Below are 72,089 nucleotides of genomic sequence, written 5' to 3'. Positions count from 1 at the left end.
AGACCTAAACCATATTCAGCTTCTCTGAATATTTGCTCTGCCCCATTATTGCCTGATTTCTCTTTTTATCTTGATTTTTCCTCCTTGGCATAGAGAAGTAAAAAATCCTTTGGGGTCCAACTGATCTACACCAATCTAGGACATCTTGTTTTCTAGATGGAGAAGCAATCCACTTGCCTCAGTTCAGTTCAGTTCAGTTGCTGAGTCATGTCTGACTCTTTGTGACCCCATGGACCGCAGTATGCCAGGCCTTCCGGTCCATCACCAACTCCTGGAGTTTACTCAAACTCATGTCCATTGAGTCGGTAATGCCATCCAAACATCTCATCTTGTGTCATCCCCTTCTCCTTCTGCAGATCAAAAACCAGGATACACCTATGATGTTGCTTTCTTTAGGTACCTAGGAAGCACGTCTTATCATTTTTCTTCATCTCAAATACTTGCAACATTGTTAGTGGAATTTCCTGCCCTTCTTTAAGCAAACATATAGAATCTCCAATCTGAACTTTTAAAAAGTCTCTTAGGCAACGATTTTCCCTCTGAAAAATTTATCATTTTATATTCACTGTGCCTTGACCAAATAGGAAAAGGAGTACAAGGCTGTATATTGTCACCCTGCTTATTTAACTTCTATGCAGAGTACATCATGAGAAACGCTGGACTGGAAGAAACACAAGCTGGAATCAAGATTGCCGGGAGAAATATCAATAACCTCAGATATGCAGATGACACCACCCTTATGGCAGAAAGTGAAGAGGAACTCAAAAGCCTCTTGATGAAAGTGAAAGGGGAGAGTGAAAAAGTTGGCTTCAAGCTCAACATTCAGAAAACTAAGATCATGGAATCCGGTCCCATCACGTCATGGGAAATAGATGGGGAAACAGTGGAAACAGTGTCAGACTTTATTTTTCTGGGCTCCCAAATCACTGCAAATGGTGATTGCAGCCATGAAATTAAAAGACGCTTACTCCTTGGAAGGAAAGTTATGACCAACCTAGATAGCATATTCAAAAGCAGAGACATAACTTTGCCAACAAAGGTCCATCTAGTCAAGGGTATGGTTTTTCCGGTAGTCATGTATGGATGTGAGAGTTGGACTGTGAAGAAAGCTGAGCACCGAAGAATTGATGCTTTTGAACTGTGGTGTTGGAGAAGACTCTTCAGAGTCCCTTGGACTGCAAGGAGATCCAACCAGTCCATTCTAAAGGAGATCAATCCTGGGTGTTCTTTGGAAGGAATGATGCTGAAGCTGAAACTCCAGTACTTTGGCCACCTCATGCAAAGAGTTGACTCATTGGAAAAGACTCTGATGCTGGGAGGGATAGGGGGCAGGAGGAAAAGGGGACGACAGAGGATGAGATGGCTGGATGGCATCACCGACTTGATGGACGTGAGTTTGAGTGAACTCTGGGAGATGGTGGTGGACAGGGAGGCCTGGCGTGCTGCGATTCATGGGGTCGCAAAGAGTCAGACATGACTGAGCGACTGAACTGCACTGCACTGAACTGACTAAAAATAATCATATATTTAGACCATCTGTTCTATATCTTCTTTGACCTGTTTATTCCTGATAATACATGCATATAATATGAATTCAAATTGGTCTAACTTAAATAGAAGGTGATCTCAATTCAGTTGTCGCTGATGACTTACAGATAAATGGAGCTGCTTTTCAATCTATCATTTATTCAATTGTCCAGTGACATCAAAATACTTAACTTAGCTTTTCACATGTATTTTCATTAAAATAAAGTTAAAAAGCCTTTCAGTTATGAATGCACCACCTGGGTTTATATTCAATTTTCATTGTTAATGTCTCTATTAATTTATTATCAGTATAACAGAAGTATTATAATTTTAAGATAAATTTAAGTTAAATTTCCTCCCTAAAGTTCAGAATCTTAAAATAAATAAAATAGAACTACTTGATGAATATTAAGTTGAAGCAAAATAATCTGATGCCAATAAAATGAAAGAAATTATTGACCCATGTCAAATTTTTTTCCCTAGGATTTAAAAAACAAATCATGATATTTTATTTCAAATTAGTAGTCTTCTATCATTTTTCTTAGGAGGTGACATCCTTCCTAGCTTTATTGAATTTCTTCCCCAATCTGCACTGCATAATGAGCCATTTCAATAATGACATGCATACACCAAAATAATGTGTTTCCTTTGCCTTCTGATATTTTTCTTTGACAATCACCAACTTTGGTTTGCCCTCCTTGTCTGTTTTTTCATTCCTGCTCCAAGAATGCTGAGCATTCCTAGAAAAAGTCACAAAACTAAGCAGATACTACTAATCGTCCTCCTAATGAACTGTCTCTACTTCTTACAACAGAACCCTGATTTTCTTCAGGGCAGCAATGTGTCTAGCTAACACAATTTCCCAGCCTACTTTCTACAGTTCTGGTAAATTAGATGTGTGCTGAGAATTACTGAAAAAGTTTTACCTTTCTGATCCAGGTGCCACCCATTTCTTATTCCTTAATTCTTCCCTCATTTTCTTCCTGGCCCCAGTGGATATGAGAAGCTGGAGGTAGAATGCCATCTTGAGCCCAGGTAGGCTGACCAACAGTCCTGGTTTACCAGCGAGTAAGGAGGTTTCTCAGCTGTGTAACTTTTAGTTTTAAAACCAAGACAAATTGGTCATCTTACCATGAGATGACAATGAAGTAAAAGATACTTAGGATAGAAGAGAGAAAGATAAAAGGGTTGAGGATTGCTGAGCTACTTACTACAAGCCATGCCATCAGGCTTTTTATTACACAAGAGAAATAAGCCCTTATGTATCAAACCATTGAATGTGGGTTCTGTTACATGTGCTCAAACACATCTCGAACTGCACTCACTACCTTGATACAATCTGGTTGGTTTGAATTGGATCACAGTCCATTTGAATGGTGTCACCTCCGGTTGTGCAGTGAACAGCCTACGCAACTGTATATGGTGACCCCGACCCAAACTACACTTCGCTAAAGCTGTGACCCTCCTAATGTTCCAACCACAATTCAACCTTACAGGCAATGCTGATACACTTCTTAAAATATCTCCAAACCATAGTCCCAGGATAAAATTGGTCACTTCTCTTTCCACCTCCTCTGGGCTCTTAATTCACCTGATTTGACTGAAAAATATTCAGTTTTACTATTAAATTTTAAAATTTTTTTAATTAAAATTTTTATTAAAATTTTGAATAATTAATGAGCTTGTTCATCCAAAACTTAGATATATCTTTCATCTGCTTAAATTTCTTAATAATGCGTTCTTTGCAAAGATGCCTGTGGCGGATTCATTTCAATATTTGGTAAAACCAATACAATATTGTAAAGTTAAAAAAAAAAAAAAAGAAACAGAAATGAAACAAAAGCTTTCATTACTTAAGGCCAAGTCTAAACCAAAATGTTTTACTCTTTTTAAATTTTGTAGTAGTCAATGTCTAGGCATTCAGAAATTAAATCAACATTATCAAGAGAATGTGCTTCTGATTCAGATCACCCCCTGACACACCAGCCCAATTATATGTAAAACTATGCTGGTAAATTGAGAGCACAGCTTCTGATTCTCATTTATTATAAAGTACTTGTCTGGAACCAGATGTTTTTTGTTTGAAAGTATTATATGACTGTCTGGCAGGCTAGAATCAGAGATGTTCTTATTGAGCAAAGGCCTCTAATGTGATAAGAAATATGCAGTGGAGAGAAAAGACACCTGGAAATAAATACAAATTCTCATTCAGTCCACATAATTTTAAAAGTCCACTTAACTTCTATCTCACTTCTTTAATTATTTCTCAAAAGGATAGTGTGTAGAAAACTGGGATGGTATGAATAATGTTTCGGTTCTTCAGAACTATTTCAATTGCCCAAGAGACAAGATGAAGAGACAGAAAAGTAATGTAATAATGGCAGAACAATAGGATATTCCATATGTTCATTGGTTAGTGTTTTGACTGTGTATTACTATATAACAAATGACTCTGGGACTTCCCAGTGGCTCAGCAGTAAAGAATCTGCCTGCAATGCAGGAGATGTGGATTCCACCCCTGGGTTGGGAAGATCCCCTGGAGGAGGAAGTGGCAACTCACTCCAATATTCTTGCCTGGAGAAGCCCAAGGTCAGAGGAGCCTAGCAAGCTACAGTCCATGGGGTTTGCAAAGACTTGGGTGCAACTTAGTCACTAATCAACAACAAATGACTCCACAATTCAGGGGCTTAAAACAGCAATCATTTTGACATTTCTTATGGTTCTGTGGTTTGACTGGGTTCAACTAGACAATGTTTCCATGGGGCTCACTTGGGGTTCTTTGTGAGGTTGCAGTTAATGGTGGCTGGGGCTGGAGCCATCAGGAGGACCAACTAGATGCTAGCCTGTCTGGGTCTCTTTGTCTTTCCATTTGACCTCAAGGTCTCTCCACATGGCCTTCTTGTATGGTTTCTCCACATGGTTCCTTCAGTAGGGTAGCCAGACTTCTTCAACAGTGATTCCTAAAGGTGAGTGTTCCAAAGTGTGACATAGAAGCTGCCAATTCTTTTCAGATCAAGGTCTGGAATGAATATAACATCACTCCTGCCACATTTTATTGGTTAATGCAAGTCACAGGTCAAACCAGATACAATGTGAGACACCTGTTTAAGGGTATAAATGTCATCAGGTATGGTTCCTTGGGGGCATCTCTGTCATACCTAGTTTGCACTGGTAGCATTCATACTTGGAAAAAGACATAAAAACATTGCTTTTTTTTTCAGTAGAGTGGGGATCTATACATGTGGCTTTCAGAAAATAATGTGATGGTAATTTCAGTATATTTCTAGTATAGCAATATCTCTGGTAGGGTATTTGCTATCTTTCATGGTTAAAAGACTTGGTATATGGTACACCTCAACCAATTCAATTCCAGACTTAGGATGTTAGTTACATTTTTCTGTCAGAAGAATTTTTAAAAACAGAGGGGGATTACTCAAAATTAAATGAAAATATAAGGAATAATATAAAGGAATGATCACATTTTAGGCTAACTGACAAGTGCTAATAAGAATTATGTTGTTCTTGTTCAGTTGCTAAGTCATGCCTGACTCTTTGTGACCCTATGAACTCCAGGCTTCCCTGTCCTTAACTGTCTCCCTGAGTTTGCCCAAGTTCATGTCCATTGAGTTGGTGATGCTATCCAACCATCTCATCTGCTGCTGCCCTCTTCTCCTTTCGCCTTCAATCTTTCCCAGCATCAGGGTCTTTTCCAATGAAAAGATCAACTATTTACATCAAGTGGCCAAAGTATAATAGCTTCAGCTTCAGCATCAGTCCTTCCAATGAATATTCAGGACTGATTTCCTTTAGGCTTGATCTCCTTGCCATCCAAAGGACACTCAATAGTCTTCTCCAGCATCACAGTTTGAAAGCATCAATCCTTTGGTGCTCAGCCTTCTTTATGGTCCAACTCTCACATCCATACATGACTACTGGAAAACCATAGCTTTGACTCTATGGACCTTTGTCGGCAAAGTGATGTCTCTGTCTGTCTAGGTTTGTCATAACTTTTCTTCCAAGGGGCAAGCGTCTTCTAATTTTATGGCTACAGTCACCATCCATAATTATTTTGGAGCCCAAGAATAGAAAAATCTGTCCCTGCTTTCACTTTTCCCCCATCTATTTGCCATAAAATGATGGGACTGGAGGCCATGATCTTAGTTTTTTAAATGCTGAGTTTTAAGTCAGCTTTTTCACTCTCCTCATTTACCCTCATCAAGAGGCTCTTTAATTCCTCTTCATATTCTTCCATTAGAGTGGTATCATCTGCATGTCTGAGGGTGTGATGTTTCTCCCGGCAATCTTTTTTATTATTATTATTTTTTTTTCTCCCTGCGATCTTGATTCCAGCTTGTAACTTACCCAGCCTGGCATTTCGCACTAGGTACTATGCATATAGGGGCTTCCCCAGTGGCTCAGTGGTAAAGAATCCACCTGCAATGCAGGAGCCACAGGAAACGTGGGTTTGATCCCTGGGTTGGGAAGATCCCCTGGAGGAGGAAGTGGCAACCCATTCCAGTATTCTTGCCTGGTAAATCCCATGGACAAAGGAGTCTGACAGGCTATGGTCCATAGGGTCACAAAAAGTTGAATATGACTGAAGCAACTTAACATGCATGCACTCACTCTGGATGTAAGTTAAATAAACAGAGTGACAATATACAGCCTTGTCATATTCCTTTCCCAATTTTGAACCAGTCAGTTGTTGTTCCATGTAAGGTTCTAATTGTTGCTTCTTGATCCACATACAGGTTTCTCGAGGGGCAGGTAAAATGTTCTGGTATTCCCATCTCTTTAAGAATTTTTCAGTTTGTTGTGATCCACACAGTCAAAGGCTTTAGCATAGTCAATGAAGCAGAAGTAGATGCTTTCCTGGAATTTCCTTGCTTTCTCTATGAACCAACAAGTGTAGGCAATTTGATCTCTGGTTCCTCTGCCTTTTCTAAACCCAGTTTGTACATCTGGAAGTTCTTGATTCAAGTACTACTGAAGCCTAGCTTGAAGGATTTTAAGCATAACCTTACTAGCATGGGAAGTGAGCACACCCATCCGGTAGTTTGAACATTCTTCAGCACTTTTGCCTACAAAAAGGAAAAATAAGAAATATAGACACCCAGGTAAAACTGACCAGTAAGAAAATTATCAATACTTTATGGAGATTATTTGATATCTAGCCCACCAGAGAGAAAAACAAAACAAAACGAGCTTCTGAGACCTCCTGCCATAGGCCTCTTGTGCTGCTTCCATCTTCATCATCAATATAAATGAGTTCCCTGGCAACGTGCATGGGATGGGAAGTGTGGCATTCCTAGGAGCCTCCGTGACCTTAGAAAAAATGCCTTCCAAGATGAGGTACTCCCACAGACACTTCGTTCAGTTTCTTTTTATGCTTTCAAGTATATAATATTTATCTTTCAAATTAATACAACCTACCTCCCAGAGGTTGCAAACACCAAGGCATGTTGGCCTAGTGAGTGACAAGACCTGGAAAAAGGAAAAACAAGGTATGCTTCTAGACGACCAGAAAGACTAAGGACAATAAATAAAATAATCTCTCTCATTTACCTAGGAACCTAAGTCGATAACTATGTGCAGCAAATAAAGAAATTAATTGCACTTAGTATTTCACTGTAATTTGGTCAAAGAATGCATAGTGGACATAATAAAGTTACAGAAGTCAAATTTTTAAAATGACATTTAGCACTAGCTTCAGATTACTGTTATTATATCTAATTATTGGTATTTGGGGGGCTTCCCTCGTGGCTCAGTGGTACAAATCCACCTGCAAAGCAGGAGACACAGGTTCAATCCCTGTGTCGGGAAGATCCCCTGAGAAGGACCTTCTCAGAAGAAATGAGAAGGAAGACAAAGAAAGGGTAGCCCACTTCAGTATTCTTGCCTGGGAAATCCCATGGACAAGGAAGCCTGGCGGGCTACAGTCCCTGGGGTTGCAGAGAGTTGGATACAACTTAGTGACTAAACAACTGAACAATTGCTATTTTTACATATAAGGATGTAACATAGGAGTGAAGAAAGTAATATTGCTATATCAGTTTCCACTGTCTTCAGATATTCAAAATGATGTTCAGAGAATACTTCATGAATGATCTTTGTCAGAAAGAAATATTTGATAAAAAGGTGATGGTGACTCTGTGTTTGGGTGTGGGCTTCTGGAAGAAAAAGTAGGAAAATGCAATTATGAGAATCCATTGGAGGGACATATTTTAGAGGATCTTAATTTGCTTCTTTAAATTCCTTGTATTGGAGATGTGCACAAGATGATGAATTTTGGATTCATTCTAGCGTGTGGACTGCAGGTGTAATTTTGGAGCCTATTGAGAGTTTTTGTTCTAAAAGCCTGTAGGATAAGGTGGAGCACTGTAACCACGGCTAGTGAGTCTGGATTTCCTTTGGCTGGGAATTCTGCAAAATACATCTTATTTTGGAGTTTGTTTAATTCTTTGAAGGAAAGGCCTCTACCTTACACATTTTATAAGCACAAAACAATTCTTAGGCTTGTCTTCAAGAACAGGAACAAATACAGCTGGCAACAGTAATTTGAACATGTAAGACTGAAATAAGCATTCTTTTAAGAAGGGTATTTAAGAGGGCAGCCACAGCCGGATATTCCTATCATTATGCTTACTCTGTCAATCAAAGACTTTCTATAATCTAGCACCACATCAAGTCCAATTAACATAACTAACATAACTTGTGCATGTTTGTGTAAACCAAGCACTGTTATTAATAGCAGTATTAAAATAACCTGGCATGGGTTTGGTAGACCTTCATATTTATTTCCAGCTTCTGCCATGGTCATGTTTAATAGTGTGTGAGATACATTAGCAATGAACAGAGTTCTTTAAATGTGTGGGGAAACCTGAAAGACGGCCAGCAATAACTTTTTCTGGAATCTTTCCAGATGCAAAGTAACTCACCCCTTCCTTTCAGGGATAGTGAGCAGGATACTAGCTGAGAAAACAAAACTCAGCTTGATAGGAGAGACTGCATGTGTGCTCAGTTGCTTTAATTGTGTCCAACTCTTTGTGACCCCATGGACTGTAGCCCGCCAGGCTCCTCTGGCCATGGGATTTCCCAGGTAAGAATACTGTAGTGGATAGCCATCCCCTTCTCTGTCAGTGGATCTTCCTGACACAGGGATTGAACCTGGGTCTCCTGCATTACAGACAAGATTCTTTGCCATCTGAGCCACTAGGAGAGTGGTCTAACTCCTGGTCTTGGGAGTAATCAGTGAAGCTTTCAAGCCTGCTGATCCTACCGGGTACTTGGTGTGCTAGTCAGGTGTCTCCTAGCCTGCTGCTGCCACCTTAGACGTTCATGAACCCACCAGGCTGCCACTTCTGAGAATCAGTGGTAAATGTAGAAAAGTAAAGGTAAGGTATATCTGAAACATGTGAAACAGAGACTGAGTCACCCTGTAATAGAACATATATCAAGACTGAATGCTCCTGTACAATGAAAGAGTTCTTTAAATTTGTGATAGAATCTGAAAGACTGCCCGTGATGTTCTTAATTACTTTGTCCAAACTACTATGTATAAAATAGATAAACAACAAGAATATATTGCACAGCACAGGAAACTATAGCCATTTTTATGTAATAACTTTAAATGAAATATAATCTATAAAAATGTTGAATGTTGTACACCTAAACTAAAATTACATTATTATAGCTAGTATATAGCTATTGTTATGTAATAACTTTAAATGAGTTGAATGTTGTACACCTAAACTAAAATTACATTATTATATTTAATATAACATTGCATAGCAACTCTATTTCAGTTTAATAAAATGAATTACTCTGTAAAACAACCTGAGTGACCTACACTAATTAGAGGCCTGAAATGAGTCCTCTAAATTTTCACAGCATTTCATTTAAAATCACTGAAATTTTAAAATCAAAGTATTTGTCTTCCACAGCTTTTTAAAGAATTGTAATTACAAAGGTTTCAAATAGGAAGTTACTGAAATTTTTGTCCACCAATCAAAGAAAAAATTAAATGTATTACATGACTGTACAAATGTTGCAAAAGACCTAGTTTTCACATTTATAATTGGGCTTTGGAATATCTCAACTTGTGGGGAGAATCTTTTGATTCAGTTAAAAAGCTGCTGTTTTTAAGTGGATAAAATTATATTTTGTATCCAAATGGGTTAAAAACCAGAAGACCTATAATTTTGAGATATCTAAATTTAATTGAAACCATCAACATAAAGAAAATTTATATAAGGAGCTTTGTTTTGAAAAAATATTTGTTGAGAGATGCTACTGTAAGTTTTAAAAAAGACATACCTGTAAAAAGATTTGAGCTGAAAAATTTGTACATTTCAATATAAAGAATATAAATAATAATATATTTTTCAAAAACAGAGTTTGCTTTGAACTTACTAGGTACTTCAGTACTTACAGATAAAATTTTCAACTAAAAACATTATGGTGTAGAGATTATCATTCTGAGTGAAGTCAGAGAAGCAGAATCATTGTATGACATCCCTTATGTGCAGAATCTAAAAAGACATGATACAAATGAACTTACAAAACAGAAACAGATCCACAGACTTAGAGAACGGGCTTATGGTTAGGGGTGCGGAAGGATGGGGGAAGGGTTAGTTAGGGAGTTTGGGATGGACAGGTACATATTGCTATATTTAAAATGGATAACCAACAAGGACCTACTGTATAGCACTGGTAACTCTGCTCAATGTTATGTGGCAGCCTGGAAGGGAGGGGGTTTGGAGGAGAATGGACACATGTATACGTATGGCTGACTCCCTTTGCTATCCACCTGACACTATCACAACATTGTCAATCAGCTATACTCCAATACAAGAGAAAAAGTTAAAAAAATATGTTCTACAGAGAAGCATTCATTGAAGATGGCAATGATATATTGTTTATGTAACCATGAAGAAGATTTCAGGCAATTTTATGAATACATTTAGAAAAAGGAAAATTGTATTTAAGAAAATGTATTTTTTAGAAAAATACCAGTATTTGGTGGTGGAGAAAGTATGCTAAGAAATTGATTAAAGTATGTGAAAATGTACTGAAAGTAAGTACAAATGGTAAAAATAGCATTCAGGTAATTGATAAAGAGACATTTTGTAAAATCTGGAGGGTAAATACATATTTATGTTTTAATATATATTTTATTGTTACTTTTTGAAAAATAATGTTTAAATAGAACTATTTAGTAACTCTACCAAATATAATTGAGCCAAAGTTTTGGTCAATAGATAAGTATACCTAAGAACTATATAATTTTGTTTTTATTAGTTCCTTTTGTTCTCAAAAAATGTCCCAGTTGGGTTGATTAATAGGCCTACTAAGCCATACATGAAAAGTCAAAGTGTTAGTTGCTCAGTTGTATTTGACTCTTGGTGGCCCCATGGACGGTAGCCTGCCAGGCTCCTCTGTCCATGGAATTCTGCAGGAATTCTGCAAGAATACTGGAGTGGGTTGCCATTCCCTTCTCCAGGGGATCTTCTGGACTCAGGGATCAAACCTGAGTCTCCTGCATTGCAAGTGGAATCTTTACTGTGTGAGCCACCATATGACTTTTTTTCAACAGTGGAGACTTCCAGCTTTGAGTGACCAAGACAGTAATTTGGCCATGAGAAGTTTGAAAGAGCTTAAAAAACAGCATTGCTTCGTATAAAAACTGGTAAAATAAATGGATGTTCTGAAAAGAAAGAATGGCTAGAGTAGTCCCAAGTTACTTTGCCTTGCAACAGCCTCCCAGACTTGAAGAAACTGTGTCTGTCTATTTTTATAAGTTATCATTATGCCAAACACAATGGGGGAAGGAAATGGCAACCCACTCCAGTGTTCTTGCCTGGAGAATCCCAGGGACAGAGGAGCCTGGTGGGCTGTTGTCTATGGGCTCGCACAGAGTCGGACACGACTGAAGCGACCTAGCAGCAGCATAAGCAGCAGCAACCAACACAATACCGTGTGTGTAGAAAATCTCTATGTAAGTTGAGTGTGGAATAAAAGAACAGACATGCTTTACATACAGGGAAACTTGCTACAAACCTATAAGGGTATGGAGGCATACCTTTATTTTTCAGAAGTTTTTCTATTAGCTGCTAAGTCACTTCATTCGTGTCCGACTCTGTGTGACCCCATAGACGGCAGCCCACCAGGCTCCCCCGTCCCTGGGATTCTCCAGGCAAGAACACTGGAGTGGGTTGCCATTTCCTTCTCCAATGCATGAAAGTAAAAAGTGAAAGTGAAGTCGCTCAGTCGAATCCGACTCTTAGCGACCCCATGGACTGCAGCCTACCAGGCTCCTCCATCCATGGGATTTTCCAGGCAAGAGTACTGGAGTGGGGTGCCATTCCCTTCTCCGTTTTCTATTAGGGAAAGCAAAAAGTCATAAAAATGAAATGTGCAATAAATTTTAAAGGAAAAAATTCTAAATGAGTCTGAAGATTATAGCTTAGTTATTGCTGAAGTATTTAAAACAGCATTCCATGATAGTTAGTTATCTGAAAAAAACAGGCTCAGTAAACCAAAAGTTTGTGTAACTTCTCTATTGGACAGAAATTATTTTAATTAATATATTAACAAATAGTTTAATGGAAATGATTTTACGATGTACATATTTCATATTTAAAATTTCCTCAAACATATAATTTTACAACCATGAAACTGGAGTCAACTTTTCCAGTGGCAATAATGTATGACAAGTTAAGTGGTAATTAAAACGGCTTAAGCAAAAGGCATATCAAAGTTGTATCTCTTTAAAAATCAATTTTTTATCACTAATTCTGGTGAATTTATACTCTTTGTTTTGTTCTGGAAAAAACCTCAGAATTTGCAACAAATACATTAAAATTAAAGGTCAACAAACCTCAACTGCCATAGATAGCCTGAGAATAAACAGAATGGAAGAATAAGCATAAGTACAGTCCATTTTTCTAGTTAAGAGTGACAGCTATACTTCGAAATTCCTAAAAACAGATGGGAGACTGACTGGTTCAGCATTTAAGATAGAAGAATATTTAAATTAATGGAGGCTGGGAGGAGAGCTGATGGTTTTAGCATAAATAATAAAAAAGATACTGCATTTCCTAATCTATCAGTTGACAGTACTTTCCCAGAAGAAATTTGGAATCTAATCCAGGTTCACGTGAATGCAAACTGGCTCATCTAGTTCAAAAGTAACTGCTTGTGGTCAGGTCCTCCAGGGCAGTTCATCTTATTCTGCATTCTGACCTCGATCGCGGTCTTTTTCCCCCATAGTGGCCTCTGCGACTAATCAAACTGTCCAGAAGGGAAGCTGCCTGAGATCCAATAGTGATAGCTTTCAACTAGATCTGATGGAGGCCATGTCCTTTTCATGAGGCAAGTGGGAACACAGACCCATATCCCTACTATTTTTAGTTTTCACAACCTCCTTCCCGGTCCTTACTTGTTTCTTTTAGTCCCAGATCGAGAAAGTTAAACCATCACCGGAATTTAATAGATTGAATGGGGACCCGGATGACTGAAGAAAAGGACCGGCCTGGAGTGCCCTTTGGGGACAAAAAGGTTAAGGGAGTGGCATGGGGCAACTCTCCCAGCTCAAGTGCCCCTCCTAGCAGCGGCCCCAAAAGCCAGCGAGTCCCTCAGACAGGAAGACAAAGGAAGGCTCAGGGCCGAGTGGTGACGGGATGGGTGGGGGCTGCGACTCGCGTGAGCTCGGGGACGTGAGAACGCAGCCCCCGCCCCCTTCTCCGCCCCCATCCTCGAGAAAGGCGGAGCCGCCAGGCAGCCCTCAGAGAGGTCTCCCCGCGGTGCAAAGCAGCCGGCCCCAAGCGGCTGCACACACCCAGGCACGGGCGGCGACGGGACCGTACAGTGGGGGAGGGGCGAGGCAGGGGGGCGGAGCCTGCGGCCGAAGAAAGGCCGGGCGGCCGGGAGGGGCGGGGCCTGGGCAGAAGGGGCGGGGCCGCGGGGCGGGGCGGAGCCGGCCGGTCCCGGGCTGCCTGAGACAGTCACTGCCCTGACGGCGGCGGCGGCAGCGGCGGCGGTTGGCCAGTGGGGGTTGGGAGGAGCACGGCGGAGCTGCCGGGGCAGCTGGAACTGGCAGTTGCCGGGGGCCAAGAGGAGGATCTGGAGCCGGGAGCGTTCTCCGGGCCGGGCGGAGGAGGCGGCTGCAGTGAGAGTTCAGGGAGCGCTGGCGGCGGTGGCTTCTCAGCAAAGCAAGTGTCTGAGACTGAGACTCCGCAGCGGCGGCGGCAGCAGCCGGGACCGAGGTAACCGAGGGGCGGCGGCTGCAGCGGCGGTGGAAACGAGGCCCCACCCTCAGGTCGGAATCTCGGGGGCTGTGGCTGGGCTCGGACCTCACTCACCCACCCACCCTTTTCAGCCCCGGGCTCCAGACCCGACTTCTCGCGTCGTTCCGCCGCGGGCCGGGCGGGGGCGGGAGCAGCGCTCGGGGTTGGGGGCGCGGAGCTGGACACCGACCCGAAGCGACCCCACATCTAGGATTGGCGAGGACGTCGGGCACCCCTTCCCCCTTCAGAGGACACACCCCGATCTCGGGGCGGGGCGGGTGTCTAGGCGTTCCCAGCCTTCTGGAAGGAAGACCTCAGTGTAGAGGCTGCACCTCTGTCCGTGGCCTCTCCGAGGTGGCCCTCCTGTGGCTCCTTGGGGCCACTGAACCCGAAGGAGGTTCCTGTCGCTGGGAATCCCGGAGTTCCTTTTGTCTATCAGCTGAAACTAGAGGCCGGAACTGTAGGCAAACACCCACCAGCCTAAGCCATCTATTCCTTATCCCTTTCCTGCCTGGAAGGAATTCTCCCCGGCAGCCTTTTCTCCGGCCACAGTAGTAGATTTCATGCCTCACCCCCTCTCCGAAACCATCGTCTTTGGCGCAGAGGAAAGGATTCGCGTAGTACTTGTGTTTGGATTTTATCATTCATGTAAGCTCACCCCCTTCCCCTTTTTCTTTTTAACCCGTTCCCATCCAGCCGCAACCCTGATAATCACCCGCTAGATTTTGCAACTATCAACAAAGGACTGTGGCCAGTCAAGTCAACAGAGCCCTTTGACTGGCTGGTCTGTGCAAGTTCATAGAGCTTCCCTACCTGGCGCTATTTTGCCAAGCTTGTCGGAAAGATCTTTTTGGCTAGAGTTAAGGATGATACTGCATGTACCTAAAGTCTTTATTTCTCCTTTTAGTGAGGTTTTAAAAATCCAGGGTAACTTGATTCAAATGTAGCTGTTTGGGAAGCCTAACTATAGAGAAAGGAAACTTTTTGAAAGTGCCAAAGATGAAGTGTATGAGTTTTTGAGATTACTGTAACTGGATAATTGTATTTTTTGACAAATAAGCTTTTTATCATGTGATATTTTGCACGAAGGTATTTTTGTTTTTATTTTAGTTGCTAGTGGGAATTATTGATTACCTAGACATCTTAAACGCAGAAACTTGTGAACAGGTTCATTAAGGATCTATCTTGAAAAATGCATTTTATGAATGCTTTGAATTAAGAAGATGTTAACAGTGGGTTGCCATTTTTGCCACATAAGAGACAGTAATCTGAAACAGTTCCCTCTCTGGCAGTTGTCCAGATACCTAAAACCTGTAGGGTCTAGTACTTTGACTATCCTTCAACAAGAAGTATAGCACTAACAATCTACTGTATGAATGTAATCCCTTTGATAGCATTTAACTGTAATGGACACATTTTTCTGCATCTAATTTTCAGATACAGAGTTAACGCTGGAAATCTGGAGAAGCATTTTATACAAATTGAAAGATTGGGCTTTCTCTTCAGTTTTCCAGATGTATTGTCTCATCTGCATACTTGAAATATCCACAATCACATAAACTCCAGATGTAACCATGGAGTTACGCGACCCATCAAGATATAGGAAAAGTGTGGTCAAGGTTCGGAACCAGGCAGTTTTCCACCAGTTCAACAATTAATATAAACATATATTCTCTGCTGATTATCAGGAATAAAGAGCCAAATAAAGTCATGCACATTCTGTTGGCAGATGGACTCTGTGGCTGTTGAATTTTACTGTAACTGGTTACTCTGCCATTCAAACTCAACTTAATATGCAAGTTCCGTCCAAAAGGATGTAAAGACCTGTGTTGATGTACCCAGATGCTAGCAAATGTTGACAATAAGAAACCTATTATGACTAATCCTTGGGAAGAGAAAGTCTGCAAAATGGCTCAAACGAGTTTACTGCAGGGGAAGCAGTTTTACTGTAGGGAGTGGGTTTTCCACAAGCTTCAGCATTGCCTCCAGGAGAAGACGAACTGCTGCAACAGTGCTTGCAACTCAGCAGCCCTTGTAATGAATTCTGGGAATAATGCTAGTGTTGTCTCTGGGAAAGGAGCTGCCTGGGGTGTGTTATTGGTAGGAGGGCCTGGCAGTGGCAAGACAGCCTTATGCACTGAACTCTTGTGGCCAAGTTCACCTACAAGCTTGCAGAGAGGTTTACATCGCCAGGCGTTGGCCTTTCATTTCTGCAAAGCGCAGGACTCGGATACTTTGTGTGTTGGAGGGTTTATTAGAGGTCTGGTTGCTCAGATCTGCCGTAGTGGACTACTCCAAGGATATGAGGACAAACTAAGGGATCCAGCAGTTCAAAGCCTCCTACAGCCCGGGGAATGTGAGAGAAACCCAGCGGAAGCATTTAAAAGGTAACAAATAAGTCATGGTCATGGTGCTCTGTTTCTTTGAAAAAATTAAAGGGGTTTTTTTTTTTTTTTTGGTGTTTTGTATTGTTTCTTAACTTTGCCAGTACTTTGACTCTAATTGTGTATTTGGGGATAATCTGTGGTTGTGAAACACTTGTATACTTTGAGTGTTGAAGGAAACAAAATTTAAGCTTTGGATTGTAGGGATATTAATTAAAAGTATATCTTTTACTTGTTTAATAACAGAGTGTGAAACACTGAAGAAACAGAGAGGTGTGATATTCTTGCAGACTTTTTAACATGTGAGTGCCATCCACTAAAACTCAGGGCAAATCTGTTTTCTTCTGCTGTTAGCTATCAAAATCAGGGTCAGAACTGTTATATCATTCTGAAATTAATGAGCAAATCCATTAGGCAATACCTGTATCACAAATTTGAGATGCCAAGCTTGATGGACAGTGTTCAGTATGGAATAATCAATAATGCAAACCTGAATATTAAACTCTACTTTTTAAGAGTTTTAAGTGTGCATAAACAAATCTTTTCCTCTTACTGCTTTTTCTGGAGGTACTGTCACTCATTGAAGAGCTGAATTTTCATTTCCAATAAGTAATTTCATAAACTGTGGATTTATTGAAATCTTAGAAACTGTTTCAAAAAGCTTAGTCTAAGTTGAACTTAGTCTAACTAAAGTATGTAATTATGTAATTTGATTGAAATTAGTTAAATAAGTTATGTAAATTTTTAATACTTTAAAATATTTAAAATCAAGTCTGATAACTGTATATTTTTGATATATTCTGATCATGAGCAAATCTTTCTCTATAGTAGCAGAGATTTTCTTTAAAAAGATCCTTCTACTCAGATCGTTTTTCTATATTTTTACCCCACTGGGTGAATTTTAGTTACTAATTGAAGGTGAATAAGAAGCAGATAGAGCTGTGTATAAAACCACATCAGTATTGATTTTCTGTTTGACAGAAGGATCTAATCATTTTGTATTCCCAGTCTATACTTGGCGAGGGAAAGTCTAGTATTTCTACTTGTACCATTCTGGTACTCTTACAGTTTTCTACTGGGTCTTTCAAAAACTTGGGTCACTTTCTTTTTCACTTAAGTAATGAATCAGTGGGCTTCCAAGTGGCTCAGTGGTAAAGAATCTGCCTGCCAGTGCAGGAAACACAGGAGACACAGGTTCAATCCCTGGGCCAGGAAAATACCCTGGAAGAGGAAATGGCAACCTACTCCAGTATTATTGCCTGGAGAGTCCCATGGACAGAGGAGCCTGGCAGGCTGCAGTCCATGCAGCTGCAAAGAGTCAGACATGACTGAGACTGAGCTTGCACAATGATGATTGAGTCATTAAATAAACTAGGTAACCCCTTGATATTGGAAAAGCTGTTTTTGAAAATTGGTAGAGCTGCATGTTTCTTTGAGACTGTGAAGCAGTAATATAACCATCATCAAATGCAGACATGAGAACACACTTAAAAGTTAAAAAGATAGTTTACATAGTCTATGACATTAGATGATCTAGACCTCTGCCTTTGGACAAATAGTTAAGATTTTATTGTGGATTTTACTGGTGTTTGGTTGACTTGTTAAATAAATCCTTTGGAGAATTTTAATAGGCATATATTTTATTTAGGCAGGGATAGATATAATTCAGCAAGTAGACAATGGAGCAAAAGGTCATTATTTTCAAAGAGTTAAATAATATTTTGGGGGAGACAGAGATGGATGTAGTTAATCATAACATTATGGGAGATAAAATATAAACAAAGAAAAGTAATTATTTTTTTCATTTTTGACAAAAACAATCTCCCAAGCCAGGTTGTGTATTGTTACTTTCTAACATCTAACACTTGATAATTAATATTGATGATTTCATATATTTATATGTGAAATAATTTAAATAGAAATAGAAATTTGATATAGTTCTTCACAGATCCATAAAACTGGGGAAATTTCAGAGTGATTCAGTAATGGATGCTTTTTATCTACTTTTCTTCAGTTTTACTTCCTAATTTTTTATCCCTATTTTTTTACCCTTAATGATACTGGATACAATATGCAGTGCTGCAAACTAACTTCTTACATGGAGTCACATAGCTAAGAAGTAACTTGTTAATAATCAGTTTTTTGAAATCACATTTTCTTCATGATTAAAAAAGACTGAAAGTAACTTCATGTTTAGTTAAATATTGCTACTTTCTTTTTTTTCTGACATAGTAGAGTATTCTGTTGATTCTGAGATTTAGTTGTCAAGAAATTTCTTCTGACATCCATTCATTCATTCTTACAGCAAATGTTTATTGAGAGCTTTTTGTGTTTTTAAGTATAGTTCAGCTACAGATATTTATTGAGAACTGTCTCTGTGTTAGGTAGAATTCAGCTGTAGATAAATTAATGAATAGAACAGACAAAATACACTGTCTTCGTGGAGTTTTAAGTTGTTAACGCTAACATTTATCTTATTTCTATAAAAAATAATACTTTGGGTAAATACTTGCTATTGTGTAGATGCAGCACACATTTTAACACTGATGGAATTGGATCATCCATTAAAGGGAATGATGAATGAAGACACATTAATTTCTTATTTTTGTTCTTTTCCATTTTTCTTTCTTCACAGGTTAAAGTGCAAAGCTGTTGTTACTACACTTAGAATGTATATATTTCTTCTATTTCTATTGATGGAACTAAGATGACAACCGTTACGTTTTTACTTGTTTAGAGAACCAAACGCTGATTTATTTCATTCTGCCTCCCGTTTCAGGCTTATATGGGAAAACTGCATTTTCTGTTGAACTGACTTTTCTAGAGTTAGCGGTAGAGTTTCCTAGTAGTCCTATAACCGTAAAACAAATTCCAGTTGTTTTTGACCAAAGGATCAAGTTAAGGAATGAGGGAGGGGTTAGTGGTTTTAGATCCTGTGATGGATTCAGAAGCACAAAGAAAGATGGTTATTGTTTCAACCAGAAAACTTCTTTCTGAACCTTACTGTCATGGTCCTTGACACCCCTCCCCCCCACCCCGCTCCCTCCCCGCCCCTCGCCCAAGGCTAGGGTCTTTTTGGAGAGGTAGATGGATGTGGAGTGGAAGTACAAAACTTTGTTCCTAGTGGATATTATTTTCTTTTATTTCTGATTAACAATAGGCAAGGCCAGATGGGAACTTTCTGTGTGATGTCAGTTTTCCAAGTTGGGTAAAAAGATTTTGTTCTTTGTAATGTTGGTAGTAGTAGTAGTGTCCGTCGCTCAGTCGTGTCCAACTCTTTGCGACCCCATGGACTGTAGCCCACCAGGCTCCTCTGTCCATGGGATTCTCCAGGCAAGAATACTGGAGTGGGTTGCCATTCCCTTCTCTGGGGGGTCTTCCCGACCCAGGGGTCAAATCTGGGTCTCAAATCTGGGTCTCCTGCATCACAGGCAGATTCTTTACCATCTGAGCTACAGGTAATGTTGATAGGAATTATTAAACATCTTCAGTGGTAACCTCAAATTAAGTATAAATGGAATAAAGTTGTGATGAAGAATTAAGGATGAACAACTCTAAACTTTGAGAGTTTAGCAGAAAAATTTTATGAAAAGTGGTGAAAGGTAACAATGGCTTGTTAGAAAAAGATTGGGAGCTAGAAGACTGGACTCTGACATTTGTTCCTTATGTTGAATAGGAATCCTTGAATAGTGGAATTTTCTTTCTAATTTTTTTTATCTCCTCCTTAAACATTTTATACTTCTTCCCTTATTGGTCTTCAGATTCTTAACTTCTTTTGTAATTACTTATGCATACATGGTTTGTTATCTCCTCTATTAGGCATATGTTTTTTCATAACATTATTCATGGCTGATTAATATCTTATGTTTATGACAGCACTTTGAACAGCATTTTGCATATCGTAAGTGTTGTATGAGTATTGTTTGAGTGAGTGAATATTGCTACTTACCTATCTAGAATATGTTTGAACCTGATTGAAGGACAGCTGAAGCTCTTGCATAAGAAAGGAAATTGAAATGTTACATCATTTAGGTGAGTGTTAAATGCAGACCAGGCTGGTATCAGATCAGATCAGTCGCTCAGTCATGTCTGACTCTTTGCGACCCCATGAATCACAGCACGCCAGGCCTCCCTGTCCATCACCAACTCCTGGAGTTCACTCAGACTCACGTCCATCGAGTCAGTGATGCCATCCAGCCATCTCATCCTCTGTCGTCCCCTTCTCCTCTTGCCCCCAATCCCTCCCAGCATCAGAGGCTTTTCCAATGAGTCAACTCTTCGCATGAGGTGGCCAAAGTACTGGAGTTTCAGCTTTAGCATCATTTCTTCCAAAGAAATCCCAGGACTGAGCTCCTTCAGAATGGCCTGGTTGGATCTCCTTGCAGTCCAAGGGACTCTCAAGAGTCTTCTCCAACACCACAGTTCAAAACCATCAATTCTTCGGCACTCAGCCTTCTTCACAGTCCAACTCTCACATCCATACATGACCACAGGAAAAACCATAGCCTTGACTAGATGAACCTTTGTTGGCAAAGTAATGTCTCTGCTTTTGAATATGTTGTCTAGGTTGGTCATAACTTTCCTTCCAAGGAGTAAGCGTCTTTTAATTTCATGGCTGCAGTAACCATCTGTAGTGATTTTGGAGCCCAGAAAAATAAAGTCTGACACTGTTTCCACTGTTTCCCCATCTATTTCCCATGAAGTGATGGGACCGGATGCCATGATCTTCGTTTTCTGAATGTTGTGCTTGAAGCCAACTTTTTCACTCTCCCCTTTCACTTTCATCAAGAGGCTTTTGAGTTCCTCTTCACTTTCTGCCATAAGGGTGGTGTCATCTGCATATCTGAGGTTGTTGATATTTCTCCTGGCAATCTTGATTCCAGCTTGTGTTTCTTCCAGTCCACTGTTTCTCATGATGAACTTTGCATGTAAGTTAAATAAACAGGGTGACAATATACAGCCTTGACATACTCCTTTTCCTATTTGGAACCATTCTGTTGTCCCATGTCCAGTTCTAACTGTTGCTTCCTGACCTGCATACAAATTTCTCAAGAGGCAGCTCAGGTGGTCTGGTATTCCATCTCTTGAAGAATTTTCCACAGTTTATTGTGATCCACACAGTCAAAGGCTTTGGCATAGTCAATAAAGCAGAAATAGATGTTTTACTGGAACTCTCTTGCTTTTTCCATGATCAAGCGGATGTTGGCAATTTGATCTCTGGTTCCTCTGCCTTTTCTAAAACCAGCTTGAACATCAGGAAGTTCACGGTTCACATATTGCTGAAGCCTGGCTTGGAGAATTTTGAACATTACTTTACTAGCGTGTGAGATGAGTGCAATCGTGCGGTAGTTTGAGCATTCTTTGGCATTGCCTTTCTTTGGGATCGGAAGGAAAACGGACCTTTTCCAGTCCTGTGGCCACTGCTGAGTTTTCCAATTTTGCTGGCATATTGAGTGCAACACTTTCACAGCATCATCTTTCAGGATTTGGAATAGCTGAACTGGAATTCTGTCACCTCCACTAGCTTTCTTCGCAGTGATGCTGTCTAAGGCCCACTTGACTTCACATTCCAGGATGTCTGGCTCTAGGTCAGTGATCACACCATCGTGGTTATCTGGGTCATGAAGGCTGGTATAGTGCTTATTAATTTATTAACCTGATGTCTGCTCTTGAGCATGTGTGACTATGGCATTGGTCCAGATGGTTTTACATGGCCAGATGTCTATCTTCTGTCTCAACTGACTCCAAGTATTTTTGGCAAACTCAACAAAGGGGCAAAGGACAGAATGGGACTGGAGTGTGTTCTTCCTTCTTACCCTCAGTTGTGGGGTATTTTCAGGGCAAAATAGTTCCTTTCCATTATCTGTTTTTTATATCTAAGATTACTTATACTCTTAACTAACACTGTTAACTATTAAATCTGATCTCTACATATTTACAGAAAGATGTTTAAGCCTAAGAGTTTCTGAATCCACTTTTAATCTATCTTTAGCCTTAGATGATATATGTTAGTAATTTTTTTTCATTATTAGTGCTTTCTTCTATTCAGAATCCTCTGACTGTGTTCTTTGATGGGGCTTTCTCTAGGTTCTCTCTAGCTGTCCAACAAAGCCTCTTTAGGTCATCTCCATTTGTTTATACACTCCTTCAATAATTTACTTACATGGCTACCAATGCTTATATCTAACATGATAGCAATCCAGTCTACATCAACAACCTTTCTGTTCATTCTGATCAACATATCTTTTCACTGGAGTGTCCCTCACCTACCTTCCTCTGTTCAACCCATCATCTCTTTTAGCATTTCTATTCATTGATACTAATTTATTTCTTAAACAAAAAGTCAGTACCTGCTGTGTGCCAGATGTGTGCTAATGTGCAGATAACAGGACTGAAGTGGTGAACCAAACAGGACACTGAGAAGTGGGGAGACATACATTGAACAAATAATCACAAAAATTTAAAAATGCAGCTTTGCTAAGTGCTGAGAAGGAGGGACAAAGGCCAATAAGAAAACATAAAATATAAGGCTTTTTGTTCTCTAAGTTGCTCCATAGTTACGCTTATTTTCTAAACCCTTTCTATTTAAAAGTATGATCATGAGATCAACAATATTGGCATAACCTGGGAGGTTATTATAAAAGCAGAATCTTAAATTACTGAAGTGATCTGCCTTTTAAAAAGATTTCAAAGTGAATTCTGTGCACATTGAAGTTTGAGAAGCACTGTTCAGGGTAGATACTAGAGTTTTCTTTCGACTTTTCTGTTATCTTTTTTTATTCCATGGTATGTCAGCTTTTTCTTGGAATGGTTCTTGAATTCTTTTGCCCTAATCTAGAATTTTTGTTCATCACCTCCTAGGTGCTCTACTTAATCTTAGCATCTCTGTATTGTGATTCCTTTTGGTAATGGCCAATTAACCAAAGTAAAACAGTGCTTTCTTTAGGTCATTCCTCTGAGCCTGTGATAATGTAAACAACAAATTTAAATTTGTCTACTTGACTTTAAAAGTTCTTTACGATTTGGTTCTGTTCCATCTAAAGTATGTATTATGTTTCCAGACTTCACCAGAACACATTAAGCTCATTTATTCTTTCAGGAAATATTTTTAAGCTTATGAGGCAATGTTAAAGTTGATAAGAGATATGAATAAGAATATTCTCATTTCTCTTATTGTTTAATGAGATCTTAATATACTTAGTAAGAATATGGACCTTTTGTTTGTTATATGTTGCAGATTTTTTTAGTTTTAACTTTGTTTTTAGAAATTTTGCTTAAATGAATTCTATACAATGAAATGGTTTGATTTTATAAAGTAAAATAAGTAAACACTCTTCTTGCCTTAAAAAAAATCTTTGAAGTATATTCTGATTGGTTGCCTGTCTTTATTCTCTAGTTATTTTAGTACTTTCTTTGTGTTAGTGTGTTAGTCTCTCAGTTGTGTCTGACTCTTTGCAACCCCATGGACTGTGGCCCACGAGGCTCCTCTGTCAATGGCATTTCCCAGACAAGGATGCTGGAATAGGTTGCCATTTCCTTCTCCAGGGGATCTTCCCCACTCAGGGATCAAACCCTGGTCTCCTGCGTTGCAGGCAGATTCTTTAGCTTCTGAGCCACCAGTAAAGTCCTGTCTTTGACTATACTATATATAATTGTTTTAAATTTCAAACCAACTTCTCTTTCATGTTATCTTAATTTCAGAAATATCCCTATCATTTTCTTTTCTACAACACATGTAATGTAACTGAATGCTGTCCTCAGATGCTTGGTCGTATCCAACTCTTTGCGACCCGATGGACTGTAGCCTACCACGCTCCTCTGTCACTGGATTCTCCAGGCAAGAATACAGGAGTGGGTTGCCATTTCCAGGGATCTTCCTGACCCAAGGGTGGAACCCGCTTCTCTTACGTCTCCTGCACTGGCAGGTGGATTCTTGACCACAGGTGGCACCCAGGAAGCCCAGTGTAGCTAAATAATCTTTGATAATAATGTAAAATTTGAAAATGTTCGTATAATTACTTAATGAAAATAAGAATTAATTAAGAGAATTATATCTTATTTGTGGTTATCTTGAAAAACAATTTGGAATGTTTCAAGAACTTGTAACCTTTTAACAGTTGTGACTCCAGAAGTGAATACATAGATATTGCTGTGGATTGAATTATTTGCTTTTGTTCTTCTCTCTAGGTATCCTTGGTCTTTCCCACATGATATTGCAGTGCTTCTGGGTCCGTCTCTGTCTTTTGATTTTGGGTCAGCCATGTGATATGGGGGATGTTAGTAGATGTGATCCAGAGACTTAGCACGTGATTGGGCTGCTCCTCTTTGAGGCTCAACACCTTAAGAAGGATATGTTCTGGCCAGCTAGTTGGTCCCAAGAGGATGCGAGGGATGTGGTGCAAACCTGACCCAACTCAAAGCTTGACTCTTAAGTCTGGAATACAACAAATACACAGACACAGGACAAAGTATAAATGATTGTTATTTTAAGCTCCTGAGTTTTGAGGTGGTTGTGGTATACCTCTCTTGTGGATAAAAAACTAACAATCCAAAAATTAAGGAAATGATATTTCAAATAGGAAATCATTAATTTTCATGAAAAAATCTGAGAGTCCTCATTGATCCCTCAATTTCACTCCTCCCCTTCCCCGATTCTGTCAGCTACTTTTGTTCTGTTTCCAAGATAAATAACTCAATTTTTCTTCATCGCCATTGCTGCTACTCCCATATCCCTTGCAGTGATGTCCTAACTGGTCTGCTCCTTGCTGCTGTTATCCCTCTTATCTTCACAGATTAGTTAAGGGTATCAGATCTTGTTATTTCTCTGCTTAAAACTTGCAGATAGCTTCTCATTACCTTTATAATAAATTCTAAGCTTAGCCATTGACTTTGACCTGTACTGTTCTCAGCCTTGTTCTTTGTTCGTCATCCGCATTGACCTTATTATTGTTCTATAATAGGTCACGTTCTGGCCAACAGATATCTGTATGGCCACTTGCTCTGATATCACTTAGGTGTACCAGCTTTAATGTTTCCTCCTTGGAGAGTTACTTTTGTCCAATGAGTCGCCCCAGCCAATCATTTTCTTAAATTACATCATCCCACTTTGCTTTCTTTTTGTCTTAATTTTCAGTGTCTATCATGGTTGGGAATTATTTTGTGCATACTTTGACTTTCTAGCTAGCTTCTGGAATGAGCAGAGTACTTGTTTGTCTTGTGCCTTTATATCTCTAGGGCTTAGAATATAGCAAAGACTCATTACTTCCTGAATTAATAATCTTGTCACATTGATAATTTGCTCTGAACATATTCGGCTTTGAAATATTCTGTTTTCCTGTGGAATCATCTGTACATATAGATAAAATAGTTATAGATGAAAAGTATTTAAAACCAGCATTTTGATGACTTTATATTAGTGTCTTTTACAATTCATGTTGAAATTAATTTTTATCAAATGGAAACTTTTTAATAACATCAGATTTATGTTACGTGATGTGAGTCATGTGATGTCACCTCTTGCCTCTCTTCTATAAATCCATAGTTTCATCTTGAAACTCTTATCATTCTTTCAGACATTGTCATTTAAAATTCATATTCACTTAGAAAGGAGAAAAAAACTTTTGCAGTTTAAATCTCAGTTAATATGTTTGTTAAGTTGCTACTTTAGGGAGAGAAGCAACTTGCAAAATGGTGGACTTCACAGGAATTGAAAGGTAAACAATAATGGTACTAAAAGGGAAGAAATTGTTGTAGAAAGTAAATTATAGAGGAAATGATACATTGCTCCTATCCCCAAAGCTTCAGTTATACAGGAAAATTAATAAAATAGAGAGACAAACATGCATGTACCTACTCATTTTGCCACATTTACTCTAAATCTGAGTTTTCTGTTTATTTTAAAAAAAGATAATCCACATTTAAAGCCACCGAAGTATCCCATTCTAATTCTAATTTAGGTGAGCCCCAGGTGTCCCATCTGTGAATTTATTTGTTACGCATATGTAGTTTGACTAGTTTATACACATGGGGAGATGTATATGTGTTTATACATACTTGTTACATGCTTTAGTTCTGTGCATTTTTAATTCCACATCAGCAATTCGCAAACATTTTTATTCTAGGTCCTCTCTATACTCTTAAAAATTATTGAGTACCACAAAGAATTTGTTTATGTGGCTTATGTCTGTGTATCAGTATTTCTTTATTTGAAATTTAAACTAATATTTAATATATATTAACATATTTAATAGTAATCTTATACATTAACATAATATTTTAATGAAAGAATAACTGAATTGCCCATGACAAAAGGAAAAAATCCACATAGCAGCATTGTTTTACATAGTTTTGCAAATCTTTTTAACATTAGGCTTAATAAAAGGCAGCTGGACTATCATGGTTATGTTTCTGCATGCAGCTTCTGGAAAAGTCCATTTATCCTTGAGAAAAAACAAGAGTGAAAAAAGCAAATAACATTTTAGTTTTATAATGACCCTGATTAGGGACTTCTGCTGCTGCTGCTAAGTCGCTTCAGTCATGTCCGACTCTGTGCGACCCCATAGATGGCAGCCCACCAGGCTCCCCTGTCCCTGGGATTCTCCAGGTAAGAATACTGGAGTGGGTTGCCATTTCCTTCTCCAATGTATGAAGGTGAAAAGTGAAAGTGAAGTCTCTCAGTCCTGTCCGACTCTGAGCCACCCCGTGGACTGCAGCCTACCGAGCTCCTCTGTCCATGGGATTTTCCAGGCAAGAGTACTGGAGTGGGATGCCATCGCCTTCTCCGTAGGGACTTCTAGGGATCCCATACTATACTTTGAAAAACATTGTTCTGTATAAATAGTATTGTGTTGCTAGTACTAACCTGCAATATTTTCTTTGTAATATTGTTTTTTGTTTGTTTGTTTAGCCATGTTGTTACATGTGGATCTACATGGTTCACTTTACAATACACGGCCATGCATGCCAAGTCACTTCAGTTTTGTCCGACTCTTTGTGACCCTTTGGACTGTAGCCCAACAGGCTCCTCTGTCCATGAGATTCTCCAGGCAAGAACATTGGAGTGGGTTGCTGTGCCCTCCTCCAGGGAATCTTTCCCACCCAGGAATGGAACCCATGTCTTTCAGGTCTCCTGAGTTAGCAGGCAGGTTCTTTACCACTAACACTACCTGGCAAATCCACTCTCCAGTATATCATTTCATTTTTATACTATAATTCATTTATTGTCATGTTGATACTCATTTAAGATGTAGTCAACTTTTTAACTTTACAAAACAGTTAAGAACATTCTTGGGTACTCTAACGTGCATAGATTAAGAATAAAGAAATGAAGGGTAATTCCAAGTTGAATTAAATACTCAAGTATTAAGTGAAATTTTGGATCTTAAGATGTGTATCTCCATCTTCAATTTGGAGATAGTACCAACTACTCTTTAAAATCACATCAGTTTATACTCTTCTAAGAGTGTATAATTTGAGTTTCCATTACTCTACTAGATCTCCAACACTTGCCATATTTTCAGAGTTATTTATGTGTTGGAAGGTGAATGTGAAACAGTATCTTATTATTTTAAATATCCTTGATCCTGTGCCTTGTCATTCTGCTTGTGTAATTTTTGTTTTGAAATGTACAAATGAATATAATATCAGTCTTTTCATGATTTCCTTTATAGTTTGGCCTTTTGGGGTCTTAAAATTTAAAAACTTGTTTTCTACTTGATTGTTCTAGTAGTATTTGTTGACTGGCTCATCTTTCACTATTGATTTTAATACTACTTCAGTCAGATACAGACACATTCCTGTATTTCTGAGTTCTCTATTCAACTTTGGTTTATTCATTCCTTTGTTGTTTTATCAAATATGTATTAGATAGCAGGAATGTACCAGGTACATTCTTAATACTGGGTTATATTAGTTAAAATGTGGCAAGTATCATTTGTATTTATTGAGCTTTTATTTTGAGGGTTGGCGTGGGTAGTTGGTAGAAAAGTGAAAAGTTAAGAAGACAGTATATAATATATAGCATATCACTAGATGATAGATGGTATGTGGAAAATCAAAACAAAGTAAGGATGATAGGAGTGATATGCTGAGTAGGTTGGGGCCAAAGAGTTGCTATTTATATAGGGAAAGTTAGGGCATTCTGTAGGAAGTATCCAGACTGAGGAAAATTCCAAGTGCAAAGTCCTGTGATGGGAACTGGCTTGGTATTATCCAAGAAAAACAAAGGGAAACCAAGAGACAAGTCGAGGTGTAGTTAGAAGCCACGTAATACATGGACTTGGAGGCCATTATAAGGATAGTCACTTTTACTTTGAGGAGATGAGAAGACATTAAGTCTTTTAAACAGAGTAGTAAAACATCATATGACTTACGGTTTTAAAGGGTCACACTAGCTACCGTGTTAAGGACTGGGGTGGTAAACACGCAGGCAAGGAAACCAGTAAGTGACTGGTGCAGCAGTTAAGGCTGAGAGATAATACTGCGACTTTGGTGAAGTGGTGGAGGTAGTGAGCGGTGTTTAAATAATTTTTATCTAAGAAGCAAGGTCAGTAGTTGGGAGTGAACTTTGAGAAGAGGAAAGTGTAAAATAGTCCTCTAGGCAATGGGGTATGGATGGCTTAGTGCTTCTCCAAGTGTGGTGTAGGCCCCTGCAAGGTCAACTTCTTCAAAAAACAATACTAACACACAACGCAGTATTTGTTTTTTCACTTATTCTCTGAGGTATGGTGAGGGCCACATGAGAGACTAAGTGCATAAATATTCTGACTGAGATTTTTATTAGGATCACATTGAATTTTAGATTAATTTGTGGAAATTGACCTGTTTGCAACATTGAATCCCCTAATCCATGAATATGGTACATCTTAACTTACTTAGATTTTTTTTTTCTTCCAATTTTCCTCAGCAGTGTATTATAGTTTCCAGTATATAGGTCCAGTACCTCTTGGATTGGATTTATTTTCAACTATTTGATTTTTTTTTGGTACTATTGTAAATGATATTATTTGTAAATACTATTTTATGTATTTTTTAAAATGTTAGTGTCTAGGGATTCAAATGATTTTTATATATTGACATTGTCACAAAGCAGTCTTGTGCAGTCCACTCATTAATTGTTATTCTCTAATGACTTTCACTTTAGAAGTATATTTCCAATTGGTACAGAGTTAGAGGTTTAGAAGGTGTGTGTGTTGTGTGTGTGTGTGTGTGTGTGTGTGCACGTGCACGTATTTCCTTCAGCATTTTAAAGATACCTTTCAGTTCAGTTCAGTCAGTTCACTCGCTCAGTCGTGTCTGACTCTTTGCGACCCCATGAATCGAAGCACGCCAGGCCTCCCTGTCCATCACCAACTCCTAGAGTTCACTCAGACTCACGTCCATCGAGTCAGTGATGCCATCCAGCCATCTCACCCTCTGTCATCCCCTTCTCCTCCTGCCCCCAATCCCTCCCAGCATCAGAGGCTTTTCCAATGAGTCAACTCTTCGCATGAGGTGGCCAAAGTACTGGAGTTTCAGCTTTAGCATCATTCCTTCCAAAGAAATCCCAGGGCTGATCTCCTTCAGAATGGACTGGTTAGATCTCCTTGCAGTCCAAGGGACTCTCAAGAGTCTTCTCCAACACCACAGTTCAAAAGCATCAATTCTTCAGCACTCAGCCTTCTTCACAGTCCAACTCTCACATCCATACATGACCACAGGAAAAACCATAGCCTTGACTAGACGAACCTTTGTTGGCAAAGTAATGCCTCTACTTTTGAATATGTTGTCTAGGTTGGTCAAAACTTTCCTTCCAAGGAGTAAGCGTCTTTTAATTTCATGGCTGCAGTCACCATCTGCAGTGATTTTGGAGCCCAGAAAAATAAAGTCTGACACTGATTCCACTGTTTCCCCATCTATTTCCCATGAAGTGATGGGACCGGGTGCCATGATCTTCGTTTTCTGAATGTTGAGCTTGAAGCCAACTTTTTCACTCTCCCCTTTCACTTTCATCAAGAGGCTTTTGAGTTCCTCTTCACTTTCTGCCATAAGGGTGGTGTCATCTGCATATCTGAGGTTATTGATATTTCTCCCAGTAATCTTGATTCCAGCTTGTGTTTCTTCCAGTCCAGCATTTCTCATGATGTACTCTGCATATAAGTTAAATAAGCAGGGTGTCAATATACAGCCTTGACGTACTCCTTTTCCTATTTGGAACCAGTCTGTTGTTCCACGTCCAGTTCTAACTGTTGCTTCCTGACCTGCATACAGGTTTCTCAAGAGGCAGGTCAGGTGGTCTGGTATTCCCATTTCTTTCACAACTTTCCACAGTTTATTGTGATCCACACAGTCAAAGGCTTTGGCATAGTCAATAAAGCAGAAATAGATGTTTTTCTGGAATTCTCTTGCTTTTTCCATGATCCAGCGGATGTTGGCAATTTGATCTCTGGTTCCTCTGCCTTTTCTAAAAGCAGCTTGAACATCAGGAAGTTCACGGTTCACATATTGCTGAAGCCTGGCTTGGAGAATTTTGAGCATTACTTTACTAGCATGTGAGATGAGTGCAATTGTGCGGTAGTTTGATCATTCTTTGGCATTGCCTTTCTTTGGGATCAGAATGAAAACTGACCTTTTCCAGTCCTGTGGCCATATGTCTTATACATCTTCATTTCTGTTGAAAAGTTTCTTGAAGACTTGTTTTTGCTTCTTTGATAATGCCTTCTCTCTTTTTTTTGTTTCCTTTTAAGATTTTCTGTATTTGTGATTTTTTTCTTTGTTTTTTAGTAGTTAGACTTTGTCTTGCGTAAGTGTGGTTTCTTGATAGTTTTTCTGTTTTTGGATTTACTGAGTTTCCTAAATCTGTGGATTGATTTTTTTCATTAGTTTTAGAAAAGTCTCATCTATTTACTTCGAGCTGATTCTTTTTCTTTGCAGACCACAATTGTGTGTAAGTTGTACTAAATGCATTCCTCATGTATTTTCCACACTATTCTGTTCTAGCCTTCTTTTCTCAGGTTTGGGTATTTTCTTTTGGCCTTTATTTTGAATTTGTTAATTTCATCTTCCATTGTTATCAGGATGGTGGTGAATTTACCGAAAGAATTTCTGACATCAAATACATACAATTTTTTAGTTCTAAAGTGGAATTTTAGTTCTTTGTTTTTATAGATTCTGAGTTTTTTTGGTTGAAATTCTTCATCTTTTATCCACTTTTTTCCTAATCTGTTTTCTTTAATATTTTAATTATGGTTAGTTTAGTCTATGCTAGCAATAGTATCTATTTGAATCTGTATTTATTGTTTCTTTTTCCTCTGAATTCCCAATCACATATTTCTGCCCTTTTTCTGTCTGATAATTTTTGATTGTATGTCAGATAGTGTGTCAAATGCTGTAGAGTTCCAGACAGTATCTTTCATCAGAGAAGGCTTGCTTTTTTCTCATTTGGACAGAGAGTGAGGGGCTGCTGTAAATAGAGCTTGAGCTGGGCTGAGGCTCCTTTGAAGTCTTACTGAGACAGCTAGTTTATTTCTGTCATTTTGGTGTGGACCTTCTGAGCTTTTGATTGAGAGCTCCAAAAGGACTGTTGATAATTCACTTCTTCCCCAAGAAGTATCCATTTAGTTTTTTGACTTCCTGCCCTTTATACCTTCAAATTCTAACAAACGTCTTGAAGAAGGTGGGTTTTGTGTTTAAAGCAAATTCCCTCCCTTTGGTAGAATTTTGTCTTCAGCTACAGACTGTGGGAGACTTTTAGACACAATCATCCTAGTTCCCCAACCCAGAATTTAGCAGAGATACCTTGGAGAAAACAGCCTGTTGTTAGGGACACTTCAGATTTGACTCTGCTCTCTAAAAGAGAAATGTCTGATCTCTATAAGAGTTGGGGTGATGTTCTTTCTTTGGCAGAGTCCCTCAGGGTGGCCCAAGTCTGATTCTTCGTCCATACCTAAAATCACTACATGCCCCAAATCAGTAAATGACCCCTTAGAAGAAATCAGCAGGTGGTTTCTTTTTGTTTTGTTCCTTTTGGATGAATTCCTGTCCTCTGGAGTTCTAATTCATTTTGCTCTCTTGCTTCAACAACCTTCTCATGTCTTTAAAAATGTAAATTTTGTAATGGATAACATTATTTTCTAGCTGTTACAGTGGGAATTTTGGGCTGCTGCCACCTACTGCATTTTATCTGGCAGTGAAAGTCCCTATGAGGAAAATTTCTCTGGTTCTCTCCTGTTTTACTTGATATGTGCCTTTGCTTGTTAAGTAACTTCTTTTTAAAATAAATAAAATAATCTTTTATTTATCTGAACATCACAGATTGGTTTTCTTTAAATTCTTTGGCAGTTGTATAAGTTACTTTCATTTGGACATGAACCCATATTCTGATTGTTCCATTTGCTGCTTTCTTTCAAAGTGCTAAGAATTGTGTAATTTTTTCACTCTCCTTTTTGAATCACCATTTCTACCTCTGTTCTCCCTGCTCTAATTGCTGATTGCCCCCACCACTCCCTACCGTCAGTGCAGTCTAGGATGATGGTCAATAATTGAGATATGAAGCTCCTACCCCAAGCCTGTTCAAGTGATTTTGTAGATTTAGTCACTGACCCATGATCTTTTTAGGTTCAATTCCTGTCTCCGTGGAGGCTGATTTTTTGCCCTCCCTGCTGCTTCTTAAAAGCCATAGCCCTAGGCGGTAGTCTGTGCTTTTTGTTTCCTTCTTTCATTATTCATGGGGAGAGCCCCTCTTTCAGCCCCTAGTTTCAGTGAGTCTGGGTCCTATTAGTTAGAGGCAGGAGAACTTGTCACAGTTTTTACTTCCACCATCTAATCTCCGGGCTGCCATTGCAGACTTGTTTGACAGGTTGAAGTTTTAGGCTCATTTAGGCTCACAGCATTTTTGCTTCTTTTCTGTGTCTGATACTTTGAAATGTTTATTTTATTTTTGACTCTGGTATTTTCCTTTTTTCTTTTTGTTTTAATATTTCATAATTCCCTACTGTATTTTAGCTAATGGGGAAACAGTTCATGAAGTCCCTACAATATCCTGGTCAATGTTTAGAGAGAAATTTCACCCTATATTTTGGCTAAAGTCCTGACCTGATTTTAATTATCAATTATACTCGTGAGATTTTTTAATGAATATATAACATGTGATCCCTAACTGGTTTGAGATATCAATTATACCCTATTCCACATTTTCACATGCTTTAATTTATTGGAGGGTAATTTCATTTCTAAAAGAAGATAGGGAACAACCTAAGTGTGCATCGATTTAGATGAATGGATAAAGAAATTGTGATACACACACATACACATAATTCAGCCATAGAACATATTTGTGGCAACATGAATGGATCCTGAGGACATTATGCTGAATGAAATAACTCAGATACAGAAAGACAAATATTGTATGTTTTCACTTATATTCAGAATCTAAAAACCAAACTCATTGAAATACGAGTTGGGGGCATTGGATGAAAGTGGTCAGAAGATACAAACTTCCCCCTGTAAGGTAGACAGGTCCTGGGAGTGTACATGCAGCATGGTGACTGCAGTTAGCAATAATGTATATTTGAAAGACGCTAAGAGGATAGATTTTAAAGTTCTCATCACAAGGGGAAAAAAAATTATAACTGTGAGATAATGGGTGTTAACTGATCTTACTGTGGTAACATTTTGCAGTATGTACATACATGTGTTATAGTCCTTAAACTTATAAAATGTAGTATGTCAAGTATATATCTTAATGAAACTGGAGAAAAAGAAAAGAAAGAATGTGGGTCTGTTTTCTTAAGGCAAGATATATTAAGAATTATTAGTGATTTAGTTTTTCTACTTCACATGCTTTTAAAACATTTATTTTAAAGCATAGCCTTTTGAAAGAATTTAATATTTCATTAATAAAATGACAGGCTGGTATGTCAGCATTGTACTTCCAGATGATTTTGGAAAGGTGCTAGGCATATAGGATTAACCTTCTAGGTAAACTTAAAATGTATAATATTTTGATGACAGATTTCACCAGGTGGTACTAAAACTTTATTTATTTTTATTTTTTTAGATTTGGCTATGTTGGGTCTTCGTTGTTGCATGCGAGCTTTCTCTAGTTGCAGCGAGTGGGGCTACTCTTGGTTGCAGTGTTCCAGCTTCTCTTTGTAGTGGCTTCTGTTGTGGACAAGAGGCTCCCGGGTGTGTGGGCTTCAGTACTTGTGGCTTGAGGGCTCTAGAGCACGGGCTCAGTAGTTGTGGTGCACAGGCCTAGTTGCCTCGTGGCACGTGGGATCTTCCCGGACCAGGGATCGAACTGGTGTCCCCTGCATTGGCAGGCGGATGCTTAACCAGGGGATCACGAGAGAAGCCTAGTAGTACGATCTTAGACTTCAGAATTCAAAATGAGTAATTTAGTAATATTGTGTATAATTTTTTAGGTTGAAAAAACTTTCCTTTCTCAATTGAATTATCTTTGCAACACTGGAAAACTAGCTTCCTATATTTACACTGTTCTGTTTTTAACTTAATGTGTCATTATGGTATTCTGCAAATACCATACTATTTTTGGTTTTTTTTTAACTCGTAAATTTCATTTTTTAGAGCATTTTTAGGTTCACTGCTTTCTTCTTAAGTGGGAAGTGCAGAGAGTTTCTGTTTATCCCCATACCTTCACAGACACAGGTCTCCTCCATTATAAACATCCTGCCTCACAGTGGTCTGTTTGTTATAATTGATGAATCTGCATCGACATATCATTATCATCCAAAGTCCACAGTTGACATTAGGGTTCACTCTTGGTATTGTATATCCAGTTGGTTTTAAGAAATGTATAATGACATGTATATACCATTACTGTATAGTTTTCTATGGTAAAACTACACAATATTTTACTGCTCTAAAAATCCTCTGTGCCCTGCCTACTCATCACTGCCTCCCTGTTCTCTGGCAACCTGTGAGCCTTCAACTTTTTCCAGTTTTGCCATTTCCAGAATGTTTGACAGTCAGAAATCATATTGACTTTTTTCACTCGGTAATAAATTTTAAGATTCAGTTCAGTTCAGTTGCTCAGTAGTGTCCAACTCTTTGTGACCCCATGGACCGCAGCACGCCAGGCCTCACTGTCCATCACCAACTCCTGGAATCACACAGACTCATGTCCATTGAGTCGGTGATGCCATCCAACCATCTCATCCTCTATTGTCCCCTTCTCCTCCCGCCTTCAATCTTTCTCAGCATCAGGGTCTTTTCAAATGAGTCAGCTCTTCACATCGTGTCACCAAAGTTTGGAGTTTCAGCTTCAACATCAGTCCTTCCAATGAACACGCAGGACTGATCTCCTTTAGGATGGACTGGTTGGATCTCCTTGCAGTCCAAGGGATTCTCAAGAGTCTTCTCCAACACCACAGTTCAAAACATCAATTCTTCGGCCCTCAGCTTTCTTTATAGTCCAACTCTCACATCCATACTTGACTACTGGAAAAACCATAGCCTTGACTAGACGGACCTTTGTTGGCAAAGTAATGTCTCTGCATTTTAATATGCTGTCTAGGTTGGTCATAGCTTTCCTTCCAAGGAGTAAGAGTCTTTTAATTTCAAGGTTGCACTCACCATCTGCAGTGATTTTGGAGCCCCCAAAATAAAGTCAGCCGCTGTTTCCACTGTTTCCCCATCTATTTGCCATGAGGTGATGGGACCAGATGCCATGTTCTTACTTTTCTGAATGTTGAGCTTTAAGTCAACTTTTTCATTCTTCTCTTTTACATTCATCAAGAGGCTCTTTACTTCTTCACTTTCTGCCATAAGGGTGGTGTCATCTGCATATCTGAGGTTATTGTTATTTCTCCTGGCAATCTTGATTCCGGCCTAGCATTTCTCATGATGTACTCTGAATATAAGTTAAATAAGCAGGGGGACAATACACGTACATCTTTTCCTATTTGGAACCAGTCTATTGTTCCATGTCCAGTTGTAATTGTTGCTTTCTGACCTGCATACAGGTTTCTCAAGAGGCAGGTCAGGTGGTCTGGTATTCCCATCTCTTTCACAACTTTCCACAGTTTATTGTGATCCACATAGTCAAAGGCTTTGGCATAGTCAAGAAAGCAGAAATAGATGTTTTTCTGGAACTCTCTTGCTTTTTCGATGATCAAGCAGATGTTGGCAATTTGATCTCTGGTTCCTCTGCCTTTTCTAAAACCAACTTGAACATCTGGAAGTTCACGGTTCACATATTGCTGAAGCCTGGCTTGGAGAATTTTGAACATTACTTTACTAGCGTGTGAGATGAGTGCAATTGTGCGGTAGTTTGAGCATTCTTTGGCATTGCCTTTCTTTGGGATTGGAATGAAAACTGACCTTTTCCAGTCCTGTGGCCACTGCTGAGTTTTCCAAATTTGCTGGCATATAGAGTGCAGCACTTTCACAGCATCATCTTTCAGGATTTGGAATAGCTCAACTGGAATTCCATCACCTCCACTAGCTTTGTTCATAGTGATGCTTTCTAAGGCCCAGTTGACTTCACATTCCAGGATGTCTGGCTCTAGGTCAGTGATCACACCATCGTGATTATCTGGGTCATGAAGATCTTTTTTGTACAGTTCTTCTGTATATTCTTGCCACCTGTCCTTAATATCTTCTGCTTCTGATAGGTTCATACCATTTCTGTCCTTTATTGAGCTCATCTTTGCATGAAATGTTCCCAAGGTATCTCTAATTTTCTTGAAGAGATCTCTAGTCTTTCCCATTCTATTGTTTTCCTCTATTTCTTTGCATTGATCACTGAGGAAGGCTTTCTTATGTCTCCTTGCTCTTCTTTGGAACTCTGCATTCAAATAGGTATATCTTTCCTTTTCTCCTTTGCTTTTTACTTCCTTCCTTTTACAGATATTTGGAAGGCCTCCTCAGACAGCCATTTTGATTTTTTACATTTCTGTTTCTTGAGGATGGTCTTGATCCCTGTCTCCTGTACAGTGTCACAAACCTGCATCCACAGTTCATCAGGCACTCTGTCTATCAGATGTAGTCCCGTAAGTCTATTTGTCACTTCTACTGTATAATGATAAGGGATTTGATTTAAGTCATACCTGAATGGTATTGTGGTTTTGTCTACTTTTTTCAATTTAAGTCTGAATTTTGCAATAAGGAGTTTATGATCTGAGCCACAGTTAGCTCTCCATCTTGATTTTGCTGACTGTATAGAGCTTCTCCATCTTTGGCTGCAAAGAATATAATCAATATGATTTCGATGTTGGCCATCTGGTGATGTCATGTATAGAGTCTTCTCTTGTGTTGTTGGAAGAGAGGGTGTTTGCTATGACCAGTGCGTTCTCTTGGCCAAACTCTCTTAGCCTTTTCCCTGCTTCATTCTGTGCTCCAAGGTCAAATTGCCTGTTACTCCAGGTGTTTCTTGACTTCTTACTTTTGCATTCCAGTCCCCTATAATGAAAAGGCCATCTTTTGGGGGTGTTAGTTATAAACCGTTCAACTTCTGCTGCTTCAGTGTTACTGTTCAGGGCATAGACTTGGATTGCCGTCATATTGAATGGTTTGCCTTGGAAATGAACAGAAATCATTCTGTCATTTTTGAGACTACCTCCAAGTACTGCATTTCTGACACTTTTGTTGACTGTGATGGCTACTCCATTTTTTCTAAGGGATGCTTGCCCACAGCAGTAGATAGGATGGTCATCTGAGTTAAATATACCCATTCCAGTCCATTTTAGTTGCTGATACCTAAAATGTTGATGATCACTCTTGCCATCTCCTGTCTGACCACTTCCAATTTGCCTTGATTCATGGGCCTAACATGATGACACCACCCCTATGGCAGAAACTGAAGAGGAACTCAAAAGCCTCTTGATGAAAGTGAAAGAGGAGAGTGAAAAAGTTGGCTTAAAACTCAACATTCAGAAAACTAAGATCATAGCATCTGGTCCCATCACTTCATGGGAAATAGATGGGGAGACAGTGGAAACAGTGTCAGACTTTATTTTTCTGGGCTCCAAAATCACTGCAGATGGTGACTGCAGCCATGAAATTAAAAGACGCTTACTCCTTGGAAGGAAAGTTATGACCAACCTAGACAGCATATTGAAAAGCAGAGATATTATTTTGCCAACAAAGGTCCGTCTAGTCAAGGCTATGGTTTTTTCAGTGATCATGTATGATGTGAGAGTTGGACTGTGAAAAAAGCTGAGCGCTGAAGAATTGATGCTTTTGAACTGTGGTGTTGGAGAAGACTTGCAAGTCCCTTGGACTGCAAGGAGATCCAACCAGTCCATCCTAAAGGAGACCAGTCCTGGGTGTTCATTAGAAGGACTGATGCTGAGGCTGAAACTCCAATACTTTGGCCACCTCATGCGAAGAGTTGATTCATTGGAAAAGACCCTGACGCTGGGAGGGATTGAGGGCAGGAGGAGAAGGGGATGACAGAGATGACTGGATGGCATCACTGACTCGATGCACATGAGTTTGAGTGAACTCTGGGAGTTAATGAGGGACAGGAAGGCCTGGCATGCTGCGATTCATGGGGTCGCAAAGAGTCGGATACAACTGAAGAACTGAACTGAACTGAATGGACCTAACATTCCAGGTTCCTATGCAATATTGTTCTTTACTGCATCTGACCTTGTTTCTATCACCAGTCACATCCACAACTGCTTGGTGTTTTTGCTTTGGCTCTGTCTCTTTATTCTTTCCAGAGTTATTTCTCCACTGATCTCCATTAGCATATTGAGCACGTACCAACCTGGGGAGTTCATCTTTCAGTGTCCTATCTTTTTGCCTCATCATGGCCTGATAGCTCATTTCTTTTTCAGAGCTGATGATATTCCTGATGATATCGTCTGGATGTTTATTAACCGATGTTTCTTAACAGATTATTAACATTCACCAAAGGATACCTTGGTTGCTTCCAAATTTTGGCAATTAGGAATAAAGCTGTAATATACATCTGTGTGCAGGGGTTTACATGGACATAAATTTTCAGTTCATTTGGGTAAATATCAGGAGACACAATTGCTGGTTTGTATGAGAGTATGTTTCATTTTCTATGAAGCTACCACTCTGTCTTCCAGACTTGCTGTACCATTTTGCATTCCCACCAGCAATGAATGAGAGTTCCTGTTGCTCCACATCCTTGCCAGTATTTGGTGTTGTCAGTGTTTGGATTTTGGCCATTCTAAAATATATGTAGCAGTGCTTTTTTGTTTTAATTTGCAATCCCTTAATGGCATATGATGCTGGACTTCTTTTCATATGCTTACTTGCCACCTGTATAGCTTTGGTGAGGTGTCAGTTCAGGTGTTTTGCCTATTTTTAATTCCGGTTGTTTTCCAGTGTCTAGGAGCATCTGCCTAGGTAAGCAGGTGTGTCTTCTATGCCTCTGTGTCACCTTCGATGTGAGGCTAGTTGGTTGCCCTCTGACCTAAGTTCTCATGGGTTCAAGAAAAGTCTTGAACTTGCAGCTTGTCAGGCTTACTTTGTTGTAAGGGTGAAAGAAAGACTTTTATTGTAAGACTGGAAGGTGTAGCTAGTTGTCTACATCTGAGAGAGCAAGCCAGAGAAGGAGAAGAAACCCCATGTTCAACAGTGAAGCCTTAAGAAATTATTGTACATGTGGTATCTATTAGTATATTCCTTATAATGCATGTAGCAGCTTTTAAAAGTTAATTAGCTTCCTGAGAAAGGGGCAGTAGGTAAATTCACTGTATTGAAAACAAAAAAGAGTGAACTTCATTTCAGAATTGCCCTGATAGTCTTTCAGCTGCCTTTGGACCTGGAAATGAGAAGGCCAGCTGCAGAAGCATGGGGCTGCCAGTGCTTACACTCAAGATAGAATTGCAAATGGGAAAGCTGTCAGGACTTTAAATTAAACTCAACAATATTAAGAATGTAATATATATTTTCTAAGTTTTAATAATGTAGCTAAGAAATATAGGACATTTAATCTCATATATATACAAAGTAAAAACCCTGTAGCCTGCTGGTGCTTTTAAAGATGGTTTCTTTGGATGAATGTGATAAACTAGTACCATGACATTATCTCATTTTGAAGATTTTAAGTATATACATATATATTCACAAACAGAGAAAAATCCGTTTTAGACTACCTAAAGTACTCTGGGCTTTGTGCCTACATACTTTGATGGGATTGTCATTTTATGAAATGGTGAAACGGAACCTGGTAGAAAAAGTGGATCTGTGTGTCACTTCTTGGTGTAGGTATCCCCATATGGTGCTTTTGTTGAAATAAATGAAAGGAAACTGAAGATGGGAATTCTGAGTCTAGTAACATTTTTATCTAGTGTTTTGAAGTAGCAGTTTTCCTATTAATTGCCATTCACTCATGAAGCAAACTTTATTGAGTGTTTGTGATGTGCTAATAATGGTTTTGAGTGCTGGGCATCTGGCAGCACAAGAGAGGCGTTGTCCGGGGCAGGTTCTGCATGGAAGTGGAGGAGCATCACTCCAGCCTTACAGTGAAACGAGTACACAAGTAATACAGTAAGTTCCTTTGAGAATACGATCAGCAGTGCGCGCAAAACAGGATCAGGTGTTAGGGCGACGGCAGTACTATTTAAGATATGGTGATCAGGGAAATGGAGAAGGCAATGGCAGCCCTCTCCAGTGTTCTTGCCTGGAGAATCCTAGGAACAGGGGAGCCTGGTGGGCTGCCGTCTACGGGGTCGCATAGAGTTGGACACGACTGAAGCGACTTAGCAGCAGCAGCAGGAGATCAGGGAAAGCATCTTCAGGAATAAACTTTGTGTTGAAACCTGAAGGAAGAGCAGTTCTGCCTGGGGGAGCTTTCTAGGCAGAGGGAGTACCAAGTACATAGACCCTGACTGGAGGAAAGCTTGGTGTTAGAAGTGAAAGGAGAGCAGTGTGGCTGGAACCAAAGGGAGATCTCAGGAATGAGTCCTAGGATTTTAACTAAAGAAACTAGGGGGGAAATGGGATACCGCTAATTGACATGGAGAGATGAGTGGGGCGGAACTTGTTTGAAATTGAGAGAGAATACTTTTTAAAACATTAAATCTGAGATACCTGTAGGACGTCCACAAGGAGATGGCAGCTTTGAGTTTAGGGGTGAGGGCCAGGCTAGGAAAAACTGCTCAACATTTTTAATGCCATAGATTGACTTCTGGTTTTAACATGACTGAGTGAGTCCTTGGAAACAGTCAAATAGCAAGAAAGTAAAACTACCAGAGACCTATAAACCCCAACCTCAAGATAAACGTAGAAGTTAATGTCAAATGGCGATGCAGACAAAACTGACAGAACATTTTTATATGCATACCATGAACATTATCACAAACACAAAGGCTCTCATTTGGAACTGGAGACAGGAGACTTACGCTAGAAGTTTCCCTGCACCCAGTTAAGCAGAAAGGAAGAATAAAGAGGGCAGGGAAGAATGAATCACACACATGAGCTATATGTGAGAATCAGACATTTGAGGATTGTGGGGAGGGGATTGTGGGGAGAAAGGCTGCCTTATGTACATCCCCACAGCTTCTCATCTTAATTGGCTGGAGAGAAGTTAAAGCACAAAGAACTTGTTCATGCCCATAACTCTTGAGTCATAAGGAGATTTAGAAACCTAAACACTGGATACACTAGCCTGCAAAGGAAAGAAGTTCTCTTATTGAAGAGCTGTCACAAGATATATACAAATATATCTCAAAAACAGTAGGGAGAAGGGGTCTGCAAAAGAAAGCTAGTATGGCTGGAGCAACCTTGTAAAATTTTAACTGTGCCACCGTAGGAACTCTGGAGGCAGTGGGTGAAGACATACGTTGCTATGGTTCCCAGGGGAAAGACAGGACAGTAGCTTTTGGAATGCAGTGATAATACAGACCAAGGTGGGATTGAGATATTTTATAAAGAAATATTGACAAGACTTAGTGATAAATTGGATCTTGGTTGCTACTGGAATTGAAAGATTAAGAGAGTTGTAGAAAGGACCATCTGTAAATTTCTGGTGTTCATAATTAGATGGAGTTTGTCCTCTTCACCATTGTATCTTTTAGTACTTCACTGAGCACATGGAATGCTCCCATACATATTTGTTGAAAATGAATGAGTATTATTTTAGTTATGAAAAAGTTGCATTCAACTTCAGTATAAACAGTCTGAGTAGGAGATGTGTTCTGCTGTAGAATTAAACCTAATAATTTATTCTTTACATTGAAATCTGACCATACAGCAAATGGGACCTAGACTGCAGTTTATCTTTGAAAAGTCTTTTAAAATAAAATTTGTGTGTGTGACAAACTAGATCAAGTGCAGTCTATTTGTGAAAGACATGATGATAAAATCCTGTATAAAGAAAGTGATATTTTTTTATATTATGGAAGTGATCCCCAGTTTTTTTTTCCTTTACATTTTAGCTTTGTTATAAACATTTCAAGCTTTTATTATTGATAAAAAATCAGAAAAGGAATATTGAAATCTTGTTTTCTCCAGTTCCTACTGCCTTTCTGAAGTATACTGAATCACTGATTCACCCACACTCTCGTACACTTTATTGTGGAAAATGTTTTTTTTTTTTAAGTATTCTTTTTTTTTATTTTTTATTTTTTTTTAAACTTTACAATATTGTATTAGCTCTGCCAAACATCGAAATGTTGTTTTTGAAAAAGTGAACTATTTAGGACCAGTATTCATATTAAGGTAAGGAATTGAAACTTGTACAGTATTTTTATTCTAAAACTTTATCTTTCTTCAAACAGTATTTATAACCTGTAGTTCTAGTGTTGGGATAATAAATCTTAAAATCATAGCCAATAACACTGCAAGTGCTCATATGGATGTGGTTTACAGGTGCGTCCTGCTCCCTCTTTTGGGAATGAAGCCACCCCAGCAAAGCCTCTATCTACTTGTGGATTCTGTGGACGAAGGGTGTAACATCACTGAAGGTGAACAGACGTCCACCAGCTTATCTGGGACTGTGGCAGAGCTTTTGGCTGGTCACCACGAGTTCTTTCCACCGTGGCTATTGCTTCTCTGTTCTGCCCGAAAACAGAGCAAAGCTGTTACTAAAATGTTTACTGGTAAGTGTAATTCCTGCCATCTGCAAATGTTTTCCATTGCTGAACTTAAGACTTGTATTTCTTTCTCAGAGGAGAGTACTCAGTTGAAAATTTGGTCCTTGCTTCTGCTGTTCTCTCAGCTGTTCTGTTCTGTTAGCGATTTTCAACTTTTTAAAGTGGTATTAAAAACAGGCTATACAATATTTTAAGTTAATTTAATAGTAACTTTTTTTTTTCAAGATTCTTTACCTAATAACTTCCTTAGCAAAGGTGAGGGCTACATATTTTATGCTGATGTTTCCTGATGAGCTTATATTTCTTCTAACTAGACTGAGCATCCTGAGGGTACGGAATATGCCTCCTTAAAAATCAGTGGCAGTTTGTCTAAGATGTTTTTCCTGGTTTTAGAGGAGAGACAGAGTCGACAGCCTTTGAGGATACCTCTTGAAGTAGATCCTTTATTTTTTTAAACCCTTTTCCTATGTGTGAGAAAGCAGTCTATGTAATGTTTAAAAGTATGTGATCAGGTTTTTTTTTTTTTTCTTTTCTTGTTTCCTGACTTTACCTTTTTGTTTTAACTCCCACAGTAAAGTGCTTACTCCTATTAGATTATGTAAAGCGCTTTTTTTTGTGTGCTGTGGGAATGAAAAGGAGCATAAAACAAGGACCACTCACAGGATTTATAGTGTAATTGGGGAGATAATAATTAAGTTATTGGTTAATTAGCTATATCACTTTAAAATAGTTCTGTACATCATACATAAGGGTGAAATCTTACTAATTTGCTAAAATGGCTTCCTTTAACCAGATTTATTCCCTCTCTTTTCAATTGCCTTGCTAATAATACCTTTTGATTTGGTTTCCATTATCCTATTCTGTTTTGTTGTTATTGGAAATTGAGTTGATAAAAGGGAATTAATAGGATGAACTTGGATATCTCTTAGTATGTCAGGTACAGGTAAAGTTGAAGCCTGTTTTGGTTTATTTCATCCCATTTCTTTCCCTTCTTCATTTGAGACAACCAGTGTTATTGGTTTATTTTTCTCCTTTTGTCTCATATTTTTCATTCTGTCTATTTTTATATTTTACATAAATGAAACGCTGCATACACCATCCTAGCTCTTCCCATTCACTGGCTGTGTGACCTTATGCAGCTTCCAATACAGTCTGTGCCTCAGTGCCCTCATCTATGAATTGATGGTTATTACATGTTTCTATTACTTTCCCCATAGAGTATTTTTGTGTGTGAGTCTAAGTGACAGGTCTTATTATGTGACTTAGAACAATGCCTAGTACATAATAAGTGCTTCATAAATGTATCACTACTATTGTTATCATTTCACTAAATAAAAAAAAAAAAAATCAAACACAAAAACAATGTTTTTGAGCCTTGTTTCTATTACTACTTTTAAACCCAGTTCATTGCTTTTAACTGCTGTATATTATTCCTTCCCATGAATAAATCTCTAGTTTTTCCATTATCCTGTTTATGGACATTATTTCAGTTTTTCATTATTACAAGAAATGCTTCATGAATGCGCTTAAACACACCTTCTTGCACACATGTGCTATAGGTTTATATTATAAAAAACATGTGGAATTACTAGAGAATAGAGTGTGTACATTTTGAGCTTTAATTTTGACAAACTGCTATCTAGTGTGCTTGAAATAATTTATGTTCCTGCCGGCAAAACATGAAATTTCCCTTTCTCTATATTTTTGTCAGTTAACATTTGTTATTTTCAAATCTGTTTTTTCTGCTGTAGGGGCTTGTGCTTGATTTTCCCTCTGACTGGAATGATCTCCTGATTCCCAAATCCAACTTTTATTTATCTGCTGCTGCCTCTGCTTTGGTTGTTGCAGCTTTTAGTGATTCTTATGTAGACTTTAATAAAGACTCTGTAAAAAGTTTTGCCCCAAGTGTTGCCTCACTCTAGCTGTTTGTCTTTAGTGATGTTAGAATAATCTGTCAGAATACAGATCTGCTCACATTATTGTCTTGGTTCTCACTGACTTCTGTTAACAAAATCCAAGTCTCATTTCTTCACATAGTACCTGGAATATAGTAGGTTATATATGTGTGTGTGTGTGTGTGTGTGTGTGTGTATTCATATTTGTTTTATTCAGTTGAGTCAGAGTATTTTACTCAGTATTAATTGACCATCACTGATCTTTGCTGCATTTCTAGATTTATTCCTCTTAAGAATGAGTTCATTCACTCAGCAGTTTTTTCTTCTGGAAGATGAATTACACAATTGTCTAAATAAATCCATATCTATAAAACAGGATATCATCTCCCTTCCAAAAATGAAATTATGATTCCTTTCAAAGAACTTAAAGTGAGTTTTGAATAGCTGTTAACTAGTATGTTTTTAGATTGGTTTGAATTTTATTAAGCTGCTTTATTTTTACAATGCTGAAGTTTTGTTAACATGGTTTAACCAAGTTGTATCTTCAGATTGGAGCTGTTTTGATAATCTAAGATTTAATTATTTAAATTTGGTGACATGTAAAAAATGTAATTTAAAGGTGGTGACAAGTGCTATTCTAATTGTATGCAAATATTCAATTCCATAATTAAGACTAGTGTACATTTGGTTATGTGGAGAGAAATATGTAAATTTTTCACATAGAAAAAATCAGCTTATAAAAACAAATCTTATTTATGTCTCCTGCAGCTTTTTTTCCTAATCATTTGAGAGGGATCAAAAGAAATTCCCAAAGTGCTTGGATATAGCTAAAGATGTCTAATGCTCTAATGATAAGCGTTTAGTTGAAGTTGAGAGGAGCACTGAACCACTAAACAAATAAATAGTTCCCTTTGTGGACAATAAAATGAAATCATTTATCTGTCATCAGCGTGTTTTTCCAGAAGAAAAAAAAAAACCTGTTTATTATATTTCTAGGTATTGATTGACTTGTTTATTAGTATTAATTGACTTGCTATTAATGTATTTGATTATTAGTTTGTCACATGTTGAACACATTCTCTTTGAAATATGGAAACTTTGATAATCATTTTCAATTGACACCTACTTTTTTGTCCTTAGGTTTTCGAAAAATAAGTTTAGATGACCTTCGGAAGGCATATATTGTTAAGGATGTTCAGCAGTACATCCTTCATCGTTTAGATCAAGAAGAAGCTTTGCGACAACACCTCACGAAAGAAACTGCAGAGATGTTAAATCAACTGCACATTAAAAGTAGCGGATGCTTTCTTTATCTAGAACGAGTTCTCGATGGAGTTGTAGAAAATTTTATTATGTTGAGAGAGATTCGTGACATCCCAGGAACTCTAAATGGTCTGTATCTCTGGCTGTGTCAAAGACTTTTCGTAAGAAAACAGTTTGCAAAGGTTCAGCCTATCTTGAATGTGATTCTTGCAGCCTGCCGGCCTCTGACCATAACAGAATTATATTATGCAGTATGGACAAAAAATATGTCATTAACCTTGGAAGACTTTCAACGCAAGCTAGATGTCCTCTCCAAACTTCTTGTTGATGGCCTTGGAAATACTAAAATACTGTTTCACTACAGTTTTGCAGAGTGGCTCCTGGACGTGAAACACTGCACTCAGAAGTATTTATGCAATGCAGCAGAAGGACACCGAATGTTGGCTATGAGTTATACCTGTCAAGCCAAGAATTTAACACCATTGGAAGCACAAGAATTTGCGTTGCACTTAATTAATTCGAACTTACAGTTAGAGACAGCTGAGTTAGCTCTGTGGATGATATGGAATGGCACACCTGTCAGAGACTCCCTATCTACTTTAATACCCAAGGAACAAGAAGTGCTGCAGCTGTTGGTGAAAGCTGGCGCTCATGTCAACAGCGAAGATGATCGCACATCATGCATCGTCCGGCAGGCCTTAGAAAGAGAGGATTCCATTCGGACATTATTAGACAATGGAGCTTCAGTAAATCAGTGTGATTCGAATGGGAGAACGTTACTGGCTAATGCGGCTTACAGTGGCAACCTCGATGTGGTGAATTTACTGGTCTCTAGGGGAGCAGATTTAGAAATAGAAGATGCTCATGGACACACACCGCTTACCCTGGCTGCTCGACAAGGACATACCAAGGTGGTTAATTGTCTGATTGGTTGTGGAGCAAATATTAATCACACCGATCAGGATGGCTGGACAGCATTGAGATCCGCAGCTTGGGGTGGTCACACCGAGGTTGTGTCTGCACTGCTTTATGCTGGCGTAAAAGTGGACTGTGCAGATGCCGACAGCCGAACAGCTCTGAGAGCAGCAGCCTGGGGAGGACATGAAGATATTGTGCTGAACTTGCTCCAGCATGGTGCTGAAGTTAACAAAGCTGACAATGAAGGCCGAACTGCTTTGATAGCGGCTGCCTACATGGGACATAGAGAGATTGTGGAACACCTGCTGGATCACGGAGCAGAAGTCAATCATGAGGATGTCGACGGCAGGACTGCACTCTCTGTGGCTGCACTTTGTGTTCCTGCAAGTAAAGGACATGCATCGGTCGTTAGCCTTCTGATTGATCGAGGTGCTGAAGTGGATCACTGCGATAAAGATGGCATGACGCCCCTGCTGGTGGCTGCCTATGAAGGACATGTCGATGTGGTTGACTTGCTTCTAGAGGGGGGAGCTGATGTCGACCACACGGATAACAATGGGCGTACACCCCTCCTAGCTGCCGCTTCTATGGGTCATGCCTCAGTTGTAAACACGCTTTTGTTTTGGGGTGCCGCTGTGGACAGCATTGACAGTGAAGGGAGAACAGTGCTTAGCATAGCTTCAGCCCAAGGAAACGTTGAAGTAGTTCGTACTCTGCTGGACCGGGGCTTAGATGAAAATCACAGAGATGATGCTGGATGGACACCTTTGCACATGGCAGCTTTTGAAGGCCACAGATTAATATGTGAAGCACTTATTGAACAAGGTGCTAGAACAAATGAGATCGACAACGATGGGCGGATACCTTTCATATTAGCTTCACAAGAGGGTCATTATGACTGTGTTCAAATATTACTGGAGAATAAATCCAACATTGATCAGAGAGGTTATGACGGAAGAAATGCTCTGCGGGTCGCTGCGTTAGAAGGACACCGGGACATTGTTGAATTGCTTTTTAGCCATGGAGCTGATGTTAACTACAAAGATGCTGATGGTAGGCCAACACTTTATATTTTGGCCTTAGAAAATCAGCTTACAATGGCTGAATATTTTTTGGAAAATGGTGCAAACGTGGAAGCAAGTGATGCTGAAGGCAGGACAGCACTTCATGTCTCGTGCTGGCAAGGCCACTTGGAGATGGTGCAGGTTCTGATCACCTATCACGCTGATGTCAATGCTGCTGACAATGAAAAGCGCTCTGCACTGCAGTCTGCAGCCTGGCAGGGCCACGTCAAAGTGGTGCAGCTTCTCATTGAGCATGGCGCTGTGGTGGACCACACGTGTAATCAGGGCGCCACTGCGCTCTGCATTGCGGCCCAGGAAGGACACATTGACGTCGTGCAGGTTTTATTAGAGCACGGTGCTGATCCAAACCATGCTGATCAATTTGGACGTACTGCTATGCGAGTTGCAGCCAAAAACGGACACTCTCAAATAATTAAATTATTAGAAAAATATGGTGCATCCAGCTTGAATGGCTGTTCTCCATCTCCTGTTCACACGATGGAGCAAAAGCCTCTACAGTCAGTGTCATCGAAGATGCAGTCCCTAACAATTAAATCAAACAGCTCAGGCAGCACCGGTGGTGGGGAAGCGCAGCCTTCGTTGCGCAGTTTGCCAAACGGGCCAGCTCATGCATTCAGTTCTCCTTCAGAATCGCCTGATTCGACAGTTGATCGGCAAAAGTCATCGTTGTCAAATAATTCCTTGAAAAGCTCAAAAAATTCATCTTTGAGAACTACTTCATCTACAGCAACGGCTCAAACAGTGCCAATCGACAGCTTCCACAGCTTGTCATTTACAGAACAAATTCAGCAGCACTCGTTGCCACGCAGTAGAAGTCGCCAGTCGATTGTCTCCCCGTCTTCCACAACACAGTCCTTGGGCCAGAGCCATCATTCACCGAGTAGTGAGTTTGAGTGGAGTCAAGTCAAGCCCAGCTTAAAGTCAACAAAAACGAATAAAGGGGGAAAATCAGAAAATTCCAACAAATCTGGGTCAGCTGGGAAAAAAGCTAAACAAAATAATTCTTCACAGCCGAAGGTCTTAGAATATGAAATGACTCAGTTTGATAAAAGAGGACCCACAGCCAAATCTGGGACCAGTGCACCATCTAAGCAGATGCCAGCAGATTCGCAGTGTAAAATCATGATTCCTTCAGCTCAGCCAGAAATAGGTCGATCTCAACAGCAGTTCCTTATTCACCAACAAAGTGGGGAACAGAAGAAGAGAAATGGAATAATGACAAATCCAAATTATCATCTGCAGAGCAACCAGGTTTTTCTCGGTAGGGTTTCAGTCCCACGGACAATACAAGACAGAGGGCATCAGGAAGTGTTAGAAGGATACCCTTCCTCGGAGACGGAATTAAGCCTTAAACAAGCTCTGAAGCTTCAGATTGAGGGTTCTGACCCTAGCTTCAACTATAAAAAGGAAACACCATTATAAAAGGTAACATTTCATCAACATAAAGAATAAATATCCAAAGTATGGTTCCCTCCATATATTGTTCCCTTAGAATGCTCTTTTCCGTAATCCACATGGCCTGCTCCTTCACCTCATCACTATCTGTGTCCTCTTCTCAGCAAGACCCTCCCTCCTTACTCTTTGGAATTTGAATTCTACCACCTCCACCACTCCCTTTCCCCCTTTTCTGCTTCACATTAGCCATGGTACTTATTTCTTAACATGGTTTATATACTTTATTATGTTTATTATTTGTCCCCTCTCATCTGAAATGTCAGCCTTGTGAGGGTAGGGATTTTTAATCTCTCTTATTTACCACTTTATTCCATGTACTTGGAATACTGCTTGTACACATAGCAGTTTATCAGTAAAAATGTTTTGTATGAGTGAATGAATGAATATGCTATTTATGGATCTCAAATCAAAGATTCCTTCCTATACAATCATACTCCCCCTTAAAAGTTCTTTTATGATAACAGAGGTGGGACTGTTCCCCTTTTGGGTTGGAATAAAGTAGTGTATGTAATGCTTAGTAGGTAGGTAGTGAATGTTAATTTCCTTCCTTTTTTTCACCCTGGAAGAAATTAAAAAATTAATCATAAAACGTAATTTTTATTATGACAGATCTCTTAAGAATCTTTCAAGTGAAATTTACACATATCAAAAGTAGATATTTAGGGTATTCAAGACCCAATATTTAAGTGTAAGAATTGTTTTAAACCTCAAAGTTATATTTATTAAATAAAAACTTTTTTCTCCTTTCTACTACTGTGGATGCTATTCTAATTATAGAGGGGAGGTTAATGGGAAAATTGAATTATAATTTTATATTATGGATACTTTTTCAGAAATACATTTCTCATATTTGAGATAAATTCAAGATTTCATTAGGCATTTTTGCTAAATTATACACAAATATGTTTGTACTTGTGTATATACATGTGTATAATTATACACATGTATGTTTGTAGTTTGTACATGTGCTAAATTATACACATGAATGTTTATACATGTGTATAACTATAGACAAGTATTTCCTATACATTCTAATAATAAACATCCTTCAATGTGAATCTATGGAGGACTGGTGAAATATCATTCAAACATAAGTCGTATAAAAGTAGTTAATTCATTCTCCAATGTGATTTATTTTTAAAATATTTAGTTCTGATGGTACAGCCCTCTAACGCTCATGATATCTTTTGTAAATATTAAGTGTGGGTATATATTTTACAATAAAACATATGAATTAAGGTGAACACTTGTGGAATATTTAAGTAATTTATACTTAGTGAATCTCTAATAAGTCTACTTTTGTGCTTTACGTAGTAAATATATATATATATATATTCTTATGTGAAAGTGAAAGTCACTCAATTGTGTCCGACTCTTTGCAACCCCATGGACTATACAGTCCATGGAATTCTCCAGGCCAGAATACTGGAGTGGGTAGCCTTTCCCTTCTCCAGGGGAACTTCACAACCTAGGGATTGAACCCTTTCTTATGTAGATTTTAAAACTATATGTAGTTATATTTAATAAGTATAACATAGAAATTAATTTTTTTTTAACTTTTGTATTAGTTTCCTATTCTGTGAAACAGAAGACATTGTGATTGGAGTGATTCTTCAGCTACTGGATGAAAATATAAAATGCCTGTTGATTTGCTGAAAAAAAAAAAGAAGAATGTGATACCTGCAGTACAGTTACCTTAAATACTGTCATGTGCCTCAGTAGTAAGGCTGCCTTCTCAATGTAACCCTCTGTGCTTAAAAAATTTCATTTTGTGTGCTTTGTATTCACTACCCAAGAGTAAGCACTTTTTTTTTTTTTAATGCAGATATATACTGCAGTTCCCTGATAAAAGATGAAAAATATTTTGAGTATTTTAAGTTAATATTTGATAAGTGTGCATGTGCCATGGTCAAATATATATGAAAAGGCAGTGTTCCTTGTATTTATTTTTCTCTTTCTGTGGCAAACGAAACTTAAGCATACTGTTTCAGTCACATTCCTTGTTGTAGTGTATGGTTTGTCTCCTGTATCCTTAAAAATGTCACTCAATAAAATAAACCATGCAACTCTTTTATGTTCATTACACCTTCAGCATTGGTTAAAAATGTGTTTCTATTTAATGCTACATCAAGGTGAAAAAATAGTTTCATGACAGATTTTTTTAAAAGTCTAGTATTTTAGGGAGCTGCTCTAAGTAGTTTAAATTTGGATTTCTCAGTGGAATCCTCCTAATCTTCAGCTAAAGGTGTGAAAAAAAAGAAAAAGAAAACCCACACACAGACTATAGGCAGAACAAAGTTCTGTTTCATTGACTGGGATGCAGTTTCACCTTCCTCTCACTTGTCATTCCACATCCAAGAAGACAGACGATCATTCCTGAGGCATGAAAATTCTCAGGGACAGAGCCAGGCCTCAGTGGCACGTGTGTAGAGGGAGATGCAGCTGTCTATCTGAGGGTAGATTTTTGATCCCTGAACAATTCACTGACTACCCTTCTTTCTTCTTCCATCCAGTTATGTAAAACATCTGCCACCTTGAACTGTGATGCCGGCTTCTCTCTCAGTCGTTTCTGTTTTGTAAATCACTGCATGTCCAAAATAGCCCCTACTCAGAATCAGTTGGATCAATTTTAATGATTAGTTGGATGAGTATTCTTGATGAATATGTGTTGTCCTTCAGAGATGACACTACTAACCTATCGGCCATAGCACAGGTGTATTTTTTAATTGCTATTTGCTAAATAGTAGTAATGGATTTGCACTTTTCTGTCCACATACTCTTTCCTGTTTTACTCTTTGGACAATCACTTCTAGAATGATAGATGCCAGGGTTAGGGGTGAAGTCTGTAACCAAGGAAACTAAAGTCAACTGTTCAGATGAGCATGTGACCCACCGCCTTGACCTCCTGGATGGACACTTTAACCAGTTGAGCTAGCTTGGTGGGTTGTATGCATGTCTGGAGAGGGTCAAATTTATTGTTTAGAAACCAAGGTTGCAGGTTTGATCTTTGCAAAAGCCCTGGGATCCTACAAAACCCAGAAATTCTATTCTTTCCATGTGCTGTTGATGAAGAGGAATAGGAAAGAGAATTTGGAGATTCAGCACAAAACCATTGCAACTACTGGACAAAAATCTTTAGAAAATGTCTTAGTATCTGAGGTCAGTAATGTCGTCTTCATATATGAAGGACACATACATGACGCATTGTTCACAGAAACAGGAAGAAATATGTAGTTGGTCATGATAAATGTTTCACTTGATCTTCCTGTAAGGCTTTTGTTTTTGCTTCTGTTTTTTAAAGTCAGCGAAACTTGGGTGTTTGTATCATCGGTAAGTCATAATCAGAATAGGAGATAAATTCAGTCAATATTAAGGTGACATGGCAATATTTATAACTCAAATGTGAATGTTTCAAGTGTTGAATTTTTGTCCCTATGGGACATTTATTAAATACACTTAATAGGACTCTTGCAAAGTAGCCTTAAAAGTGTTAATGATTCTGTTAATAACTATGAACACATCCTATTATTAGAACCAACTCTACTCATATCTCAAATACAGTACATTTACATAATTTAGAAGAGGAAGCTCTAATTTCTTATTAGGTGTATTTTTCTTTAGAAAGAGAGTCTTGAAAGCTGCCAGTTTTTCTATTAAACCTTGAATTATTGGAATTGTATTTATTTAATTTTATTGTTTTTACAAAAATGCACCTTGTGGCCAACGGGCAAAGATATGACTCGTGACACAAGGGATTTCTGTTTTCTGAAGAGCTCAGTGTTTTCATATCCATACTATATTCACTTGAAACAGTTGGTAGGAAGAGAACCTGTTGGAGAAATACACTTTTCAAAAGTAAATATTCCTCTGGATGTTTTTATATGAACTAAGTTTTGGAATAGAACAGCAATGGCTTTCAGTTAGGATAAGGCTACTATGGGGGTGGAGGAAGCCCTGCTTTGCTGATTGGTTTCTGTGGGGATTGATTTAATACCATGACCGAAAATAACTTCTGCTCCATTGAGACTAAAAATAGTCCCATAAATAGAAAACTCCTAAGTAACTATTTTTTAAATAAAAAACATTAAATTTTGTAAATCACCTGCTGCCACAATACAGCTGTGATGCCATATGCTTTTAAACAGTTTTATACCCTTCCATTTGTGTTCCTTTCCTAAAAGTCATGAGTTGATAGCAGAGGAAGTGATTAAAAAAAAATACAGTAATGAAAAATAAAGTCTCCATGTGTGTAGGAAAGGTTTTGGAAGGAAAATGGACCAGAACCCAGTGTTCTGCAGAATACAGCCAGTTATGTTGCGTCCCTCCCCCTCACCCCCCATGCCTACCAGAATCCTCACCAAAAGTAGTTCACTGCTCGAAAAACAGGAGTAAGTACTTTTTCCAATATTGTTTGCCTATGCAAATACTTGTTTTACTTTAAATGTCCTCCATTTACACTTTGCAGCAAATGTAGTTGCAGACAAATGCTTTTTCTTTTTGAATTTTTCCCTTGGTTTGGGGGTATGTAAATAGCCAAAAAATGTACATTGAATTTCACATTGTAAAAGTTTTATTTTATTCCTTGTATTATATTAAGCGAAAATCCCTATGTAAATGAAAGTGCATAATAAATATATTTGCTTTACAGAGAATACCTTGTTTTAATTTTATCCTTGAATCCACAGAAGGTGCATGGCATGCTTACAGTAGAAACAACTGTCTGTTAATTTCTTTTAAGTACTGAGGAGATGAATTTGGAAACATTTTACAAAGAAAAAAATGAGATAGAAAAACGTTCAAGGGAAGGTAGAAATTAAAAAGATCTAGCCTTAGTATCTTCCTAAAGCTTTTATAAGGACTTAATATTCTCTATCCTTCCCTAGTAACACCATATCTTTCACTATGTTAGGTTTCCCACCTCTGAAATTGCAGTAATCCAGTAAATTGTATCCAGGTATGCTTGCTGATCCTCAGAACACTGTGGGCATCTTAAATTTGATATATTGGGGGTTTTGTTGCACAACTTGTCATTCATTTTCAAAATAAGTTTCTATCATTTACTCAGTAAACTTAGGTCACTTCATGACTTTCTGCTTCCTCTAGCAAAACACAGTGTGTGTGTGTGTGTATACTCCAAATAGTTTGTAAAGTCAGCAAGGCATGTTCTGATAGGTAATACTACAGTAATTACAGGGTTCTATTGTAATTATCTTACATTCTTTATAAAGTTGTTAGAATAGTAAAAGTCTTACTCCAAAAATTTTTCATAATTTTTAACAGAGGTGGTACTGTACATAGAATAATTTTAAACTGTCTGACTAAATAAACGTACATGGAGTTTTCTAGCTGGTGGTCCAAGGAAATACCCTGGGAACTTGGCAGTGACTAATGTTTTCGCTCCTTTGCCTAACAGTTGGAGGGAATCCAGCTAATAGTAGTGAGATACACACCAAAGGCATAGATTCCCGAATTTCTGGGAAAATTTTATTCATCATGCAAATAGTACCACTAACTCATCTTTTTTTTTTTTTAATTTTATTTTATTTTTAAACTTTACAAAATTGTATTAGTTTTGCTTTAAGATAGGATCTCTGCATTGTTGTATGGCAGAAACGATCATGACATTGTAAAGCAGTTATCTGCCAATTAAAAAAACAATGAGCACAACACGCGTGCACACACACACATGCAAAAAGATAGGGTCTCTGCCTGTCCTGCTAATACAGTAAAGCATCCTAAAACATGTCCCAAAAGAACTGATGCCACATTTTTAATGAGTGTCTGTTACTCCTATTTTGTTTGTAAACTTAGGTTGAACTATAACGTATACAGGAAAATGCACAGGTTCTAAGTAACTGTCCTATACATTTTTATAAAAACTGAACATACCTGTTGAACCATCACCCTGATCAAGAAGTTGACCACTTCCTGGACATAACCTCCAACAAAGAAAACCACTATTCTTCACCATATATTGGTGTTGATTGCTTGTTTAAATTTCATAGAAATAGAATCAAACCAAGTCTTTTTTTGTGCTATTTTCTTCCCCTTAATGTTATATTTCTAAAACTTAAACACACTGTATATATAATAGTGGTTTGCCCCTTTTCAATGCTGTATATTACTGTCTTGTCAAACTTATATAGCATGCATTGTGCGAATTTACTATCAAAAATCCATTTTATTACTAATAAGCATTAGGATCGTTTTTGCTTTGGGCTCTTAGAAATTCTGCAGGCAGTAATATTTTTGTGGATATTTTTGATGTCCATCTATAAGCATTGTTTTCATGATGAGTGAAATTACTGGGTCTTATGTGTATGATTAGCTTTAATAGATAATGTCACCCAATTTTCCTAAGTGGTTGTATCCATTTTTATGCACTCCAACCATATACAATAGTCTCTTATTGCTCTTCATCTTTGTCAACCTTTTTATTTAGTTGTTTTCTTTTTTGCTCATTGTGTTTGGTTATATACTAGTATTGCATTTGAGGTTTGAATTTGCATTCCTCAGGTGATTAAAGAAAGTATTTCATTTATTTGTATATGTTGTCTTGTGAAGTTGTCATTCAGTCACTCCGTTGTGCCGGACTCTGCGACTCCATGGACTGCAGCATGCCAGACCTCCCTGTCCCTCACTATCTCCCGGAGTTTGCTCAAACTCATCCTTGAGTCAATAATGCTATCCAGCCATCTCACCCTCTGTTGCCACCTTCTCCTCCTGCCCTCAATCTTTCCCAGCATTAGGATCTTTTCCAGTGAGTCAACTCTTCACATCAGGTGGCCAAAATATTGGAGCTTCAGCTTCAGCATCAGTCCTTCCAACGAATATTCAGGACTGATGTCCTTTAGGATTGACTGGTTTGATCTTGCTGTCCACGGGACTCTCAAAAGTCTTTTCCAGCACCACAGTTTGAAAGCATCAGTTCTTCAGTGCTCAGCCTTCTTTATGGTCCAACTGTCGCATCCATACATGACTACTGGAAAAACCGTAGCTTCGACTAGACGGACCTTTGATGGCAAACTGATGTCTCTGCTTTTTAATACACTGTCTAGGTTTGTCATAGCTTTTCTTCCAAGGAGCAGGTGTCTTTTAATTTCACAGCTGCAGTCATCATCTGCAGTGATTTTGGAGCCCAAGAATAGAATGTCTTTGTTTCCATTTTACCCCCCATCTATTTACCATGAATTGATGAGACTGGGTGCCACAATCTTTGTTTTTTGAATGTTGACTTGTAAGCCAGATTTTTCACTCTCCTCTTTCACCTTCATCCAGAGGCTCTTTAGTTCCTCTTTTCGTTCTGCCTAAGGGTGGTGTCATCTGCATATCTGAGGTTATTGGTATTTCTTCTGGCAATTTTGTTTTCCAGCTTGTGCTTCATCCAGCCCGGCATTTCTCATGATGTACTGTGCTTATAAGTTAAATAAGCAGGGTGACAATTACAATCTGTTGTTCAATGCACCATTCTAAATGTTGCTTCTGGACCTGCATACAGGTTTCTCATGAAGAACTTTGCTGTTTTTCCTCCTTGGTTTTCTTGGTTCCTAGAAATTTTTTGTATTTTGGATGTAAATTCTTTTTATAATATACACAATGCAAATATCTTATCTGATTCTGTGCTTTGCCCTTTCACTCAAAATGGCACAATTTAATACAGGTTCTTATTTAATATTTTTTAAGAAGTTATGCTTTTTGTGTCCTGTTGTGTAAGTATTTGCCTGGTTCAAAGTCATGATGATAGTCTCCTATGTTTTCTTCTAATCGGTTTTTGTTATATCTTGATGAAATAGCAAATTAATGCAGCATCATCTATTTCTCTCCCTGTATTTTAATATCTCTTCATCATAAATCAGATATTCTTACATGGCTGGATCTTTCTGTTCATCCTCGAGCCAGTATCAGACACACTTACTTACTATGACTTTATAAGTTTTAATATACAGCAGTGTGAATCTTCACATTCATTTCTTCAAGACTGCCTTGACTCTTCTTAGTGTTTTGCATTTCCATAGAACTTTTAAAATTGGCTTCTCAATTGTCATTTTAAAAAGAAACTTGCTGAGATTTTGACTGAGATTGCGTTGAATCTGAGAAATATCAATAATCTCAGATATGCAGGTGACACCACCCTTATGGCAGAAAGTGAAGAGGAACTAAAAAGCCTCTTGATGAAAGTGAAAGAGGAGAGTGAAAAAGTTGGCTTAAAGCTCAACATTCAGAAGACGAAGATCATGGCATCTGGTCCCATCACTTCGTAGGAAATAGATGAGGAAACAGTGGAAACAGTGTCTGACTTTATTTTTTTGGGGTCCAAAATCACTGCAGATGGTGATTGCAGCTATGAAATTAAAAGACGTTTACTCCTTGGAAGGAAAGTTATGACCAACCTAGATAGCATATTGAAAAGCAGAGACATTACTTTGCCAACAAAGGTCCGTCTAGTCAAGGCTGTGGTTTTTCCAGTGGTCATGTACAGATGTGAGAGTTGGACTGTGAAGAAAGCTGAGCACTGAAGAATTGATGGTTTTGAACTGTGGTGTTGGAGAAGACTCTTGGACTGCAAGGAGATCCAACCAGTCCATTCTAAAGGAAATCAGTCCTGGGTGTTCTTTGGAAGGAATGATGCTAAAGCTGAAACTCCAGTACTTTGGCCACCTCATGCGAAGAGTTGACTCATTGGAAAAGCCTCTGATGCTGGGAGGGATTGGGGGCAGGAGGAGAAGGGGACAAAAGAGGGTGAGATGGCTGGATGGCATCACCGACTCGATGGACGTGAGTTTGAGTGAACTCCGGGAGATGGTGATGGACAGGGAGGCCTGGCGTGCTGCGATTTATGGGGTTGCAGAGTCGGACACGACTGAACGACTGAACTGAACTGCAGATCAATTTGGAGTTGGATGAATTGATTTGTTTATACAGTCTTCCAATCAATGAACCTGTATATCTTTCACTTGTTTTGATCTTTATTTGCAGTAATATCTCTCAGTTTTCTTGTAGACGTATGTGCATCTATTATTCTTAGGTAATTTGTTGCTTCTTGATCCTGCCGCGAATGGTATTTTTATTTTATTTTCTATTTGTTGTTATATATAGAAATAGTTGTATTCATAAGTCTTGCTGAATTTTTTTTTATGTGGGGTGTAACTTACATACAATAAAATTGATCCTTTAAGGATAGTTTGATGAGTTTTGACATACATATACAATATCAATACCACCATAATTGAGATATAGAATATGTTCATCATCTCAAAATTTTCCTTTTTACATGTCCTTTGGAAACCAATTTTCTCCTTTCACCCACCAGCCTCTGACAACCACTGGTCTGATTTCTTAAGTTTTGCCTTTTTAGAAATATAAATAAAATCACATAGGTGCAATTATGCCTGGCTTATTTCACTTAGCATAATGGTTTGCAATTCATCCATATTGTAGTATGTAGCCTGGCTCTTAATGTTGAGTAGCATGGCTTTTAATGCTGAACATTATTTATTCCACTGTAAGGCTATACCACAATTTTTTTTTTATTCATTCAATAGTTGACAGACTTTTGAGTTTCCAGCTGTTAGCTATTATGAATAATGCTCTTATGAGTATCTGCATTTAGATATTTGTGTCAACATATGATTTAATTGGTCTTGGGTAAATATCTAAGAGTGGTATTGCTGAATTGCAAGGTAAGTATACCTTTGCATTTATAATAAACTAATAGAATCTTTACAAGTTGGTTATGCCATTTTACATTCTCATCAGCAATGGATGAGATTTCTAGTTTCTGCACATTTTCACCCTCACTTGGAATTGTCAATTTTTTTGACTAAAATTTTTATTGAGATGATTGTAGAGTCATATGCAATTGTAAAAAAATAATAGATAGCCTATGTACCCATTCTCTAATTTCCTCCCACTGTAGAATCTTAAGAAACTGTAGACTAATATCACAAGCAAGATATTGTCATTGATAATGATATCCACTAACCATTCTAATTTCTCCCATTTTACTTGTACTCACTTGATTTACCCAGGTTTTCATATTCCCATGTGTTTGCCCATAAGCCCAGGCATATGGACATTTAGTTCTATTCAATTTTATCAGTCATACATAATAGGTTCCCTGGTGGCTCAGATGGTAAAGAGTCTGCCTGCAATGGAGGAGACCCAGGTTAGTTCCCTGTGTCTGGAAGATCCTCTGGATAAGGGAATGGCTACTCACTCCAGTATTCTCTCCCGGAGAACCCCGGGGACAGAGGAGCCTGGCGTGTTACAGTCCATGGAGTTTCAAAGAGTCGGATATGACTAAGCAACTAATTTTCATAGGTTCTTGTATCCTGTATAACAGTCAAAATACAAAACAGTTCCATGCCTCCCTTGTGTGACCTGCTTTCTTCTAAGCCCCTCCATTCTTAATTCCTGGCATCCACTAATCTAAGCTCTATTTTCATAATTTTATTATTTTAAAATTGTTATATAAATAGAATCAGAGTATATAATGTTAGGGATTGGCTTTTTTTCACTCAGCAGAATTCCCTTGAGTTTTACCTAAGTTGTGCATGTCAGTAGATTTTCTTTTTACTACTGAATAATATTTCATGGTATCTATATCTCACAATTTGGCATGTGGGCTGTTTCTTCTAGTTTTGAGTTGTAATAAATCTGCTATTAATATTTGCGTATAGATTCTTTGTAAAGATAGAGTATCATTTCTCTGGAATAAATGCCCAGACTTCCATTGTTGGGTCACATGGTAATTGCATGTTTGCTATTATAAGAAACAGCCAAACTTCCAGAGTAACTAGTGGTAATGGTTTAGTCACTAAGTCATGTTTGATTCTTGTGACCTCGTGAACTATAGCGCATCAGGCTCCTCTGTCCATGGGATTTTCCAGACAAGAATACTGGAGTGGGTAGCAATTTCCTTCTCCAGGGGATCTTCCTGACCCAAGGCTCAAACCCTGGTCTCCTGCATTGCAGGCAGATTCTTTACCAATGGAGGTACCAGGGAAGCCCCCAAAGTAACTATATCATTTTACATTTTCGTCAGCAATATGAGTGCTTCAGTTCCTCACATCCTTGCCAGCCTTTGATGCTGTCACTGTTTTTCTCTTTCAACCATTCTGATAAGTACATAGGAGTAACCCATGTTCTAATTTGAATTTCCCTAATAACATCTCTTCATGTGTCTATTTGCCATCTGTATATTCTGTTCAGTGAAATGTTTGTGTTGATTGCCTATTTTACAATTGGATTTGCTTTTAATGTAGCTTTTTGAGCTTTTCATTTGTTCTAGATACTAGTCCTTTGTCAGGTACATGGTTTGCAAATATTTTCTGTCTGTAGCTTGTATGCATTTTATTCATATGCTCTCACAGAGCAAAAGTTGTAAATTTTGATGCATTTCAGTTTATCAGTTTTTTTTAAAAAAAATTATAGATTGTGCTTTTTCCATCAAATCTAAGAACCCTTTTCTTAGTCTGAGACCCTAAAGATTTTTGTCCTTTTTTTCTAAATGTTTTACAATGTTTACATTTCATATTCAGGTTTAGGTTAGGTTCTTTTATTTTTTTTTTTTTTTTTGGTCTATGAAATCCAATTACTTCAGCAGTTTTGTTGAAAAGTTTATTCTTTCTTCACCACTTTTGCACCTTTGTCAAAAATCAGTTCTGCATCTTTATGTGGGTCTATCTGTGGGTTCTCTGTCTTTGATCTGTGTAAATCTTACTCTGCCAATACTGCTCAATCTTGATTATGGTAGATTTACCCTAAACCTTAGTATGAAATAGCATGATTCCTCCCGTATTACCTTTTTAAGCTTTTCTAGGGCCTGTGCCTCTCAACGGAAATTTTAGCTAGACTAGAGCTAAATAAATTTTGGAGTATCATTTTATGGTTGCATGTTATTCCAACTACTGGCTATTATTTATAGCTCTTAATTTTGTTTGTTAATGATTGCTCTAGGGTCTACTGTACACATCCTTACCTTATCACTGTGTTTCTTCAGATAAGATTACACTTATATTTCCACTTTCTCTTTCCCATACTCTTATTGTTATCATATTTTTATATGTAAACACGACGTAAATCTCACAACATATTCCTAAATATTTTCCCCCTAGACATTCAATTATTTTTAAAGGCTTTAAATATAAAGCCTTCATTTTAAAACAAAGCCTTTATATTTACTTCCCCCCTCCCCTTTATTTCATTTCTGGTGGTGGTGTTAGTCACTCAGTCATGTCCAACTCTTTGAGACCCCATGGTCTGTAGTCCACCAGGCTCCTCTGTCGATAGAATTCTCCAGGCAAGAATACTGAAGTGGGTAGCCATTCTTTTCTCCAGGAGATCTTTCCAACTCATGGATCAAATTCAGGTCTCCCACATTTCAGGCAGATTCTTTATCATCTGAGTCACCAGGGAAGCCCTTTTTCATATCTGCTGCTGCTGCTGCTAAGTCGCTTCAGTCATGTCCGACTCTATGCGACCCCAGAGACGGCAGCCCACCAGGCTCCCCTGTCCCTGGGATTCTCCAGGCAAGGACACTGGAGTGGGTTGCCATTTCCTTCTCCAATGTATGAAAGTGAAAAACTTCATTTCTCTGTTTTCACATCCAGTTTCCTATCTATTGCCACCTCTCTTCTGATCAAGAAGTCCTTTAACAATTCTTATAGCCCATATCTTCTGGCAGTGATTTCTTTCACCTTTTGTTTGCTTGAAAAGTTATTATTTCACTTTATTTAATTTTTAAAACATTTTTTCTGAGTATATACATCTATGTTGTTGTTTGTTTATGTTCCTCCATTGTTCTCTGGATTCCAAAGTTTCTAGTGAGATAAACACTGTCATTCTTTGTTTGTATCTAATCCCTCCTCTGACCTCCCTTACTTCTCCCCCACCCACCACAACCTCTGGCTTCTGTCAAGATTTCCTTTTTATGTATTACTTTTAGTGGGCTTTCCAGGTGGCACTAACAGTAAAGAACCTGCTTGCCAATGCAGAAGACATAAGAGACATGGGTTCGATCTCTAGGTTGGGAAGATTGCCTGGGAGAATGTCTCTAGATGTGTTTTCCTTTCCTGTTACTTGGAACTTTCTGAGATTTTTGCATATATGATTTGATTTTCTTCATTACTTTTGGAAAATTCTTGACTATAGCACCTTCAAATTAGTTTGTTCCCCCTTCTCTCTTCTCCTTTTGAGGCTTCAATTTTATATACATATTAGACTGTTTGATATTGTCCCAGAGTTGGATCCTCTATTCTGTGAGTTTATTTTCACTAATTTTTTTTTCTGTATGTTTATAGTTTGGATAATTTCTATTGAACCATCTTCAAGTTCATTAACTTTCTTGTACAGTGTACAGTCCACTGATAATCCTATTGAAAGAATTGTTCATTTCTAATTAGTTTTTATTTCAGGAGGATCTTATAGGTTTTTAAATATTAAATGTGAAATTTCAACTTGTTACTTGGCTTGGATATTTTATATTATATACTCATTTAGTTTCACAACAAAGGTAAGCATTAATATCATCATCATTTTACGAGTGAGACACTCAAGGTTTGTACTGAAGTTTAAGTACTTTGCCTAAGAGCATTTAGTAGATGAGTCAAAAAGCAAGGAGTGAACCTCAGCAGTCTAGCTTTAGTACCTATATGACTAATCACTGTGACTATCTCGCTGTGACTGAAAAGTAGCTCTATCTTTATGTATTATGAAATGTCCAAATGCTAACTCAAAGGACACTCTAGACCTAAGGTTTTTAGCAGCTACCAAAAACACTTGATAAATGCATCATTATAGCAAATGGAATATTTTAGTCAGGTTTTCTCAGTGTATTAGGCTAAAATTCTTAATAAATAATTGTTTAAGAACTTGCATGCTGCAATCTATTTAAAATGTCCTAAAGATTCCATTCAGTTATCCAATTATCTTAACATAATGAGTCTAATTTTAACTTCTATGAAAATACTTTTATTTAAATCTGCTATTTAATAATGTACTATGTTAAAGACAATACCATACTTTGTGGGGGGAAAGTTTAAGGAGTGTTTATGAAGTAAAGTGAAGTCTCTCAGTTGCGTCTGACTCTTTGCAACCCCATGAACTGTAGCCTACGAGGCTCCTCCATCCCTGGGATTCTCCAGGCAGGAATACTGGAGTGGGTTGCCATTTCCTTCTCCAGGAGATCTTCCCAACCCAGGGATCGAACCCGGGTCTCCCTTATTGCAGGCAGATGCTTTACCATCTGAGCCACCAGGGAAGCTCAAGGAGTGTTTATAGACTTAGTCAAAATCCCATTTGTGATAACAGTTATGAAGAGTTAGAAGTGCATATAACATTAGAAGATTCTTAGATTTTGACTATTATCACCAGTCTGTAGTAAAGATAAGCCATGCCCAGACATTATAAGAATTATCACATGGAAATAAATGGCTCAGCAAGAAGCTCCTTATACTAAGGTAGATCACTGGCTGAGGGTGTGACTCTCTCCTAGACCAATATTGTGAAGCTTGTGGCTCTGGGCAGCACTGATAGTGCAGAACACCCTCCTGCCCGTGAGCGTCACAAACCTCATCAATCTTGCTTTTCTAAGAGGAAAGGGAGATGCTGGGAGTCATGTCTGTTCATATCCTTGGTGGACATTTTGTCAGTTCATGCCTCCACCTATTTGGCAGTACTTGAAGAATTATACACATGTATTTATGAAGAATATAAGGGCTTCCCTAATAGCTCAGCTGGTAAAGAATCCACCTGCAATGCAGGAGACCCCGGTTCAGTTTCTGGGTTGGGAAGGTCCCCTGGAGGAGGGCATGGCAACCCACTCCAGATTTCTTGCCTGGAGAATTCCATGGACTGAGGAGCCTGGCAGGCTACAGTCCATGGGGTCACAAAGAGTCAGACATGACTCAACGACTAAGCACAGCACAGATGAAGAATATACAGGAACATGTTGAGATCAGCCAGAGCTCAGTTGGGATTCAAGCAAGAGAGCAGCTTTATGCCATTGCCTAATGACAGATCACTTGCCCGTGATGCTGCACTCAATGAACTGTTCTTTGGTATTAATTCCCAGAGTAACATTTGGGCCTTTCATAATTTGCTAAGAAAGAAGAAGACTGTGGTCATTGTGCTTTGAAATGTTTTCCTCATGGAGCCTAACTGTATATGATGCAGATGTCTTCTCTGCCCAGGCTTACAGGTTCCCAGGAGGAAAAAAGCCATTCTCTGCCAGTGCAGATCTCAGTCCTTCCCACGGGCAGTGATGAGAGTACAAGTGTGGGACTTGAGCCAGGAGTGACACCCTAGAACCTTCATGGGAGAAGATGGGCAAGTGTGGGCAACAGCTCTTGTTATCCTGCCCATCTCTTTTGTACTGTGCCCCTTAGGAATATTTGAAGAAACATTTATTGGTTTCTATTTTTAAAATATGTCAATGGCTTAAGGGTAAAATATAGTATTAAAGGAAAAACAATTTGAAGGTAGACTTTTTTAAACTGAAGCGAGCAGTAATATAGATTGAAGTAAAGAGTCAGGATTTAAAGCAGTTAGGTAGATTCTTCTACCTAAACTATTTAAAATTGTTCTAGTTAAATGGTATAAAGGGCTTCCCTAGTGGCTCAGATGGTAAAGAATCTGCTTGCAATGCAGGAGATGAGGGTTCGATTCCTGGGTTGGGAAGATCCCCTGAAGAAGGGAATGCAACCCACTCCAGTATTCTTGCCTGGAGAATTCCATGGACTGAGGAGCCTGGCAAGTCCATGGGGTTACAAAGAGTCAGATGTAACAGAGCTAGTAACACAACAACACAACAAACAATAGAAAACATATATTTTTAGGAAAAAAAAACTTCTCAGTCAATGTTGAAAATGAGGCAATGAAGAGTTACTGAGAATATAAAATAAAACTTATGTTAAGCAAGAAATGTGTAATCACTCATAAAGTCATATAGAAGCTTTATCAAAGTATTTTCTCCTTTTTTGGTAGTGACCCTATTCAAATCTTGAGTAATGAGTTACTCACAGTACTTTATAATATATCAAAAAGAATTTGACTTCCTTGCAATAAAGGTGCTATTTATATTTCAGTCAAATACACTCTTCATTTAAGAATGAAGATTTGAAGGTGATCCAGAATTTCCAATGGATAAAAGACAATTTTTAAATAAGTCTGGAAATGCACATATGGATTGGTTTAAAAACTGTCACATTTTTTTCAATTAATTGGTTGTTAGTTGGGAACATTATCTCTGCAATAAAAGTTGCTATAGTCCTGCTTAAAACAATACTTTTTAATGTATGATTTATCTTGGATCAAAGGCTTTCCAAACCCAGCTGGCCATCAGAATTGCTTTAGCAACAGTATTTTCTGGATTTCAGGCGTGCTTGTGAAGCACTGCCTTGGGTCATCTAGTTCAGCTGCCTCCTTTAACAAAATGACTCAGAAAACTTGGTCTCAGTCATATGACAGATCTTCCTAAGCCAAACTGAATAGTTTCCCATCCCCACCCCAACCTCTAAGATATTTTTGTTCCCCTTTTCACATTGATTGTTCCGACATACTTCCATTTCCACAAGGGAATCCACTGTGAACTTGGATAATTCCAAAGGACAGTGGATCATATTTCCTTTCGCAACCTGCTATGCTTTGAACAGAGATGCTCCTGTTTTCCTGTCAGCGATCAGCATAGAAAACAGCAGCATATAACCCAGTTGTTCACAATCTTTTTTTTTTTAATCCAATTTTTCAAGTGAAGAGAGACAACCATGCTACATGAAAATACAACCATGACACATATGAAATACATTATTAACCTTGAATGAGCATAGACTAAACAATATTATTGAGTTTCCTACTATCTACAGTCATATCTAACTATCTAAAAAGTTTATGTTTCAGTATGAAGAAATCGATCAAAGAATTAGAGCAAGAATTTGCTCCAATGCAAGCAAGCTTTCTATTTTGCTTGCAAAAATGGTTCAGGGTTCCTGTGTATTCTTTATCTGGATTCTTCCAATGATAACATGTTACATAGCCATAGTATACTTACTAAAACCAGGAAGTTGATGTTGGGACAGTTATAAAAATCTATAGATCCTCTTTGTATTTCACAAGTTTTTCATACACTCTTCATGTTTTAATAGTTCTATGAAACTTTATCCCACATAGATTCATATAACCGCCACCACAGTCAGCATGCAGAACTGTTTCATCACCCCCTCATCACTCCCCCACCTAAAACTGTCACCTACTCTCCTTTTATAACCACACTTGCCCCACAAACCAAGGCCCTAGTTGCTACAATGGCAAAAGAATTCATAAAGAAGTTCAATGTAAAAACTCAATGTCATTGGTTAGATATATATATTAATGAGTGAAATTATCTAGCTTTGTATTGAAAAAAGCCTGTGACTACTTTTAGTGTAATCATGAAATATAAGGCAGCAATTTCCCTTTTCTCATCTGAATATTATGTAAAAGTTACAAGATGAACACTAACAAAATCTGCATGCTTCATTTTCAGTGAAATTAGAAGACAGGTAATTCAGACTCCTTTAAAAAGGTAAGGTCTGCCATGACAAGTAAGAGTGCCTCCAATTTTTTTGCAATGAACAGCAGCAAACATTGTTTCAGGGAAAGTAGAAAGGATGGTCCAGTGACAACAGATCCCAGATAACAACAACAACAATAACAAAAAACAGCAAAAGTGCACTTTCTTAAGGTAAGGGATCAAACTGAGGCAGTCAACTTATATCTGCTGGATACCTGGAAAGCTAATGTTTAACGTTATTTTAAAAAATTTAGAAACCTGGATGCAATTAGTCATTTCCTTTGTTGTTGTTTTTCAGTTGCTAATTCATCTCCGACTCTTTGTGACCCCATGCACTGCAGCACACCAGACTTCCTGTCCTTCACTATCTCCCGGAGTTTGCTCAAATTCATGTCCATTGAGTCAGTGATACCATCCAACCATCTCATACTCTGTTGCCCCCTTATCCTCTTTCCCAGCATCAGGGTCTTTTCCAATGAGTTGGCTCTTTCCATCAGGTGGCCAAAGTATTGGAGCTTCAGCTGCAGCATCAGTCCTTCCAATGAATACTCAGGGTTGATTTCCTTTAGAATTGACTGGCTTGATTTCCTGGCTGTCCAAGGGACTCTCAAGAATCTTCTACAGCACCACAATTTGAAAGCATCAATTCTTTGGTGCTTCAGCCTTCTTTAATGACCCCAGAAAGATTTTTTAAAATCTAAGCATCTGATTTCCATAGAATAAATATAGCTATCTTGGGAAGGAAAACAAAAAGGAGGCAAGAATAAATCGTTTTACAGAGGAATTCTATCTGATACTAAGCATAAAAGTCTAAAGTTTTTAAAACTGTTCTAAAATGCTATCTAAAACTACTTCCAAATACTTTACATGTAGTCTTCACACTACATGTTTCCAATATACATGAATTTCAGTTATTACATTTTAGTTAAATAACACAAGTTCCTCAACAGCAGGGTTAAACTTTCAGTCACCATGATGTATTAACTATGAGTAATTATATAGGTGGAGAAGGCAATGGCAACCCACTCCAGTACTCTTGCCTGGAAATTCCCATGGGCAGAGGAGCCTGGTAGGCTGCAGTCCATAGGGTCGCGAACTTCATGGACAGGACTTTAGTCCACAAATCAACATGTACATAACAGATATGCATTGTGATCAGTGACCATCATATCCTCTCTTTCAAAGTCCATTGGCAGTTGGTCAATTGGTCACTATCTGTTACTCATTTCATACACAGACAGCAACTCATGCAATTGTGTTGCTTCCTTATCTCCCAGTGATAAACCTATAAGACAATTTTCAAAACTGGATTATGAAAAGAAGAAATTGGTGAATAAAGATTTAAGTGTGGCAAAGTCACACCATGGGAATTGATGATGTTAAGGTGGATTGGATGTAATTAGAAAATGTGAAAATGGCAACATTAAAGCAAAGATAGGATGAGATCTAGATCTGCATGATGTTATGGAACATATCATGTTGAAAAAGTTTGATAACTATACAAACCAGTCTAAACTTTCTTGAACATCCTTTGGTCTAAAATGTACTAGGGACTTCTCTGGTGATCCAGTGGTTAAGATTCTATTTTCCACTGTAGGGGGCATGGTTCAATCCCTAGTTTGGAACTAAGATTCCATATTCTACTCCTGGATACCAAAAAAAAAGGAATAAAATGTACTAAGCACACAGAAAGCCACTATGATTTAAACATAGGATTTGCATCTACTTTTGAGTGGAGACTGTATAGAAAACCCCAACCGGTTTAACTAGGATTCAAGCTAAAAAGCTAGAATTAGTTGCTGCATTGAAAGAAAACAGGGATCATGAGGAGACTGAAAAAAGACCTTTCACAGTTAGTAAAGGTTTGTTTTGGTCATCTCAGCAGTCAGTGTGAGTTGACTTGTGTGAAGTTATCTGGTGAAACTGTTAACACAAATATTTACACTGCTGTGAAATTTGCACCCAGATTCCAAGAATTATTAAGATCACTGTGTAAGGTTTCACCTTCAGCATCAGTCCTTCCAGTGAATATTCAGGGAAAAAAAAAAAAGATCACTGTGTAAGGTTTCAGTATGCATGGTAATTTTTACAGTTTCACACTGCAGCATTAAGTGAGGACTGCCTGTGTAAACCTTCCCAAATCATGGAAAAGCTTATGTGAAAAAGAAATTAACAGACCAATAGACTGATCTCACTTATGAATTTTTGATGCAAAAGATTTTAATTAAATATTAGCAATCAGAAGCCTGCACCAAATTAAAAAATATTTTATTATAACCAGTAGGGTTATTCCAGAAATTCAAGCAAGACTTAATATCCAGAAAGCTATTAATTTAGTTCTTTTCATTACATATCTAAAAAGAAAATCATGTATATTTCATGGCTACTGAAAAGGCAGATGACTCATGACAACAATAGTTCTTTAGAAGAACACCACAGAAGGAGAATAAAATTTGTTTCTTAATATACAAGTCAGCTTTATACTTAAAAAATATGAGTTACTTTGCCACTAAAGTCAGAATAAGTCAATAAAATTCACTATCACCACCATTATAAAAGTTATTCTGATGTTAGTACCAACACAATTAGAAAAATAAAAAATAAAAGGTTGAATTTGTAAAGAAGGTAAAGCTATCACTGTGTGCAGACAATGTCATATGCTTGGAAATATTCAAGTGAATCAACTGAAAAACTACCACAATTAGAGATTTTAATAAAGCAATGAGGGACACAAGTAATACATACTTTCAGTAGCTTTCACATATACAAAAAATAACTAAGAGGGACAAATAATGAAAGAAGTACACTAAAATGGCATTTTTTTTTTTTTTTTGGTCTTTCAGAATGACTGAAATCCCCCAATTTGATATTTTAAAAATCTTTTTAAGTCCATGAGAAAGTAGGCATGCTCCTGTATCACAGATAGGCATAAAACTGTGGCAGTCCCTACAGAAAGCAGTTTCCTAGATAAGAAAACTGTAAACTCTTTGACTCTTTGATCCAACAATCCCACTTCTATCTGCAGATATGCCTCTACATATTTGAAATGATGAAGGTACATGTTTATTCATTGAAGAAGCATGGTTTGAATAATAGAGAGTTGGCAGACAAAAATGAAAGCAAAGCAAAGAAATGAAAATTGAAATGAAAAAGAAGTTTGGAAAACATGTCCCTCCATAGAATAAATAATAAATTATTGCCTATCCATACAATGAACACTGAAACTAAGAATGAGGCAGTTCTATGTACTAACATAACACTAAGGAATCGCCAAGATATCTTGTCCTGTGAGGAAAAAACTTAGTGCTGAACAATGTGCCTGCTTTGTTGCTGTTGTTTGGTCCCTAAGTCGTGTCCAACTTTTTTGCAACCTCATGGACTGTCAGGCTCCTCTGTCCATGGGATTTCCCAGGCAACAATACTGGAGTGGGTTGCCATTTCTTCTCCAGGGGATCTTCCCAACTCAGGGATCAAACTGGCACTTCCCGCTTGGCAGGTGGATTCTTAACCACTGTGACATCTGGGAAGCCCTGTAATACCTTTTAGTTATTTACCAAGTGAGCTTATTCCCAATTCAAAAAGAAAAGCCAAGGAAATAAAAAATATGTTTAACTTACCCTTTAGGCCAATATTTTAAAATATTATTCATTCATCGTAAAACCATCTCTTCTCTTTCCTGCAAGTAAGTAGGCTCCATTTGCCAATTTGTACATCAGAAGGAACCATGCCATGATGACTCATTAGGACATCACTTCAGTGTACCCTGCCTGCAACCCTATGAATTAACTAAGGATGTAAAACTGTTTCCTGCCTGGGCTTCAGGCCTGGAGAAAGGTGTGAACTTTTCAAGTTGGCCTTAATTTCAAATCCAGAATCTACTATTTCCTAGCAGTATGACTGTAGGCAAATTACTTAACCTCTCTTAGCTTCCATTTCCTTCCCCGCCCCCCCGCCCCCGCCAAAAAAATAATACCTTCACTAGAATGTTGGAAAGATTAAAGGAGTTAATATATAAAACCCTTGCTAAGGTACAAAACAAATGTGAGTTGCTCTTTCCTTTTTTTTTCCCCATAGGACTTGCCAAATTTAACAAATGATATTCTAAATTAACTGGCTTGAATCAAATACCTGTCCCTAATGCATTCATTAAAAACTTTTATTGTGACTGATGATGCCTGAGTGTGAATAGTTCTGATTTAACCCTTAGCCATATCAGATTTTTGCTTTTTCTGGTATTGTGACTAAGACTAGAGATACGGCCTATGCATGTTCAATCTTGGTAACTAATTGAAATAAACAGCATATTCCTTCATGAAATGCTGACTGATTGCTAGTTTATGGATTTCGCAGGACAAGTTAATTCCATCAAAATAGCTAAATGGACTTCTGTGTCAGACTCTTTTCCCCCCTGACTAATCAGAATTAATTGTAGTGTATACAACTATAGACTTTCATTTAGTGACTAGGGCAGCACAAAATGGTATACCTCATAAATGTCATGTTAATAATGAATGTGAAGTAGAGATAAATAAGAAATAGATAAAAGCAGATTAAAAGCCAAAGTGGCATTAGCAATAAGCTTTCTCTTCAAAGACTAATAAATATTCTGAAATATTCCACTTAGGAAAATGAAACCTCAGGTTAGGTCCTTCAGGGGGAACCTGTGATTTATTTGGGAATCCCCGTGAACAGATGGCTGCGACTTGTAGAAAC

At 38.3% G+C, this 72,089-nt stretch overlaps 1 protein-coding gene across 4 annotated transcripts; it reads left to right on the top strand.

Moving 5' to 3' along the window:
- The first annotated feature begins 13,657 nt into the window (after positions 1-13,657).
- On the top strand, positions 13,658-54,480 carry ANKRD50 (ankyrin repeat domain 50). Of its 4 annotated transcripts, none has more exons than XM_006078932.4 (5): positions 13,658-13,793; positions 15,252-16,201; positions 42,989-43,218; positions 46,248-49,798; positions 51,397-54,480. In XM_006078932.4, exons 2-4 carry the CDS (start codon positions 15,657-15,659, stop codon positions 49,793-49,795), a joined length of 4,323 nt encoding a protein of 1,440 aa, XP_006078994.4. In that variant the 5' UTR covers positions 13,658-13,793; positions 15,252-15,656; the 3' UTR covers positions 49,796-49,798; positions 51,397-54,480. The 4 variants fall into 4 exon arrangements, with proteins under 4 accessions (XP_006078994.4, XP_044786343.1, XP_006078993.4 ...); XM_006078931.4 differs by having other exon boundaries at positions 13,708-13,846; XM_025268035.3 differs by lacking the exon at positions 13,658-13,793 and adding an exon at positions 14,333-14,462.
- Positions 54,481-72,089: the final 17,609 nt, after the last annotated feature.

This window comes from Bubalus bubalis, chromosome 17 (assembly GCF_019923935.1).
Source record: "Bubalus bubalis isolate 160015118507 breed Murrah chromosome 17, NDDB_SH_1, whole genome shotgun sequence".
In the NCBI taxonomy this organism is placed as follows: Eukaryota; Metazoa; Chordata; class Mammalia; order Artiodactyla; family Bovidae; genus Bubalus; species Bubalus bubalis.
Note: the sequence above shows the minus strand (reverse complement) of the source record. Positions and strands in the feature narration are given on the sequence as shown.

Excerpts from the sequence above, each read along its gene's own strand:
- ANKRD50 (XM_006078932.4), top strand. The coding sequence starts at position 15,657 with ATGCTAGCAAATGTTGACAATAAGAAACCTATTATGACTAATCCTTGG. Across the intron at positions 16,202-42,988 it reads CCAGCGGAAGCATTTAAAAG|GTGCGTCCTGCTCCCTCTTT; the intron begins GTAACAAATAAG and ends TGTGGTTTACAG. Across the intron at positions 43,219-46,247 it reads TGTTACTAAAATGTTTACTG|GTTTTCGAAAAATAAGTTTA; the intron begins GTAAGTGTAATT and ends TTTTGTCCTTAG.